The sequence below is a fragment of the Moschus berezovskii genome, chromosome 11 (assembly GCF_049115385.1).
Source record: "Moschus berezovskii isolate FMDL1 chromosome 11, NW_MosBer_1.0, whole genome shotgun sequence".
Classification (NCBI taxonomy): domain Eukaryota; kingdom Metazoa; phylum Chordata; class Mammalia; order Artiodactyla; family Moschidae; genus Moschus; species Moschus berezovskii.
This window is the reverse complement of record NC_142470.1, coordinates 7020283-7090899: the sequence shown is the minus strand read 5'-3', so window position 1 is coordinate 7090899 and position 70617 is coordinate 7020283. Positions and strand designations below refer to the sequence as shown.

The 70617-nt window shown below is 53.0% G+C and overlaps 1 long non-coding RNA gene across 2 annotated transcripts; it reads left to right on the top strand.

Moving 5' to 3' along the window:
- The first annotated feature begins 31380 nt into the window (after window positions 1-31380).
- LOC129539659 (uncharacterized) lies at window positions 31381-51231 on the top strand. Of its 2 annotated transcripts, none has more exons than XR_008682499.2 (2): window positions 31381-32082; window positions 46749-51231. It is a non-coding gene; the product is annotated as an uncharacterized LOC129539659 (long non-coding RNA). The 2 variants fall into 2 exon arrangements; XR_008682500.2 differs by lacking the exon at window positions 31381-32082 and adding an exon at window positions 42698-42863.
- The last annotated feature ends 19386 nt before the right edge of the window (window positions 51232-70617 follow it).

The following is a 70617-nucleotide window of genomic DNA, read 5'->3' as shown; positions in this document are numbered from 1 at the left end:
GATACGCTTACACTTATTTGAGCCAACCCCCTATTATTGAACATGGAGGTGGTTTCCAAGTTGTGACATCATAAACAAGGCCACAGTGAACAGCATCATGATAGCTAAACCCTGGGCACACTGTGGGTATTTTCCAGAAGCAGGTATTATGGAGCTTTCCTTAGTTCTGCTTCACTCCCCTTCTTCCCCAGAACATTCTGGGGTGGGGTAGGGTCCATCTTCATCCCCATTCTGAAGGTGAATAAACTGAGGCTGGGGGCAGACAGTACTCTCCAGGGTCCCATAAACAGTGGCCAAGCCAGAGCTTAACCCAGCCTGGCCAGGTTTCCTTTCTTCCACACCCATCCTGTTGGCCTTTGCTGTGAGATTTTGGTCAGCTCCTGTTTGTGTGAGGTGGGTCTCATGAATGTCCCAAGCTGGGCACACGGCTGCTTCCGGATGTCCCTGTCCCTGCCCAGTGGGACCACTTTGCCCCGGTGACAGATGAAGCTTGCCTGGGTGGATAGGGTGGCTTCAGTCCTCTGTGGGAACCTTGAAGTGATGGTGGGTGGGGCTTCAGGGAGGGGACTGGAAATGGTAAGAGAAGCAAGAGGGGCTTCCGGGTCAGTGGGGAGGGGGCTCAGGCCCAGAAGAGAGGAGGGAACGACAGTGGCAGGGGGCCTTCCGGTGCTGCGGCAGGAAGATCAGTCATGTGACTGTGAATCCTTCTGGGGGAAACCCTTGGTGAAGATCGAGCAGAATGCGCTGATGGCAGCAGACTCTATTAAAAGCAGCTCTCATTACTGCACCATTAATTATTAATGGATCAGGCAAATCAAGGATCGGAAGACCCAGCTGGGCCTGATTCAAATCTTGCCTCCGAAGCAAATGGCTTTTGGGTCCCGTCCAGGAGACCCAGCCATGAACGTGCCTGTTGGAAAGTGAGGACATCCCAAGGCAGCCATGGTGGAATGGGAATTACTTCTGTCTGCTTTAAAAAAGCTAAAGAAAAGGACCCCAGAGGAGGCAGATGCCGGCCTCTGTCTATTTGCACCCCCACCCCTGAGCTTTTAGGCCTAGATGACCTGGGTGTCCCTGTCCTGCAGACCTCACCCTTCTCTGAGCACTGCCCAGACCTGGGGCTGTTCAGCCTCTAAAGAGATCCAGAGAGGAACTTTCTCCATGAAGCAGCAGAAACCACAGAACAAAGCCAAGAGGGTTTGGGCTGAGGATACCCCAGAAATAGAGATTTCAGCTTTCTTGCTTGCTTAGAGGGATTGACCGCCTCATCTACACCAAACTCCTATTGACTCTTCAGAGCCCAGCTCAGATGGCCTCTCCTTTAGGCAGCCCTCCCCAGTCCTAGCTGTGCTAACAAACAAGGATACAGACCCTGTCCCTGCCCTCACAGAGCTACCAGTCTGACAGGAATCTAGCCAAGTGACTAATCAAATAATCATCACAAACCATGGAGACAAGCAGGCACCGTTCTCTAAAGCAGGGAGATGGAAAGCATGCACCATGAGGGCAGGGCTTCTAATGATTCTATCTTCCTTTCCTCTGGACCACCTGGAGCAGAAGCAGGTTCTCAGTAAATGTGTCTGATTTCACAGACTGCTAATTTGGGAGCATAAGAACAAGGCCTTCAAGATGGAGAGATTCCTGGAGAAGCCAGCTTTGCACAGCAGAGGGACGAAGGGGTGGGGGTCTGGGCCTTTTCCCTGTTCCTCCATTACTGCAGAACTCTCCTGGATTATTAACTGATTTATCCTGACATCCACTATGAAGCCAAGACATGAATGCACTGCGTTTTTGTTTTTGTTGTGTTTTTTTTTTTAATAAACGTGAATGAATGAATGAGTTTAGGCTTAAAAAAAACACTAAAAACCTGTGGAGTTCTATCTTAAAAAATGTAGCTAGAAACCCTGATAGTCATTTTTATTTTTTCGCTAAATACCCATGAAGGTAGAAAGATGAAACCTCCCTCATTGTGGGAAATAACTGCCAACCTCATGCCAGAATCTGGGAGGAGCCATACTGAGGGAGCAGTGTGGGAGAGAAAGCTCAGAACACAGAGGCTGGGGACAAAGGTAGGAAAGTGTTCAGAACCTTCTCCATCAGTTGTTCCCACTCAGAGACCTGAATCTGCACCAGTCTGAAAACTGGATAGTTGTCCTTCTCCCACATGCTACTGATGTCCTTGGTCATTCAGAAAAAGTGGGCAGGGCAGGGGGCTTTCATGGGGCAAGGTGTTCTGGGAAGCAAACATGATCATTGTAGGGAGCTGGGTGGAGGGAGAAAAAGAGAGAACTCCCGAGTAGCAGTGCATGCTGGGACTTCTGCTTATTTCATCTGTTCAGAAAATCCAAGAATCATTTAACTAAGCTGGAGAGAAGGCTGCCTTCTTTCAGCAGAGCTGCAGCTGGCAGAGCCTGCTAGAAACTGGGACATGGATTGAGCAAAGCCTACTTGATTCTGTTGCCTGGACCAAACACTAAGAATGGGATGGAACCATCAAACAAGTAATAAGAGGACGAGGCCAGAGGCAATCTACACATCCTGTCTACTTCTAACTGTGGAGTGTGGAAGAATGTTTCTGTGTTTGAGGGACAATGCAGAGGCAAAAGCATCAACCACAACGGACTGTGAGAACACACTTCTGAACATGGAAGGGAACTGGCATTCTGAAACACTGGAGATCGCGCGATTGACAGCAGTTTCCTAAAGGAACCAGAAGAAGACGTCAGGAAACCATGTGGCCACTGTAATGGAAAGACCTGCTCTGTAAATCAGGAGTCAGAAAACACAGGGCAGCCCTGAAAGATGTGAAAAGCCTGGGGACTTTCCTGGCAGCCCAGGGGTTAAGACCGTGTGCTTCTACTGCAAGGGTGCCCGTTAGATCCCTGGTTGGGGAAAGGAGAGACCCCTCATGCTGCACGGTACGGCCAAAAAATAATAAAAATTATTTAAAAACAGAAGACAGGAAAGAAACAGGAGGAGGCTGGGTGAAGGTGAAGGCAGAGATTGGAATGATGCAGCTACAAGCCAAGGAATGCCATAAGCCAGGGGAGGGGCAAAGAACAGATTCACTTTCAGAGCTTCCAGAGGAACCAACCCTGCCATCGCCTGGACTTCAGACTTCCAGCCTCTAGAGCTATGAGAGAACACATTTCCGTTGTATGTCACCCAGTTGTGGTAGTTTGGTATAGCGGCCCTAGGAAACTAAGACAGATAGAGTTAAGAAGGATTGCAAGAAAAGAAAAAACATGGTAGCAAAGTTGAAGTCCTTTGAATATTCTTCACGAGGCAGAGTCGACTCATGGGAAGAGACCCTAATGCTGGGAAAGATTGAAGGCAAGAAGAGAAGGGGGCGGCAGAGCATGAGATGGTTAGATAGCATCACCGACTCAATGGACATAAATTTGAGCAAACTCTGGGAGATAGTGGAGGACAGAGGATACTGGCATGCTGCAGTCCATGGGGTCGCAAAGAGTCAGACAGGACTCAGCGACTGAACAACAACAAAGCGTTGAAGTCCAGGCTGCTGCTGCTGCTGCTAAGTCACTCCAGTCGTGTCTGACTCTGTATAACCCCATAGACGGCAGCCCACCAGGCTCCCCCGTCCCTGGGACTCCCCAGGCAAGAACGCTGGAGTGGGTTGCCATTTCCTTCTCCAATGCATGAAAGTGAAGTTGCTCAGTCGTGTCCAACTCCTAGCGACCGCATGGACTGCAGCCCACCAGGCTCCTCCGTCCATGGGATTTTCCAGGCAAGAGTACTGCAGTGGGGTGCCATTGCCTTTTCTGGAAGTCCATGCTGGAGACCGTAAAAAGCAGACACTGTAATGTAGGAAAATGTAACCAGTGATGGGGAGAGGTCCACCTTGAGACATTTCCTAAAGTGTGACAGAAATTGAGAGATGACAGAACATGAGAAAGTGATAAGGAGGAGAAGACAGCAAACACATAGCTGAGATTCTTGAAGAAAAGACTAGAATAAGAGACGACTTAGAATATAATGAAGAAAACTCACCTGTGTTTTAAAAAGAAACAAAAAGATCTGAATATGCAGATTGGAAAGACTCATTGTGTTCTGGGGAAATAAATCGAGGCTTCTGCTGAGACATGTTCTGGAAAAACACTGCGATTCATACAAATAATGACAACTTGTATATGCCTCCAGGAAGGAAAGAGCATTACTTCTAAAAGAACAAACCCAGGCTGGTTTAGCTTGTGTCCCACTAAATGATGAGAGAGCCATGTTTATGAGGTTTGGGGGAGCTACTGAACACTCATTGCTGAGAGGCATATTCCCATCAGCTGGGAGTCTAAGAATGACAACCCCTAGGCCTTAAATAAGCCTGGGTGTTAGTACTAAAGCCAGTTAAAAAGCAGTGAGTCTAAAGATTTACTGTCAATATCATTTCCAGACTAAATACAAATGTCAAAAATTGTTCTTAAATGGCACATCAGAGAGTGGGAAAAGGAGATCAAAAGGGGGGGTACCTGAGGGACATCTTTAATAAGAGGGTTTCAGGAGGCACTGTTTCTCCTTGAATGATTAGGCAGCTGAAAAAGAAGACTTTTTCAATTAAGATAACTTTGAGTGCAATTAGAAATGAAACAGTGACATATGTGCATTGCTATATATAAAATAGATAATGCATAAGGACCTACTGTGGAGCATAGGGGACGCCACTCAATACTCTGAAATGGTCTGTATGGGAAAGCAATCTAAAACAGTTGATCCACTCTGCTGTACATCTGAAATTAACACAACATTGTAAATCAACTATGCTCTGATGAAAATTTTTTAAAAAGAAATGAAATAGCTACTAACCAAAGACTGCAGAAGATTAAAGCAAAAGTTCAAAGTCCATAAAACAAAATTCAAGAACAAAAGGAAGCAGCTGAGGAAATAAAGAGAAAAAGGCGGAAGCCAGCTTTCCCGTGGAGGTGAGACCCACAGGGCCGATGTCAACAATGAATGGGAACGCGCGATGCTTCCTAGTGAAATCCCGAAGACTCTTGGATTGGATAAAACAAAGACCAAGTGGAAATTTAACTACATAGTGCTAGTAAGAAATACACTAAAAACCAAAGGACGAGAAACAGCTGAAAATAAAAGGTCAAGCACAGTTAAATGAGACTAGTTGAAGTCAAAGGAAAGCAAAGGTAGTAATATTCATATTGGACCAAGAATCGCAGGCAAAAGCATGAGATGGGACAGATCCTTTGAACGGATAGAATACAAGTCACAATAAAGTTCCGATTGTCAGAATTTTTTACGTCCTGTATAGGATTAGACCTGACCAGGGGAAGAAAAACTTAGATACATAGAAAGATAACCAAAAAGAGTGCTGTGGACTTCCCTGATGGTCCAGTGGTTAAGACTCCACACTTCCACTGCAGGGGCCTTGTCTTTGATCCCTGGTCCACGAAATAAGACCCAACATGTCATGTGGCATGGCAAAAAGAAAAACAAAAGACACAAAACACCCAAACAAAATAAAACTCCCTGGAGGAGACTTAACAAACTTCTGTCTTTGACAAAGTTAAATGATGTTCTTCCCCTCCACGTTCATATAGGACTGGAATAATATAATTAATAAGGTTGATTTAATAATTGAACTTTGTGCCCAACAAATAAAAGATACTCATTTCTTTACCAGGGCCCATCAAACATTTATGAAAATTGATCATATATTAGGCCATAAAGAAAAATTCAATATAATCCCCAAAGCAGATATAGTGAAAGCCTCATTCTTTAACCACAGTGCAATTAAGCTAGAAATTATTAACAAAAAGTTTAAATGAAAAAGCCAACCATTTGAAAATTAAAAACCACTTTTGTAAATAACTCTAAGTAAAACCTATGTGACAACTATTTTAAAATAATAACACTACAAATACCAGATATCTATCTAAACATATAGGAAGGTGGTTAAAATGTAACAAGGAGGAAAATTCATAGCTCAATGTTGTGAATTGTTTTAAATAAGGAAGAGTGGAAGGTGAAAAAGGCAAAAAGCAGAATTTAATAAATTAGAGAAGAAAAATAGAAATAAAAGATAAATTGATGACTTGTTTTTTTGGAAAGTTTAATAAATAAGGAAAACTTCTAGCAGATCCAATGATAATAAGCAGAGAGAAATGAATGCACAATTAGAACAAAAATGTTTTAATTAAATTATACTAAGTAAAACCTTATGATAATAAATTTAAAAATGAGAAAAAAGCAGATCTTTTTAATAAGAAAATACATATAACCAAAATCAATTCAACAAGTAGGAGAAAACCAAAAAACCTAATAAAGTAAATTGAAAAGATAGGTAAAGAGCTACTTCCTCGAGAAGTGTTAGGTCCTTTACTTTTACTGGCAAATATTCAAACATTTCAAACATTCTGTTTCAGGATACAGGAAAGATGGAAAACTTCCCTAACTATCTTAAGAATGTTGGAGAAGGAAATCGCAACCCACTCCAGTATTCTTGCCTAGGAAATCCCATGGACAAAGTCTGAACCTGGTGGGCTACAGTCCATGGGTTGCAGAGAGTCGGACTCGACTTAGCAACTGAGCACATCTTAAGAATGTAGCACAACCTAAAAATGAAGAGTTGGCAGATAGCACAAAACTGTAGACCAGCCTTGCTCAGGAATATGATAAAAATCCTAATTAAAACACCAGCAAATTATCCTGGTTGAGACTCGGGGGTAGGGAGAAAAAGAAATCTGCTAAATGAGCTCGGAAAAGGGGACGATACCTTATAAAGATTCAGAGGCCTTATGGAATTAAAGAGGAAAGCATGTTAGCTCAGCTCCAATGGAGACAGAAATCATCAGGGCCTGTGAATGCATGAGTTCACCTTTAAAAAAAAATTTATTTGACTGCGTCACATCTCAGTTGCAGCACGCAGGATCTTCACTGCAACGTGTGGGATCCCTTGTTGCCAAGAACAGACTTCCTAGTTGTGGCTCGAGGTCCAGAGCTCGAGGGCTTCAGTAGCTGCAGCCTGTAGACTCAGTCGCTCTGCGGCGTGGGGATTCTTAGTCCTCCGACCTGGGATCAAACCCAAATCCCCTGCCTTGCAAGGTGGATTCTTAACCACTGGACCACCAGGGAAGTCCTGATTTCACCTTTTTTTTTCTTTAAATACTGACCTCCACTGCGACTCATCGCATAGCCAAGGCTGAATGACTTTTCAAGTTGACTCTTAAGGTCTTTCAGGGTCCCAAGTGTAAAATTAGCAATAAAAGCATGTTTCCTTAATATGCGTATGGTGACATCTGCAATGTTTGCCAGTCTCTGCAGTACTCCTTCCAGGCTGGGACTGCACTTTCCACTGGGCTTGGCAGTTTATGTGAGCTAATGTATGTCACTTCTGGGTAGAAGCACTTAATTTCTGGTACTTGTTGTTCAGTCGCTACGTTGCGTCCAACTTTTGCCACCCCTTGACCATAGCCCACCTGCTCTGGCCATGGGATTCTCCAAGCAAGAATACTGGAGTGGGTTGCCATTTCCTCCTCCAATTTGCTCAAATTCATAACCATTGAGTCGGTGATGCTCTCTAACTATCTCATCCTCCGCTTCCCTCTTCTCCTTTTGCCTTCAATCATTCCCAGCATCAGGGTCTAATCCACTGAGTCAGCTCTTCTCATCAGGTGACCAAAGTACTGGAGCTTCAGCTTCAGCATCAGTCCTTTCAAAGAATATTAGGGTTGATTTCCTTTAGGATTGACTGAGTTGATCTCCTTGCAGTCCAAGGGACCGTCAAGAATCTTCTCCAGCACCACAGTTCAAAACCATCAATTTCTTCGGCACTCATTGTTCTTTACAGTCCCACGCTCACCTCCGTACGTGACTACTGGAAAAACCATAGCTTTGACTATATGGACCTTTGTCGGCAAAGTGATGTCTTTGCTTTTTAATACTCTGTCTAGGTTTGTCATAGCTTTCCTTCCAAAGAGCAAGCATCTTTTAATTTCATGGATGCAGTCACCATCTGCAGTGATTTTCGAGCCCAAGAAAAATAAAATCTGGAGGAGGGAGGGGTAAACCACTCCAGCATTCTTGCAGGAAGAACTCCATGAACAGTATCAAGAACAGTATGAACTGCTGGTACAAGATTCTCCAATTCTATATTCCTTGCTTCAGTAAGTACAGGAGCATCTGGTGACGTGGAAGTGCAATGCTGAGCCAAGCACAGCTGTCCTGGAGAACTACCTGAAAACACAGCCAACTTAATAAGAACAAGAAATAAACTTCTCTCAAGCCATCATATTTTGGGATTATTCGTTGCTGTGGCATAATCTACTTATCTTGACTAATTCAATGACGTGACAAAGAATATCTATCTCAAGCCAAAAGCCAATACCTTATTTAATGGTAAAATACTGGAGGCATTCTGAGCCATGTCCAGAATAAGGCAAGGATGCTTAATAATGCTTCTATAATTTTATATGGCTCTGAAAGTTCTAGACAATGCAATAAGACAGGAAACATAAACTAAAGGATAACCACTAAAAAGAAGACAAAATTATCCTTATTTGTGGATAATCACGTTCTTGAAAACCCAAGGGAAACAAATGAAAACTATTAGATATATAGGAGAGTTCTACAAAAGTAGTCAGTTGTAGACAGTATAGAGTCTTAGAGTGATTTAACTCCAACCATGCCTTCCAATCCCCATGTATGATTGCCTAGTATTTTGGTTCCATCTTGTTTTGATCCTACATTTGTCATTATTATTATTGATTTTTACAGTCAACTCTTCTTTAGACTTTATCCACATTTTAATATCTTTGCTCATCACTCATCACATACCTGATACAAGGCTTGAGCTCTTTCCTCCTTATGTAATCCCTTACTAATTCTTTAAGCAAAACTCTGTGAGTGGTAAAGTTTCTTAGTCTTTGTCTGAAATTTCTTTTTTTAAAAAATTATTTATTTGGTTGAACTGGGTCTTAGTTGCAGCACGCAGCATTTTCAATCTTCACTGCAGCATGTGGAATCTTTAGTTGTGGCATATAGGAACTAGTTCCCTGATCAGGGATTGAACCCCAGCCCCCTACACTGGGAGGGAGGCGTCTTAGTCACTGGATCACAGGGAAATCCCTGAAATATCTATATTTTGCTTTCACTCTTGGGAGACAGTTTAGCTGAAAGACAGTTTCAGTTGACAAATATTTTCTTTCATCATCTGGAATATATTTATTATTGCATTGTCCTTTGGCCTTTATTGTTGTTGACAGTTTTTGTTATTTCTCTGTGGCGTGTGTGGGATTGTGGTCAAAGCATATGATCTGGAGTTCTGGGCTGACTAGGTCCACAGCCTGGCTCTGCCATTAATCATTGTGTAATTCTGTGCCCAGGTATTTACTGCTCGCAGTTTTGCTGTACGAGTTGGATTCAGCTGGTTAGTTCTTCTGCTAGTCCTGCCTAGAGTAGTTCATGCACCTGTTCTCATTTGGGGCTTGAATAGGGTAAAGGTTTAGCATGGCCTCACTTAAAAGCCTGGCAGTTGGTCTGGCTGCCAGGTGTGTGTGCTTAGTTGCTCAGTCATGGCCAACTCTTTGCGACACATGGCCTGTAGCCTGCCAGACTCCTTTGTCCATGGGGATTCTCCAGGCAAGAATACTGGAGTGGGTTGCCATGCCCTCTACCAGGGGACCTTCCCAGGGATCAAACCCAGGTCTCCTGCATTGCAGGCAGATTCTTTATCATCTGAGTCACCAGGAAAGCCCATGGATACCGGAGTGGGTAGCCTATCCCTTCTCCAAGGGATCTTCCCAACCAAGGGGTCAAACTGGGGTCTCCTGCATTATAGGCAGATTCTTTGCCAGCTGAGCTATCAGGGTTGCCAGGTAGGTCATCTCAATTCTCTTCTACCAGGAGTCCACATTGAGCTTCTTGACAAGATGGCAGAAGCAATCTAAGATAGCAAAAGCAGAAGCTACAAGGCTTCTTAACGTCTGGCTTTGAAAGCCACACAGCATCATCTCAACTGCGTTCCATTGGTCAAAGCAAGTCTCAAGACCAGACCACAATCAAGGTTGGGAAAATAGACTCAGATTCTCCCTTGTGGCAAGTATGTCCTCTTGAAGGGAGAGCAGCAAAGTCACCTCACAAAAGGTTACCATCAAGGGAAAGTATGATTCATCAGGGGCCATTACTGTAGCAAAAATTACTGAAGGAATGTGAAGTAATAAAGATTAGCTACTTTTCTGTGTCTTGATTTTCCATCCTTAAAATGTGGATCATGATAATGCTAAGAGTGCTGTTTTGAAGAGTTAAAGAGCTAAGTGTAGGGAACTTCCCTGGTGGTCCAGAGGTTAAGACTCCATGCTTCCAATGCAAGGGGTATGGGTTTGATTCCTGGTCGGGGAACAAAGATTCCACATGCTGCATGACACAGCCATAAAAAAAAAAAAAAAAGCTAATGTGTAAAGCGCTAAGAGCACTGTTTTTCCATCTGGTTGCTTTAAATTATTTTGTGTTTAGCATTGCGTATTTAGTGTCTATACCTAAGTGTAGATCAATGTTATACAGCCTTCTTGGCATTAATACACTTTTTAAATTGGAGGAGTAGTGTCTTTCATCGTTCCTGGAATATTCTGACATTATCATGTGGAATATGATCTCTCCCCCGTTTTCTTCACAATCTCTCTTCTTTTAGGGCATATGTCAGACCTCCTCACTCTATCCTATTTGCTTCTATTTTGGGTTTTTCTTTTTATCTCTACAAACTGCATTCAACGTTTCCTCAGTTCTGTCTTTAAGTTCATGAACATTTCTTTAACTGTGTCTAATCTGCTATTTAACTCACCCAATGAAATGTTAATTTCAGTGGTCATGTTCTTCATTTTTAGATCTTTGTTTTTCTTCGAATCTGCCTCTTTCAAAAGGTGTTTTTTATTTTCTTATGGTGTCTTTTTATTCCTTTTAACGATTTAAAGCACACTTGGCTTATAGTTTTTTTCAGATGTGCTATGATCTCAGTTTCAGACGATGCCTCCTCTCCCTCGCGGTAGATCATTTTGTCCTGCTTTTAGCTGTCTAAAACAGGTTTCTATTTTTAGCTGTCGAGTCCCTTATACTGCAAGGAGATCCAACCAGTCCATTTTAAAGGAGATCAATCCTGGGTGTTCATTGGAAGGACTGATGCTAAAGCTGAAACTCCAATACTTTGGCCACCTCATGCGACGAGTTGACTCACTGGAAAAGACTCTATGCTAGGAAAGGTTGGGGTCGGGAGGAGAAGGGGACGACAGAGAATGAGATGGCTGGATGGCATCACTGAGTCTGTGGACATGAGTTTGAGTGAACTCCGGGAGTTGGTGATGGACAGGGAGGCCTGGCGTGCTGTGATTCATGGGGTCGTAAAGAGTCAGACACAACTGAGCGACTGAACTGAACTGAACTGAAGACCTCTCCACTGAGGATCCTGCCCTTTTGCTCGGGGTCTTCAGTTACAAAATAGTTTCTGGCTCTGGTTTTCCCCTCCCAACTTCCAAGACCTGGGAATTTCCCATTCTTTCTTTCTAGATTAATTATTTCTGTTGTTGTTGCTAAATTTTGTTGGTGTTCCTCAGCAGGAAGAGTGAGGGGAGTGTCACCATTAACTCAGTCTGCTAGGCCACTGGAACCAGAAGCCAAATTGAATAAAAAAATATTATTTAAAATCAATAGGGAAAGTATGGGCTATTTATTAAATGGTATTAAGACAACTCCTTAATAATTAGCAGGGAAGGTAATTCATCTTCAGTTCAGTTCAGTTCAGTTCAGTCGCTCAGTCATGACCGACTCTTTGCAACCCCATGAATCACAGCACGCCAGGCCTCCCTGTCCATCACCAACTCCCGGAGTTCACTCAGACTCATGTCCATCGAGTCGGTGATGCCATCCAGCCACCTCATTCTCTGTCGTCCCTGTCTCCTCCCGGCCCCAATCCCTCCCAGCATCCGAGTCTTTTCCAGTGAGTCAACTCATCACATGAGGTGGCCAAAGTATTGGAGTTTCAGCTTTAGCATCAGTCCTTCCAATGAACACCCAGGATTGATCTCCTTTAGAATGGACTGGTTGGATCTCCTTGCAGTCCAAGGGACTCTCAAGAGTCTTCTCCAGCACCACAGTTCAAAAGCATCAATTCTTCGGCAATCAGCTTTCTTCACAGTCCAACTCTCACATCCATACATGACCACTGGAAAAACCATAGCCTTGACTAGACGGACCTTTGTTGGCAAAATAATGTCTCTGCTTTTTCATATGCTATCTAGGTTGGTCATAACTTTCCTTCCAAGGAACAACATGCACCTAAAGTAAAATAAATTGCAGAGATAACAAAAATATGAAAGTCAAACTGTAAAAGTGCTAGATGAAAATAATGTGAGTGGGAAAAATGTGTTTAATTATTCAGTTGGTGGTAAAATGCTCTTGAAACTTTGACTACAAAAAAGTTTAAAAGTTACGTATGTTTAAGAATTATGAAAAAACCCCAAAGCAAGTGACCAATTAGGGAGATATTTACAACATATAATGAATGTTCAAATGTCTTCACCTACAAAGAGCTCTCACACACCCAGAAAAAAACAATAGCAAATAGGGAATTGAGCAAAGGACATGAATCAGTAAAAATAAATAAATAAATAAATAAGAAAAACAAATGACCAACAAGCACATGAAATAAGAATTGCAAAATAAGAAAAACAGATGACCAGCAAGTTTATGAAAATAGGTTTCTTTTCACTAAAAAAAAAAAAAAAAAGGCACTTTAAATAAAACAAGATATCCTTTTTACCTTATCAAATTGGCCAAAGAGTTCAAAAAGGTTAGAATATCCTGTGTGGTGAGGAGGCAAAGGAATTTAACATGACTCTCTTTCCTTGGTGGGTTGAATGGTAGCCCCCAAAGATATGATGATGACCTAACCTCCAGAAGCCATAAATATTACCTTATTTGGAAAAAAAATAGTCTTTGCTGATATAATTAAATTAAGGATCCTGAGTTGAAGAGACCAACCTGGATTACAGGACAGGGTCCTTGTAAGAGGCACATGGGGCAAAAATAGAGGAGGCCATGTGACAGCGAGGCAGGGGCTGGGGCGACAGGGCAGGTGAATGTGGGCAACTAGCAGAAGCTGAGGCAGGCGGGGAGAGATGCTCCCCCGGAGCCTTCAGGGAGAAGGCGTCCTGCTGACAGCTCGAGTTTGGACTTCCGGCCTCCAGATACGTGAGGGAATACATTTCTGTTATTTGAAACCACCAGGTTTGTGATAATTTGCCATGGCGGTCCTGGGACACTGTCATGAGCACATTTTCAGGAGGGCCACGAGGCAGTATGCAGACAGACTGGTCCTAAAGAGTGCCTGCTTCTAACATGTCTAACTTTCCTCCTAGAAATTACTCAACATTAATAACTGAGGATTTGTTAAAGAATGCTGCTGCTGCTGCTGCTGCTGCTAAGTCACTTCAGTTGTGTCCGACTCTGTGTGACCCCATAGACGGAAGCCCAACAGGCTCCCCCGTCTCTGGGATTCTCCAGGCAAGAACACTGGAGTGGGTTGCCATTTCCTTCTCCAATGTGTGAAAGTGAAAAGTGAAAGTGAAGTCGCTCAGTCGTGTCCGACCCTTAGCGACCCCACGGACTGCAGCCCACCAGGCTGCTCCATCCATGGGATTTTCTAGGCAAGAGTACTGGAGTGGCTTGCCATTGCCTTCTCCTAGGCAAGGATATTCACAAAAGTCTCCTTTTGGAGGATATTTGAATAAACAACCTCAATGGTCAACGAGAGAGGGTTGGCTAAGTAAATGATACTTTAGCCCTATAACCAGAGAGACCAAAAATAATAATACCCACAATGGATGGAATACTTTGGATGTGCTCACAAGGAATGAGTACTTTCTGCCTCTGACCTCATGTAATTCTCACAGTAAGGCTGTAAGGCTGGCATCAGGGGCCCCGACCACACAGAGGAGGGTGGCGAGGTCAGAGGGTGGAGGCCACCTGTCCACTGTGACACAGCCAAGGGACCAAGAATCTGACCTCAAGGCCGGCGCTGTGCACACATCCACCAGCGACAGGATGGCTCCGGGAGCAGCATCAGATCACCAGGTAACAGAACAGGCGGATGCTGGGCGGCAGAGCGTTGGATGAAAAAACAGTGGTGGAGCACGTCCTGTTTTTGCAGAAATAAAAAGTGCCTTCCACGTGCAGAGGAAAAAAGGCTGGAAGGATTTACTATGCACGTTAACAGGGAGGTGACCTCTGGGGAGGGCTTTGGTGATTTTGATGTTCTACACGCACATCTTACAGCTTTGGTAATCAGAACAAAATGATAAAAACCAAAACTACGCCGCTGGGCTGGGCGGACCACACCCGCCTTGCAGTGTGTCCTAGGATATGGGGAACAGCCACGGGACCCCAGGAGCCTGACTTCCCCTGCCCTTGGTCTTCTGCCCGGCGCTGCTGTCTACACCTTCTTTGCACCCGTTCATCCGCGGGCATTGATTTTTCCATCCTTCAGAGAAGCGCCTGAGGAAAAGGAAAGAGCATCTCTGGATCAATGAGCAGAGCCCTGCAGCCAGGGTCGGGGGGTCTCGTGGGCCGTCTGTCACTGCCCTGCCCAGGACTGGAGGGGGAGACTGGGAGTGGGTGGGGAAGCCTGGCCAGGCTTCCCCCAATGGTCCCGTGAGTGTGTGTGTGTGTGTGTGTGTGCGCGTTCTGTGTGTGTATGTGTGTGTGCTCTGTGTGTGTGATGTGTGTGCGTGTGTATGTGTGTGCGTGTAGCAGGTGGTCTGTGGTGTGGGGGCTGATGCAAGATAGGTGTGGTGGGGGAGTATATGTGAGATGTGGGGTGGGGGAGCAGGGGCTGTATGTGGGTGAATTGTGTGTGTGGATGACATAGGGGCAGAATAGGAAAACAGGGTAGGGTGGGGGGTGACTTTGCCCACTGCCAGCTGCCAGGGCTGAGCTTTGCCTAGAGAATCAGGAAGACTCCCAAGTCCCCTCTGTGAAGTAGGCTCCTCTCAACTCACCCTCACAGCTCAGTGAGGACGGGGCTGGGACCCACCCACTACACAGATGGGAAAACTGAGGGCTCTGTGTGTGTGAGAGACAGAGAAAGAGAAAACGAGTTTCAGGGAGAGGAGGAGGAACAGTGAAAAGGGAAGGGGGAGGAGAGAGGCAGAAGAAGGAAGCGGGACAGTGTGGTGAGGGGACGAGGAGAGAGACCACCTTGTGGCCGCTCCCGGACTGCAGACCAGAACCCCATCTAAGACACAGGCGCTCACCTGGGCTGGGTGCTGGGGGTGGGGCACAGACAAGAGTCACCCACTTTGGCCCTGCCCTTGGAGGCTCCCAATGGGAAAGGGGGTCCATGTGTGGGAACTCTTGGGTCGGAGCTGGCCAGTCTGGGTCAGCAGACCCCCCCCCGCCGTGCTCTTGAGGCCTATCTGAACTTCACCCACCCATCACATGACCCGCTTCCGTCTGGTCAAACCCCCTCCCGACTTGTCTTTTGACCAAAGCGGGTCCCCTCACTCATGGAAACACACCTCCTCTGGGAGGTCCCCGTGGACCAGCTCTCCAGTCCCTCCAGCCCAGAGCTCCCTGTGCTTCTCCTCCAGGGCCCCCACGACAAGCATGCTTGAAGATTTCAGTCCACCGTTACCCGTCTGTCTTCTCACAGCCTAACTGTGAGCTCCGAGGAAGGCAGGCTGAAACTGTGGGTCCTCTTGGCTGGGTGTGCCGTGCCCACCCCCTGGCCAGGCACCGAAAATGGCTCAACATATGTTTGTTGCATGAATGAATGAACCATGATAATTGCTAAGAAAAGAAGTGTGCAGATGGTCTATTATGAAGTTCTGCGAGCAGGATTGGGTTTGTGTCCACGTGCCCGAGCGCTGAGGTGGGCTCACGTGTGGGTGCGGTGCCTTCATGGACACGTGCACATGTCTGTCGGGGGGGCGCATGGCGGTGTGTACAAGGCACCCAGTGCTTGTGTGTGTGTGTCACACGTGTGTGCATGTGTGTGGGCCCATGCATTTCTACATGCCAGCGTGTGCAGGTGTGTGTTTACACCTGTGTGAGTCCATGCTGCCTCCTGCAGCAGGCTGGAGGCGTGTCAACATCTTTCTCCCAGGTTTGCTCTCTCTCCATGACCTGCAGCCTACCTTTCTGCTTTCCGCAGCCTCCAATCCCAGCCCCCACCTCTCACAGCCCGAGCAAAGACTCTAGGTCCAAGTGGGCTTCAGCTCTGACGTTCCAGCTCATTCCAGCACTCAGGGCCTGGACGTTGCCTGGAACACCACAAGCGTGTCATCTTGGCTGGGTGCTTCCGCCCCGCTTCATCTTCCCGTCTGTAAAGTGGACACCAAGCTCACAGACACTCATGGCACGGGGCCTGGTATATAGGGAGCACTGCACAAATGCTGCCCACCGCGACGTCCCCAGTGGTGACAATGGTGATGATGTTCCTCTTGTTGTTGTCGTGCAGTCCCTCAGTCGTGTCCGACTCTTTGCCACTTCACGGACAGCAGCATGCCTGGCCTTCACCATCTCCCGGAGCTTGCTCCCACTCACGTCCACTGAGTCGATGATGCCATCCAACCATCTCGTCCTCTGTCACCCGCTTCTCCTCCTGACTTCCATCTTTCCCAGCATCAGGGTCTTTTGTTCCTCTGGCGGCTGCAAACCAGGGTGATCCAGAGGACGTGGGGAAGGTAAGCCAAAGCAGCACCCCGCTCTGGGTGGGTGACGACACCCCTCCCTCCTGGCCATGGGCTCCCAGAAAAGGGAAGGAGTCAGGGAATGAGGAGCAGATGTGCAGCCCCAGGGCTCATCCTGGAGCTGACTCCCCCGCCTGCTGTGGTCAGGGCGTGGGCTCTCCCACAGCAGCGCTTGGATGGCCCCACGCCCATCACACGTGTGTGATGTACTTGAAATCAAACCCCAGCTCTTCTCTGTGGCATCTATCTCCACCCTCCCTTTGCTCAGGCCGCGTGTCTATCTTTCTGCTCTTCTCACACTACAGGCAGGTTCCTGCCCCGGGGCCTTTGCATTTGCCATTCTCTCTGCCTGGTGCACCGGGTCCCCAGATGGTCTCACGGCCAGTGGCCCTTGCTCCTCGTTCAGTTCAGAGGCCCCCTCCTCAGCAGCCCATTCACTCACCATCACACCACTGATCAACAGCTAAAATTATCTTAACACTTTTACCACTTGACACTTTATCAGGCTATTGTTTGTCTTAATCATCTTGTGAAAACTAGTCAAAAGAGATTTGTAGGAAGGGAGAGGGAGGGGCCTGGCTCCGGTCCCCATGGTTCTATTTATTTGGCACTTGCTATGTGCCAGGGGTGGCGCTAGCGGTAAAGAACCTGCCTGTCAACACAGGAGACGTAAGGCACTTGGGTTCAATCCCTGGGTCGGGAAGATCCCCTGGAGAAGGAAATGGCAACCCATCCAGTATTCTCGCCTGGAGAATCCCCATGAACAGAGGAGCCTGGTGGGCTACAGCCCACGGGGTCGCACAGAGTCGGACACAAGTGAAATGACTTGGCAAGGCAGCATGTGCCAGGGTGCGGCCGGAAGTCTAGCCAGCTGGGTGAGCCTGGGCCACCTGCCCTAACCTCTCAGGCCCTCAGTTTCCCCATCTGTAGAGTGAAAGCCAGCCCCAGACCCCTTGAGAGAAACTCACCTCCATCCTGATGGGGTCTCCGGCTCTCTACAACGTGGCCAGTCTATAGAACTGGGGAACATGGGGTGCGGGGGTCTGCAGCCTCCTTAGCCTGCTCTGCTTTACCACCACCCTGCCTTGGCAGGGAGCACCCTGGCAGTCTGACTGCACCTCCTCTGGATTGCTTCCCTGGCTGGGGGTTTTTGGGAGCTCTCAGCCCACCATGTTTTGTTTGTTTACTTCTAGGCTCTGAGCTGCGAGAGGCCTGGGACAGATGTTTTCTTTCAGCATCCTGGCTCAGTGGGGGACACCCTGCAGGACCCCAGGACCTTACCCAGCTGAGACAAGGTCTGGGATGGGTCTTCCCCTCTCCCACCAATTTGCTTTCCACTGGTAAAGAAGCCACGCCCTTCTCTGTGTCTGGAGAAACCCTGGTGCCCCTGGACTACCTACCCACTCAGAGCTCCAGACTGGGCAGCCCTGGCAGGACTATTCACAGCTTCTACCTGGTGTGTGTCCAAAAGGCCAGACTTAATGAGCGCCCCAGTGCCTGTGCCTTTTCTGTTAAGACTGGGTCTGGTTTCTGTTTGTTTCAGCTGCGAGGGTCCCTGGGGCGCCTCTGGAAGAGGCGGTGAGGGAAAGGCAGAACACCACATCGGCAACCAGCTTCCCTGTCTTCCCTCTTGCCACCCAAGCCCCAGGGGTGGAAAACAATCCACACAGCCAGAGACCTGGCTCTGCAGCAGCGGGGCTGGAAAAGCTTGTTCTGGAAGGGAAGGAGGAGGGGAGGGGGCTCCTGAGGGCCCAGGGCCGCGGTCTGGGAGCTGTTCTCACCGGCCATGTGGCCCTCGCCTCCCAAGGCGGTCACTTGGAGGTTTTGTCTCTGGGATTCGGGCTTTGGCCAAGGCCACCTGATCCAGGACCAGCTGCAGGGTCTCATCGTTCCAGGGAACCTCGGGGAAGGGACTGTGGAAGGAGAGGGTAGCTAAGGGTCCTTTGGGCTCTGGGATAAGCTCGAGCCTAGCAGCAGGACTTGGCCACCGCCCAGGGGGTTTTTGAGCGCCGCAGGGTGCCCAGCCCTGGGCTCGCCGCCGGGCCAGAAGAGGCGGCTGTGGCCGGAACCAGGGGAAAGGGAAGGAGCCTGGTCGCCGTAAGGCCTGGGGACGCCATCGAGCCGAATGACTGCCTGGCTAGGGGTGGCGATTCCCCTGCAGGCCAGCAAGCACGCGCCCAGCTGTCGGGAATGCGCCGCGCGCGCGCGCCCAGCCCGTCGCCACCGGCATAAATTCCCGAGCTGTCTGTGCATGTCTTTTTCTTTCACTAGAGGTTGCTCACTTTCACTTCTTGCTTCCTTTCGGCTCCTCCGCCGGCTCCGTGAGCGCGTGTGCGCGTGGGGCGCGGGGGTGGGGGCGCCTGTGTCCGCGCGCTCCCGGCGGATGCGACCCCGGCCCACAGGGAGGGCGCGCGCTGGCATTGCAGGGTCGGCCGCCCAGCGTCTACTACGGCGCTGAGACCTGGCTCCGACGGGCCCCCAGCCCAGCCCTGCTCGTTTCTTCGGTCCCAGTTGCACCCTGCGCTGCCCCGGCAGATTGGGGTCCCAGGTGGAGCAGACCAGAGAAAAGAGCTGTCTTCATCCTGAGTCCGTGAACAGGCCAACCCCTCCGCCCTCACCGACTTCTTTCTCATTCTGGGTCTTTTTTAAAAAAGAAAAAAAAAAAAACACGATTCGACCAGAAGCTGCTGCTAGTTCTTCGTACTCCAGAGGCCTCTCTGTAGCTTTTCCCCCTCTAAACAGGAAACCGAGGCCAGGATGGATGGAGCCTTGCTCCACTAAGCAGAAAGCCACATCCGGTGGAAGCCAGAGCCCTTTGCTTGAGAATGTAGGGTTTGGATGAAGCTGAGAAGGGCCTCTGTGGCTTCCTTTAAGGCCCCAGCCTGCTGGCCTCCTTACAAGTCTTTTAGTGCATCCTGTGCCCAGGGCCCACCTCAGGGCCTTTGCACAGGCTCTGGGCTCCCAAGGGGCCAAAGACCTCCTTTCCCCACTAGCTGTGTGACTTTAGGCAAATTACCTAACCGTTCTGAACCTTCATCTCCTTCACTGTAAAATGAGGTCATAGTAGGATGTTTGGGGCTTCAAAGTGATGACCAATACAGAGCACAGGACTGGGCAGTTAGGGCAGAGGAGGGACACTGTGAGCCCAGGGCAGATGTGGGGATTGGGCAGAAACCAATCCCTTGCCAGGGACCCCCACTCCTCCCACCCTCACTCCTTCAAGGAGCCTCTTCACTGCTCACCTCCCCAGCCCCTGCCAAGGTCTTCTCAAGGCTTCTTTGGAGGAACCTCACCCAAAACAATTTCCTGCCCCGACTCCTGCTGTGAGGACCAGCAGGAGGCAAGAGAAAGGGGACCAGGTCAGGGGGCAGAACTGGCTTCCGTTTCCAGCGAACTCCGCCTCCCCGCGTGACTGTGAGCCGGTCGCTGGCCCGCTCCGTGCCTCAGTTCCTTCTGCGTGAAACTGAAGCAGAAGGCTGCCTGGCTCACGTCGCAAGTCCCTAGACAAAGCAGACTGTGGGTGGGATGTCATTCCAGGCAGTGAGAAGCCTCAGATGGAAGCACGCTGCTGCAGTAATTTACAACCATTCACGGAGCATCGGCTCAGCCTTGAGGAATCAACTTGTCAGCTGGATCTGAGGGGTCTTTGCCACCTGTGCTAATGGAAGGTGGCTGGAAGGCTACTTCCAAGAAATGTACAGCCTGATGGGTTCTGCCACTCACGGCCGGCCTTAGTCATCAGTTCCAACAACAGGGGTGCTTGAGGTACTGTAACAGCCCCCAAAGGGAGCATCTGGCAGGGAGGGAAGCTCATGTCCTTGGCTGATGAGTAAGATCTCGACTGTGGGTTGTGGTGTGTCCCCTTCCTCAGTCCTGCCACTCGGCCCCCACCTTAACTCTCTTTTGCCTCAATTTCTTTCTCCTAAGTGTGGGCTCCACAGAAGCCGCCCATGCCCCAGGTTAAATTGCCGTCTCCCCCCACCCCCGCCCAGCTCACTCCTCCTTTATTACTGGGAATCACCACTGACTCTTCAAGCCACAAGCCCGTGGCCAACTTGTTTGCTCCAGATAGAAACACCAGCATTGATTTGCTGCATATTCTCTGTAAAACTGCAAACAGTATAAAACACATACATTGGGGCTTCCCTGGTGGCTCAGAGGGTAAAGCATCCGCCTGCAATGCGGGAGACCCGGGTTCGATCCCTGGGTTGGGAAGATCCGCTGGAGAAGGAAATGGCAACCCTCTCCAGTACTCTTGCCTGGAAGCTACAGTCCATGAGATGGCAAAGAGTCGCACACGACTGGGCAGCTTCACGTCTCATGGATCAGGCTCCTTGCTGCTTCTGGCTGTGAAGTCATCTGACAGTACATTTCAGTTTCACCTAATCAGAGTAAATAAAATTAATAAATAAAATAAAACACACACATTGAAGAATGGAAGTTCCTTCACATTTGTCCCCCCAGAAATAGTTACTGCCCACATTTGGTGAACTCCTGTATCTGTTTAGACTCTCAGTTATAGCAGGCAGAAAATCCAATCAAAATAGAAACTATGGGCTCATGTAATAGAAAAACGCAGCATGGTTTTGATTCAGGTATGGCTTGATCCAGAGGTTCATGATGCTCTTGAGGCTCTGGCTTGACTTCTCTGCAGTCGTTTTCCCTCTGCCCTCCTCATGGTGTCAGCTGGGCCAGTTAGGAGGGCAGCAGGGGCTCATTCTTGCTTCCCAAGGATGAGTGCAGAGTCCTGTTTCTCGGAGTTGTTCTGATCCAGCCTGGAGGGGGTCAAAGAAGACTTCCTGGATGAGGTGGGGCCTGAACTAATCTTGAAGAACCCATGTTGGGAGAGCCGAGAGTCTTTTATGTATGAGAAAGCAAAGTGCCCTTTCATCTCAGTGGAAACCTGAGGCTCAGAAAAGTTAAGTCGTGGGATTGAAGAGGCTGAAGTGGTCTACAGGGACTGCATGAAGCAAGTCAACAGGTCAAGTTCCCATTTTGCAGACAGGTCTGGGCCAGAGTGTCAGGCTGTGTGGCCTCAGGCAAGCCAGCCTCATTTCCCTGAACCTCAGTTTACTCATGGTGAAGTGAAGGCAGCACCAGACCAGACCTTTGGGGTCGATGAGCCAAAAGGGTGAGCAGGGGACAGGCCCAGCCTGGTCTCTCCATCAGGGTCCTTTCTGCACCTGCTCACAACCCACACACATCAGTCTGAGGGGGTTTCCAGGCTAGGAGGGGTTGCCCCACTCCCTCCATCCATCAGAGCTTGGCTATGTGTCTGACCAACTGACCATCCTTCTTTCTCCCTGGCAGGTGAGCCACTAAGTGCCAGGCCGCAAAAGCACTGGCCTGCAGCCTCAACATTAAGTGTATTCACAGCCATTGGCAAGAGGACCCCGCTTGGCCAGTCAGGGCGAATGCACAGCCCACCCCTGGCCCCAGCTCCCTGGGAGATGCTTATTAAAGCTCCATCCTTGGAGGAGAGAGCAGCGGCTAAGAAGAGAAATGGGGCTTCTAGGACCCACATGGACATGTGTATAGGTTGTTCACTGCACAAAGGTACTGCTCAGTGGGCAAGTGGAACTACGATTCAGCCAGTACTCCACGTCCCAGATGACAGGCCCTGACACAGGCTGCATTCCACATAGGAGATGGTGCCCTTTTCTAATCCATTCAAAAGAGCCTTAGGGGAGAGCTGTGGCCTGTGTAGGCTGCAGAAAGAAGCCATCCGAGAACTCAAGGCCCTGCACCATCTTTTTTTAAAAATTGCGCTTTTACTGACATCTTTTTGGTGTACAGTTCTGTGACTTGTATCATGTGTATAACTTTGTGTAACCACCACAAGCGGGATGCAAAACGGTCTTCCATCAGCCCAATAGTCTCCGTTGTGCTGTTCTTCTATAGTCACATCCTCCCCTTGCTCCTAACCCCTGGCAACTACAGATCTATTATGCATCATTTGTCTCTTAGAAAATGGAATAATGCAGTATGTGATGTTTTGAGATTGGCCTTTTTCATTCAGCATCGTGGCCTTGAGAGTTATCCAAGGTAATGTGGGTATCAATAGTTTGTTCCTTTTTATTTCTGAATAACAGTCCATGGTCAGGATGTATCATTTTATCCATTCATCCACTGAAGGACATCTGGGTTGTTTCTGCTTCAGGGCTTTTACAAATAAAGCTATTATGAACATCCATGCCTCTGTGACTATAAACACACACATCTTTGCACGGACCTAAGTTTTCATTTCTCTGGGATAAATGTCCAGGAGTAGGAGAGCTGCATTACAGGGCAAGAGTATGATTAATTTTTTAAGAACCTGGTAGACTGTTTTCCAGGCTGACTGTCCTGTTGGGTATCCTGATCTGTAATGTACGAGAGTTCCAGTTGCTCTGTTCTTGTCAGCACTTGATATTGTCAGTTTTTATTTTAGCCATCCTGGTGGGTGTGAAGTGGTACTTTATACTTTTGATTCTCATGTCCCTGATGGTTAACAATATTGAATATTTTTTTCATGCATTTATTTATCATCTGGTAAATCTCTGATGAAGTGTCTATACAGTGTTTTTAAATCGGACTGTTGTGAAACTATTGAGTTTTGACAGTTCTTTATATAGTCTGGATACAAGTCCTTTGTCCAGATATGTGATTTGCAAACATTTTCTCACAATCTGAGGCTTGTCTTTGTATTCCCTTAACAGTTTCTTTTATAGAACAAAAGTGTTAAATTTTGATGAAGTAAAACATATCAAAAAAATTTTTTTTTGCTAATTGTACTTTATTGTTATGTCTAAGAACTGTGTCTAATCCCAAGTCTCAAAGATTTTTCTCCTGTGTTTTCTAAGTTTTATGTTAGAGATTTAAGTCTGTCAACCACTGTGGGTTGATTGTCTTTTTTAATATGGGGTAAGGTAAAGGTCAAGATTCCTTTCTTTTTATGTGTCCCTCAGTATTTATGAAATTAATGAATGAAAGGCACAAAGGATCAGGTAGCAAAGCTGGTAGCAAAGCAAAGCTGATCTTGGGGGAGATCTCGATGGTGTCAAACTAGTCAACGGGTAAAGGACTGTTTTCAGCAAATGGTGTTAGAACCATTGGACATCCATTAAAAAAAAATGAAAACTTATACAAAACAAAACAATGACTCTCAATGGATCATAGACGTAAATATAAAAAGTAAAGGCCACCAGCAACCCCATCTATGTCATAGGAGATTCCCAGCCCTGCTCTGCTGTCAGATGACATAGGAGTGGTGAGAATTACACAAGCACAAAGGGTAAGGGAGTCCCTGGTGCTCAGATGGTAAAGCGTCTGCCCACAATGCAGGAGACCTGAGTTTGATCCTGGGGTTGGGAAGATCCCCTGGAGAAGGAAATGGCAACCCACTCCAGTATTCTTGCCTGGAGAATCCAATGGACGGAGGAGCCTGGTGGGCTGCAGTCCATGGGGTTGCAAAGAGTTGGACACAACTGAGACTTCACTTTCACTTTCAAAGGGTAAGTCAAGTGTGAAGCTTCTGTGGCCACACCAACATTTATCACGAGGGAACCCTGCACCAAGTGTTCCCCTGAAGGCTCTCTTTGCATCCTCTCATTTAACCCTAAAGCAAATCAACACACTTTTAGAAGTTGGTGATTTAGAGTTTGGTGTTCTTGTCCTCACTCTATGCATAAGGAAATCGAGCTCAGAGAAGTTGAGAAACTCGCCTAAAGTCACATAGTACATGGGGGAGCAAGGTTTGAAACCAGAGTGTTCACCTCTGCTAGCGGCAGGCAGGGTACAGTCGGGCCAAGGTAATAGCTGGTTCTACACTGTTGATGGATCATGTGGTTATGGGGCCCTGGTCGGGTAGGTGTGGACGGGGCACGTGTGAGCTTTTCTCCCAGGATTCTGGGGAGATTGGAGGCCCCTTGTTCTCTGGAGAGGCTCAACTTAATCCCCTTCAGAATGATGATGCCTCCTCCTGGATGGCTCTTGTTTGGGGGAATTCACGGGAACCAATGCAGGCCTGATGGTGTGGATAGCCTCCGGAAAGCGCATATGCATGAGGATACATGCCAGGCCTGGGCTGCTAAGATCTTCATCCCTGCCTCTCTGACTGGTCCTTCCAGCCCCTCGGCCTCTCCTTTGTTCCTGGAGCATCCCCACCCCCACCCTCGCCCAGCCTGTAACCCCCCACCTAGGTCGCCCTCTCCGCTTCTCACTTGTTTAAACATGACTGCTGTTTCAGCATTCAGCTCGGGTGATCCCTTCCCCAGCAGCTCCTCTGGGCTCTCCGTCTTCCTGCTGCTGATAAATACAGTCTAATCCCATATGGTCTGAAAAGCTAGTGTTTTGCAGCATAACCTTCTAGGGACGCATGGATCTCTCCAGAGCCTTCTAGATGCACCTCAAATGTATCTGGGAGCAGTATCAACCCCAAATAGACTGTGAGGACAGGGGCTGAGTCTTTTTTTTTTTCTTAATTTTGTTTTTTGTTTTGGCCACACTACACAGCTTGTAGCATCTCAGTTGTCTCATCAGGGATTGAACTCAGTCTGCACGGCAATGAAAGCTTGGGATCCTAACTACTAGGCCACCAGGGAACTCCCTGGGGGCTGAGTCTTAATCCTCTCTGCTGGGCCCAGAGAAAACTGGCTCCCAGTCCATCAGCCCACTTCTGCCACCACCTCCCTTGCTGTGTGACTCAGTGTCTTGTTCAGTCGCTCAGTCCTGTCCGACTCTTTGTGACCCCATGGACTGCAGCACACCAAGCTTCCCTGTCCATCACCATCTCCCTGGGTTTGTTCAAACTCATGTCCACTGAGTCGGTGATGCCATCCAGTTATCTCATCCTCTGCCATCCCCTTCTCCTGCTCTCAATCTGTCCCAGCATCATGGTCTTTTCCAGTGAGTAGACTCTTTGCATCAGGTGGCCAAAGTATTGGAGCTTCAGCTTCAGCATCAGGCCCTCCAGTGAAAGTGTCTGGCCTGCCATGAATGCCCCATCGATGGGAAGAGGTGCTGCTGTTGTTTTGAGGGCTCTTATTTTTATTCCCAGGATGCTTTCTGGAGAGGTGTAGCCAGGTATGGATGCTGAGAGGGTCTGCTGCTCTCCGGAAGGAAGCCAAGTCTTACTGCAGCAGGAAACCTCCCTTCCTCCCCACCCCCACCAGCCTAGGACTGGAACAAGCCCATCACTCCCGCCTTGTCCATGCAGCCCGCTCCAGCCTCCACTGCAGGGCTGCAAGCTCCTAGGGGCAAGGTGGGGGCGGGGAGAAGGACCAGCTTTTAATCCTTTTCCCCTCTCATAGCCTGGAGTTGACCCTCAGTGTGACACTGAAGGGGCCCCAGGGAGGCTGGGGTCAGGCAGAGGAGAGCAGCCTCTTGCCTAATGAAGTCTGCCCAGAGCCCAGACCTCCTGCAGCCTAATTAGATTTTATGATCCCGAAGGAGCCACCCTGGATCCTTGCTCACCTCCAAACCTCATCAGCACCTGGCCTCATCAAGTCCAGGCCCTGCATCTCACACAGAGCTGGCAACCTGCCACTGGCCCTGGCCTCCGACCTCTCCCACCTGAACGCTGGTTCTGCCGCCTTGCCTGTCTCACCCACTCTTGATCAATGCTGGGGACATCTTTCTAGAACACAGATAAGAATGGCATTCCCCTCCACTCCCCAGACTCTGACTCCCTTCATAAGGAGCCTCTCCATCTTTTGATTCACGGTCATCACCTGGGGATCCTATTGAAATGGAGAGGCATTGGGACCCATCTTCCAAGAGCACGATTTCTGGGGTTTGGAGCAAGGCCCAGGAACCCGCATTTCACAAATAAGTCCCCCTTCAGGGCTGAAGACAGGGACCCACTCATACTGTCACATTCTGGCTCAAAACCCTAAGGTCACAAGGATATAAATGCGAACCTGGCCTTCCGGAGCACTGAGAAGTTGTGTTATCAAGGAAGGTGGCTACAACAGGTTTTTGGAGAGCAGTTTTCTCACCAGATTGCTAGCCTTAAATGTCTAGACATGGACTTTCACTTTGGCCTTGGGGTCCACAAATGCCAGGCATGGTCCTGCTTGGATCTCAGCTTTTTATTGCCTCATCTGCAGGATAAGCACCAGGGGGCTTAGCTTGGCTTAGATCTGACCCCCTCCCTTCTCCATTCTCCTCCAGCATCCAGCTCATGGTCTTTGAAGGCACTAAGCAGCTTATCACCTCTGTGCCTTTGTACATGTTCCCTCTGCCTGGAACACTTTCTCCCATTTGTCCCCTTGGAGAACTCCTATTCATCCCTCAAAACCCCATTTAGATTCCATGGTTCCTGAGGACCCCGTCATGCCCTCACCTCCTTTTCTGGTTGCACGTACACTGCTTTGTTATAATGATTTTGTCTTAGTGCTTCCCTGGAGGCAGCTTATCATCTTCACTGTAACTGTTTTAGAATCAGGAGACTTGGTTTTGCCTCTGGCCCTGATGCTCACCAGGGATCTGAACTTGGGTGGTGTCTACTCATGTCTCTGAGACATTTTCATTATTGATAAAATGGAAGTTAAAATATTCCCTCTGCATTGGGTTGCTTTGATGTTTGAATGAGATGACCCATCTGTGGGCCTTGGCACAGTGCATGGCACAGAGTCACTGTTCGTTGTTCTGATGTCTTTCCTGATGTCGAGCAAGTTCCTTGACATCCACGAGTGCGTCTCCTTGTCTTTAGACCCTTGGGACTTCCCCCAGAATGGACCGTGGGAAGACAGGTCGCAGGGCAGCACAGAGCTCTGCTGCTCTGTCCCATCCCTGGAAACTGTCCCCATCCTGAATGCTTAGGGAAAGGGTCTCGTGTTCCTCTGGGGGCATCCATTAGAAGTGAGAGAAGCCTGCAGTGCCCAGAGGGTGAAAGAAAAGCGGGGATCAGGGTGGATGCTGAGCCCCAGCTTAGAACAGCTGTGTAGTCTTGGTGCCTGCCCTCCTCCCATCCCCTAGGGTCCTGCCCAGTGTCGGGGGGAGGACAGGGTGCCCAGGAGGCATGAAGACTGGCCCCAGCTGCAGAGCTGGAGCGAGAATCTCTTGATCTCTTGGCTGCACCAAGAGGCGGAGGCAGCTGGGGCCCTGGAGATGGTCTCCATGACAACCGCTGCCACTCACTCCCCATCTTGGATGTAAATTAGTTACAATTTTATTAGTGTGCAGAATTTCAAGAGGCCGGATCCTGCCTTGGAAGGGAAAAGGATGGTGGTGGTGGTGGGGGGAACGGGGGAGAGTTTCCAAAGGCTTCATACTCCCAAGAGGCCCCCAAACTCCAAGGTAGGTTCACGGAGAGTGAATGGGGTCCCATGCCCTCATTTGTCTGGCCTGTCAGCCAGTCTGGGCTGGGTGAACCAGCCTGTCCGTGGAGACGAGGGCACCCAGAGGCCTGAAGCACCAGCAGTGTGCCCAGTGCTCTCCGGGCCTGGTCTGGCCTCCTCTTGGCAGCCTGTCTACCTCCCCACTGGTCAGGGAAGGTGGCTGAGGGCTGCAGAGGTCATTAGCTGGCCCAAGGGTGCCTAGCTCACCCTGGCCAGGCTCCTGTTCTCCCTTCTCCGCTCAGCTGCCTTCCAAGGTGGGTCAGAGGTCACTGAGATGCTACTGGGCACCGAGGCAGGCAGGTGAGGTTATTGCCAAGAGTTTGGGTGTCTGAGTAACTTGGGGCCATGGGTTCCAAGGATGAGCATGTAAGGCTGCAGCAGAGATGGCCAGGTGATGCCTAAGTCGAGGCTTTCTGATTTCTGATGCTCTGAATTACACGTGCAGATACAGGGGCATGTGCGCACACACATTCTTCCCCAAAGGAGGGGAAAAAAGGGACAAAAGTATCTTTTTCCTAGGGCCATTGTTAAAATTAGTTGTGTCCCCCAAGGGACAGCCCACTGTGCGTGCCCCTAAGGTGGCACTGTTCCCTCCACTACCGAGAACAAGCTCTGGAGGGCAGGACCCAATGAGATGGTGGACCAGCAATGACCCCTGGGCTCCCGACTGGGGCTGGCTTGGTGGTGGGCACTGAGGTGCCCTCCTGGGGGCAGAGTAGTTGACACTGCAGGGACGGGACCAGGTACACATTGGAGAGCAGGGAGCAGACGGGGAAAGCTGCAGGCAGGCGTGAGTGGCTGGGCCAGTGAAGGACAGAAAGCTGAAAAGCACTTGGAGGAGTGACAAGGCATAGTGAAAGCTTAGGACACTGGCCATTGGGAGGACGGATGGAAAACGGATAGCAGGCTGGACAGGGGACTAGATGGGGATGGGTGGGGGATGGATGGGAGGCCGATGGGAGGCTGGATAGGAGGCTGAGTGGGACAGGGATGGGAAGACGGATAAGGTGGATAAAGGATGGATGGAGGATGGATGGAGGGCGGGCGGGAGGCTGTTTCACACAATGGTTAGGCTCATGGGCTAAGCCCACAGGCTCTGGGATTCAAACCTCCAGCTAGTCATTTAGCAGCCGTGTCACCTCAGACAGGTTTCTGTAATCTCTCTGAGCCTCAGTGTTCTGGGCAGGAGGGTGGATGCACAGGACCAGTGGAAGGAGCAGTAAACTGGGGGCTCATCCATGTAAAGCACACAGTAAGTGCTTAATCAATGTTCGCACTATCATTTCATTAAACTCAGCCTTGGGGACTCGGTGGTGAGAAGAGATGCGGGGGCCGCCCCTGGGGGCTCAAGTCCACTGGGGGAGGTGATCAGTTCTGACACAGTGCCCCTTGGGGTGGAGAAGAAAGGAGGGCAAAGGGGAGGGGGAGGGGATGTGTGATCTGTGTCCCAGGGGGCTCAGGACAGGGTCAGGGAGGGGCAGCCGCTGAGCGTTCAGGTGAAAGTGAATGGAGAAGCCACTGCAGGGCAGGAGGGCGGCCGGGAGCAGGGGTGAGGAGGGTGACTGTGGTTCACACAGGGGAGAGGCGGGCTGGACAAGGTGGGCCAAGCGGGGTGCTTTTCACAGAGGGTCTGCGCCAGCAGAGTCTCCCTCACTCAGTCAGCAGCTAGGATCCAGCCCCACTCCCGCCTCCGGGCCTCAGTTTCCCCAGGTGTGTGTGGGCTGGAAGATTCCTAGAGGTGTTTCTAGATTTGGGGACAGTCTGAGCCTCATCCAGGTGTATGACAGCATGGAGCGCCTGCCATGGTGGCCCGCCCTTCCTAACAGAGCTGGAGAAGCAGCTGTGAGGCCACAGGCCTGCCCTCCCGCGGCCCAGGCCACGTGTGGGAGCGACACGGAAGTGTCAGGGAGGAGTCGATGGGAGGAGAGCATCCGCCACCTTCCACAGGGCTCTGTGTCTGTGGATCTGTCTATCTGTGTTAGAACACAGCCAAGAGGCTGGGTGGGCCCTGTGGCCTGTGGCCTGGGTGACCCTGTCCTGGAAACACATCCTTATAGACAAAGCACCGATTCTCCGGGGATAGCGAGGCCCCTCTTTGGCTCCCTAGTTCCCGTTCCGATGTCCCCGTGAGGGTGACGGGATCCTTGAACATCACTTGAGTTCAGTGTCTGGCACCAGGTGCGAGGTTGATTCCCTGTGGGGCAGGGCCACCTGTCCGTCTCCCATCACATGGAACAGAAGCCCGCGGAGCAGCATGGCAGCTCCGGCTGGCTCCCCGCACCCCCCGCCCCCACGTCTCCTCCATCCCCATCTTACAGCTCGCCATATTTTGTGGCCCGAGGGCTGAGAATTCTAACAGGCAAGAGCAGGGATGGGCCCGCCCACCCTGTTCCAGTCGTGTGTCTTACTAATTATGCCACACACCGGAAAACTTAATTAAATCGATGCTTGGTGTGTAATTTCAACTAGTTTGGAAAGTAGGGGGAAATCAAACAAACAGCCACACGGCCTGGTGCCACCTTAGCAAAATCTGGCCGTGCCCCGGGTGCTGGGGGCACTTGTCCTGCCAGGCTCAGCTCTGGGGCCAACACTTTCCCTCTGAAGCCTCAGAGGCTGCTCCCTGGACTCCGCAGTCCCAGACACACACACACACACACACCAAGAGCTGCAGCAGGGGGCCAGGTAGCCAAGGGGACAGGGATGTTGGGAAAAACCCAAAGAAGCTAAGCTAGGCACACACACACACACACACACACCAAGAGCTGCAGGAGGGGGCCAGGTAGCCAAGGGGACAGGGATGTTGGGAAAAACCCTAAGAAGCTAAGCTAGGCACACACACACACACCAAGAGCTGCAGGAGGGGGCCAGGTAGTGAAGGGGACAGGGGTGTTGGGAAAAACCCTAAGAAGCTGGGCTGCATTGAATGGTTAGCAAGACAGCAGGGTAAAAACATAAAGAAATAGAAGGAAAAGCCAGATCCGTATAACTCAAGTGCAACCTCTGACCCTCTGGGGTTCATCTCCTGGTCTCTCTGACCCTCCTCCTCCTCTTCTTCCTGTCCCTCTTTCGGTGATACCCCTTCTCTGGGTTCTGCGCATGAGGGCATCCAGCTGCAGGCCGCTAGGACCAGGGTGGTCCGAGGGGAAGGGACCACACCCAGGAAGGGCATCCTGAGGCCCAGGTAGCGCTGCAGGGGCAGAGGAGGGGGTGACAGTCGGGAAGAGTGGGCAGGGAGTAGATGGGCATCCTTCTATTTGATCCTGGTGTGGAGTTTTGAACCCTGTACCCTGTCAGCGAAGACAATTTGAAGAAAAAAATAAGACAGACATTCCCCAGCAGCGGGAGGAGCTCCAGAAGTCCGTATTTACTCAGCCCCAGATGACCACAGCGCTTGGCAGGAGGTGACTCACAGCAGGCGCCTGGTGTTCCGGGCATGGGTCAGACAGGCCCTGCTCCAGGGGACTCTCCATCCAGGGTGGGAGACGCAGAGGGAACGAGATAGCTGCAGAGAGCAAGGGGGCCACGGGCCAAGGCCTGCTGGAGAGTCCCTGGGTCAGGTAGGCTGCCAACAGCTGGCAGTTACCTCAGCCCCAAGAGGCAGCTGTCATTCCCGTAGAGCCTGGGGAAGCTGAGGCAAAGACAGTTAAGTCATGGCCCAGGGTCCCCACTGGTAACCATTGCAGCTGGACTGCAAGCTGCTGCCTCTGACTGGATTATAACTGTGGAGAAACAAGGCTGCAGGGAAGGGGCCTGGGGGTTGCAGGCGACTCCCCGGGAGAGGGGGCTTCTAGCTGGGGCGTGCTGACTGTTAGTTCTGGGCCTAGCACCAGGCAGCCCATCAAGACCTCACCGGAGCCCCATGTTAGAGATTAGAAGACAGGCACAGAGGTTAAGGGACAGACCTCAGGGCAGGGAGAGCGGACCTCAATATGCCCTACCCCACCCCCCCAGCCCACCTGGCCATCCCACCCCACAAGGCCATGGCCGCCGCATCCTGACTCAGAATGAACAAGATGGGCGAGAGAAAGAAGAAAAGAAAGGCCTTGCTTCGCAGAGAGGTGAGGTGGTTCTCCCAAAGTCCCCGGGCCCTGCACGGGCGGGTGGGGTCTGTCCCAGATGCTGGCACCCCGCCCACTGTCACACGGATGACATGCAGGCGGCAGGTCGCACAGCGCGTGGGGACTGCAGGTCCCTGGGATGGTAATAAACCAAGGAGCCGGGGTTCTTGGAGTTTTGCTGGCTTCTCACCACTCAGGTTTTAGGTTCGTGTCGTCCCCTGGGAGAGGCCCTCATGACCGTCCGTCCCTGGCCGTGATGACCTTGCTGATTTCTCTCTCCCTTCCTTGCATGATCGTGGGTCCAAGGACGTCTTTGTCCAAATGGGGCAGGCACTTTCCTGTCTCGTTATTCCCAGCACCCAGCACCCGGCACAGGCCGACCCAGAAAAGGTGCTCAGTGGATGGCAGTGGATGAATGAGTGACTCTGACCAACAGGGATAGCACGGGTCCCTCCCTCTTCAGGAGATTCTGAGTGTTCAACTAAGCAGGATGTCAAAGCTTAGCTGGGACCAGGCTCGGGCCCTGCTTCCATAACTAGCAGGTCACAAGGAGCCAGAGCCCAACCTTGGACCCATCCTTCCAGTGATCGGACCAAAGGCCGGGGTGCCACCAGACACAGGCCAGCTGCTCAGCCCAGACACCCCTCGCCAGACTGCCCGATATCCAGGGGTAGGGGGCAGGGCAGAGAGCTGGAGGTCTCTTCCTCAGAGCCCCAGGGATGGTCCTCCATCCCCCTGCCTCTAACCCTCCACTCCCTGTCCTCCCCTCCGTCCTCATCTTTCCCCTTCAACCCCATCCGTGCCCTTCAGAGCACCCCCACCTCCCAGGTTCCCCTCTTACTCAGGCTTCTCTCCCTCCCCGCCTCCCTCCTTTTCTGCCTCCGGTTTTCCCCCCACCTCGCCGCCAGGGGCCGGGGGATTTGCAGTTTCCCCGAGCAGCCATCTCCGCAGCTGCACATCTGGGTCATTAGGACGCTCCGGAAAACCGGGGCTGCCGGAGCCCCTGCTCCTCCCCGCCCTCCTCCTCCCCCGCTTCCCCAGCCTCCTCTCCATCCTCCTCCAGCCTCCCACCCTCCTTCCTCTTCCTCCATCCACCATCCTGCTTCCCACCCCCACCCGACTCCCCGCTCCAGCCTGTATTTTTAGCTCGCTGCTGTGCATTAGTGTGCAGGGGCGCTCCTGGTGAAGCCTGGATGAGGTTTTATCTGTTGTGACAGCCCCAAGGGCAGCTGGCAGACTTTTCTCCCTCTTAAGTTTGGAGCGCGCTCCCTCTCCCGCGGGTCAGAGCCTCAGCTGCACGGAGTGGGGGGCGCACAGGGTCTCGGCCGTCGGAGCCCCCTGGCGCGGCGTCGGGCGAGCGAGGGTCCCTCCTCCCCCTCCCCTCCTCCCCCTCCCCTCCCCAGCTCCCCCTCCTCCCCCCACCTCCTCCGCGGGCCTCCGGGCCTTTGTCTCGGAAGCCTCCGTGGCGGAGCCCGCCCGCCGCACGCGGGGCTCCCGCGGCCCCGCGGCTGTTCCCTCCCTTCTCTGCTCGTTTACTCCTTTCCTTGGGCTGCTCCTCTCAAGGTTCAGTCCCTCTCCGCGTGCGCCTCCCCTGCCTGCCTCCCTCTCTGGCCTCCTCTCCCCTCCCTTGCTCTTCCCAGCTTCCCTTCCCACCTCCCCTTCTCCCCATCCCCACCCTTCTCCCTCCTCCTTCTGGGGAAAGGAGCGGTCCCGGTGAGCGCGCCGACCCCAGCCTTCTGCCCGGTTCTCTGTTCCCTCTGCCCCTGGCGGGTTCCTCCTGGACCACAGGATGCCGGAGGTTGTGAAGGGACCCTGGAGCCTGAGGGTTCTTCGAGCTGCACCCCCCACCCCTTCTCCAGGGCTGACCGTCAGTGGGGTCCACCTGGATGCCTTTCCAGGACTCCCTCGGGTGGAGCCTGACCGCAGTGGGACCTGCTGCTGACAGGACAAACGCCCCAGAACAGCCCTGCTCCCTGGGGACTGCCTTTGCCTCTGGTCCACGGGGCAGAGTCCTCCTGAGCGGGTGTAGGGACGGGGAACTGGTCTCAACAACCTCAACCTTTGTGAATGATCGTGTAAGAGAAAGACCCCTCTGTGCATGGCACTTCACAGTTTACACTGTTCTCTGTTCCTTGTCGTGGTGGCTGTGACCCTATTCTATCCCTGCCCCCAGAGGGGAGTTATGGGGCTCAGGGAGGCCAAGCATCTTAGGTACAGACCCTCGGCCTATCTGGGTCTGACTCCTGCAGCCCAGGCCTGGCATCTGTCCCCCACCCTAAGCTCAGCACCTTTCAGGGGCTTGGAGGCCCAGAGAGGCAAGGTCCCTGCCCAAGGTCACACAGTCCGGGCTGATGCAGAGAGAAGAGGGGTTTGGGGGCTCAGGGCTGGGAGCCTGAGGCCCTGAGGGATCCCAGCAGCAGCTGGGACCGTCACATGCCTGTCCTCTCCCCAGGGCAGCTGGGGGACGGGGGTTGAGGGGCCAGGCTTTGGGCCCTGCCTTCCCCCTCCTGGGGCTGATGACCGCTGTCATGTGGAGAGAGCACTGGCCCGTCTGAGACCCGCGGCCTCAGCTCCCATCCCGCTCAGGGCCCCCAGCTGTCCTCTGGGTGCAACTCCTGCACCCCCTGCTGGTCCCTCCCCCCCCCCCGCCCCTTCCTTCTCCTGGTCTCTCTCCCCATCCAGCCCTTCAGGGCTCTGCTTTCAGGATGCTCTGATTCTGCTGCCAGGCTGGCCCCTCGCTGGTGTCCCTCTCTCCCTTCTGTCATCTCGTCCTCTCTCTCAGCTCCTTTCTGCAGCTTGCAGGCTTCCTCCTTCTCTCTGTGTGTTTTCACCCAGCCCTCTGCTCAGTCTGGATCTCTTTCTCTCTCTCCCTCCCTCTCCCATCCACTGTTTCTGCCCACCACACACACACACACACACACACACACACACACACACTCTCTCTCTCTCTCTCTCCTGCTCCGCATCCCCGCAGCAATGATGGGTGAGGACTGACCCCAGGAGGAGACCCCATGTCCCCATCCCTGGAGGTACCTCCTGGCTCAGCCTCAAGCTAAGGCTGCAGTGGGCTGGCATTCCAGCAGTTTGGCAGCTACATTTTTCTGAGGCTCCAGGGCAAGGCTTATCCCTGACGCGGCCAAAGTTTCTGGAAGGCGGGATCCCCAGTGTGCCCTCCCAGTGGTTCCCACATTGCAGGGACCCAGAAGTTGAGAGTGGCCCCAAGGGCAGAGGGGTCAGGTCTGGGCTGGGACCCCAGAGTTGGTAAGAGGGAAGGAGAGGGTAGCTGGGTGACCACCAAGCCTGCCTCGGAGGCGCCCGGTCCTCCAGGCTCCGCTCTGCCCAGCGTATGTGGACTCGGAAGGCCCGCACCAAGGGCCGTCCGAGTTCTCAGGTCTCCAATCCCCTCTTCTTCCCCCTTGTTCCTCTAGGTACCTGGGAACCTGGGCCCTGGAGACCAACAATCTTGGGTTCAAGCCTCGCCCCCTCTCACTAGCTGTGCAACTTTGGGGGTGACTGACTTCACCTGTAACGTGGGGCTAAGGCAGCTGCCACTCTTCCCCCGTTGCCCGATTTCCTGGCCTTTCTGCCAGCACCGACTGGGTGTCAGCCTTGAGTTGGAGCCCTGGTTCTACCACCTGAGAAAGTCATCGGATCCATGGAGACTCACTTTTCCTCCTCCATAAAATGGGGCTACTGATAGTCCAGCCCTCATGGGCTGCTCTGAACTCACCTGGGGATGCTTGGCTCAGGGAGTGGAGAGGGTAAGAAAGGGAGTAGCTGTCGAAAGCTGTTTTATGTTGTTGCGTGTTGTTCTGAATAGTCAGCCTTGCCTCCCGCCCTCCAGCTTGCAGGAATTGTTCAGTCTTGGGCCTGGGGCTCAGGGGCTGTGTATCCCACAACCCTTTGTGTGCTGAGGAGGGAGAGCTGAGTCTGCTTTGGACTAGACTTTGAGGCCAGCTTTCCCCAGCTCAGATCCAGGCCTCTGGGCATTGGGAGGTTGCTGTGCTTGTATGACTGGCTTTGTCCCCAGATTGGCAGCTGACCAAGGAAAGGAGGGACCCAGGTTCGAGGGAGGGCCGAGAGTGGAGGAGAGGGAAGGGGAACAATGGTTCCAGGAGCCCAGGAGCCCTGCTTGCTCTTCCGTGCATCACCGGGAGCAGGGGGTGGGCCAGGGGAGCCCTGGGCTCAGGGAGCATCCCTCAAGCCGTGGGTCCCACAGTTGGAGTTACCGTTCCGGTTCCCACAGTGAAACCCCAAGTCCTCCACGTCATACCGTGCCTCTCCCTGACCTTCTGTTTGTTCCTAAACCTTCAGCTCCTCGATGGGAAGGTCTTGGCCTTACTCCCTGCTTGTCCCTAGTACCGGGGATGGAGCAGTGACCCCGGTGTTGAGCAAGTGAGTGAACGAATGTCTCAGGTGGCCAGGGCGCAGCCTGGCTCTTCCTAGATGCCCAAACTCAATGGTGCCGGGGCGCAGCCTGGCTCTTCCTAGATGCCCAGACTCAATGGTGCCAGGGCGCAGCCTGGCTCTTCCTAGATGCCCAGACTCAATGGTGCCGGGGAGGATCCTGCTGGGCCCTGGGTCCCCATGAAGGCCATGGTTAACTCCGAGAGGGCTGGAACAGCCTGGTGATTTAGGGCACAGCTGTGGAGTCAGCCCTGGGTTCAGGTTCGAAGGCGGAAGACCTGGGGGTGGGGGGCGGTACTCTTCACCCTTTGTGGGCCTGGGCCAGCCCTGTCCTGGTGTCCACCAGGGTCACAGCCCCCAGGCATGTTTCAGGTTTGTCCGTCATTGCTAGCTCGATGTTGATATCCTTCTTGGCCCCTCCAGGGCCACTTGCCGATGAGGCTTTGGTTTGTTTCCCCGTCTCACTTGCCCCTGGCCCAGCTTGCCTCCTCTTTGCATTTGTTTCTGTGGGCACTCAGCCCCCTGGACATGCTGCCGGTCTAGCCCCCTCCCCTGCCTGCTGTCCCACCACAAGAGCCTTTGCATCTACTGTTCCCTCTGCTGGGAATGCCATTCCTCTTGCTCTTGACCTGACTGCTTCTGAGGTGTCTCCCATCCTTCAAGGCAGCCCCAGCCGCCCTGCAGCGTGTGGCCCGATTACTCTCTTGAATAAGCACACTGCTGCTCTGCTACGCTGCACTTAGCACAAATCTGTGAGCCTCTTGTCACGGTGCTTCTCTTTGCTTGTCACCTGCCTGTCTCCTTAGAAAGTCAGCTCCGTGCTGGCTGGGCCAGGGTCTGGCTTGCTTCTCCAGTGCTTGCGTGGTGCATGGCATGAAAGGATCCCTGCATTGCCAGACCTCAGAGCAAGGCTTAGCGTGTGGTGCAGACAACAGGGAATGAATGGACACATGAGCCAGAGATAAGACGAATAAGAAGATGGCCTTTGAAATCAGACTGCCTGGGTTTGTAGCCTGACCATCTGCCATCCTTGGGCAGACTTGCTTCTCTAGATTTCAGTTTCCTTATCTGTCAAATGGGGATAACAGGTTTGATTACCTCGTGGGGTGGCTGTGTGGATTTATTAGTTCCGTTCCGTTCCGTTGCTCAGTCGTGTCCGACTCTATGCGACCCCATGGACTGTAGCCTACCAGGCTTCTCCGTCCATGGGATTCTCCAGGCAAGAATACTGGGGTGGGTTACCGTTTCCTTCTCCAGGGGATCTTCTCGACCCAGGGATCGAACCCAGGTCTCCCGCATTGGAGGCAGATGCTTTAACCTCTGAGCCACCAGGGAAGCCCGGATTTATTAGTAGTAGTATGTATTGGAGTCCAGTTGATTTACACTGTCTTGTTAGTTTTAGGTGTATAGCACAATGATTAATTTCCCTTACAGGTCATTGCAAAATATTGAGTATAGTTCCTTGTGCTATACAGTAGGTCCTGATTGATTATCTATTTATTTTTGATTGGCGCATAGGCTCAGTGGTAAAGAATCCGCCTGCCAATGCAGGAGACGTGGGTTTGATCCTGGGTTGGGAAGATCCTTTGCAGGAGGATATGGCAACCCACTTCAGTATTCTTGCCTGGGAAATCCTATTGACAGAGGAGCCTGGCCGGCTACAGTCCACGGGGTCACAAAGGCCTGACTCAGCGACTGAGCACATTCGCACAGAGTTGCTTTACAATGTTGTGTTAGTTTCCGCTGTACGACAACGCGAATGAGCTCTAAGTATACACAGACCCTGATTTCCATTTTATGGACAGTAATGCGTACGTTAACCCCAGCCTCCTAATTTATCCCTCCCAACCTTTCCCCTTTGGTAACCACAGGTTTGTTTTGTGTGCCTCAGTTTCTCTCTGTGGTGTGGGTTAAATGACAGCTCTGAGAGCTCTAAGCACACAATGTGAGCATCAGATAGGCTTTGCAGACATCCCGTGTGCAAATGCCAACCCCTGATACCCCCTGCCCCTCCCTACTCCTCCTATAGTCTTCATCTCGGGAAATGGTGCCTCCCACTGTTCCGCGTGGCAGTCATCCCTGACTCTTCTCTTTCTTCCACACCCACATCCGGTCCTTTGGCACATCCTGACGACTCTACTCGAGAGACTCCCGGAATTCAGCCACGTCCGTCTGTCCCACTGTCACTGTCCCCAGCCAGGCCAGCGCCGTCTCTCGCCTGGACTCCACCAGCTTCTGACTTCTCCCACCTTTCCGCCGGCTTCTTCAGGCTGTGATCCACTCAGAAACCAGAGAGATTCTTTAAAAGTACAAATCAGCCCCTGGCTTGCTCTCCCACACCCCATTGGCTTCAGGTGTTCATAGAGAAAATCTGAGCCCTGCCCCCATAAGACTTGCACTAGCCCTCAGGGTACCCGGAGACACCACCTCAGGGCCATTGCACTTGCTGTTCCCCTGCCCAGGACTTCTCATTCCCTTTCTCTGCGGGGCTCACCCCCTCCCTTCACCCAGGTCTCAGTCCATTGTCACCATCCTCATCGCCCTGACCTTTCTCTCCAAACTCCAGTCCTTTTGTTCTCTAGCCTAACCCCTCACCCTGTTTTCTCTCTAACTTGTCTTGCTCCCTGGCTCTTGGTATTGGCCTGTTTCTTTATCTCTTTCTCCCCTAGAATATGCACCTCCCAAACTCGGGAAATGTGTCTTGCTGTCCAGAGAGCCTCCCAGTTTCTAGGACAGTCCCTGGCGAGAGCATGTGCTTATTGATTGCCCTGATGGGCCAAGTGAATGAATGAGTGTTATTAGGATCATTGTTGCTCTGCAAAAAGCCAGAGAGAGAGTTGAGGAGGGAGTTAATACGATTGTGCCTAATAGAAAATCCAGTGGCTTGACCCTGCCCGTCTTCTGCCAGAGACCAGTGGGCTTTCTGTGGCTGGGGCTCAGTCTGCCTGCTGCTATGGTTACCGGGAGCCACAGCCTCCGGAAGAAAGGCAAGGCCAGGCTGACTCTGCTATTCTACTCAGCTTGTCACACATCTTCCTTGAGTGGCCCAGGGTCTGGTGGAGAAAGATCACATTCAAAGAGAGGTGGCCACCCCCATCTTGTCTTGGCTCCATTGTGCCGGATGGAGAGAGGACGGAGGAGCTGGCTGTTCTGGAAAACGGTCCCTGCTCAACCCGCATGTGTTGAGGACCAGGCCAGGCTCTGGAGGGGACTCACAGGTCAGCAGTACGTGGTCCCTGCCTGCAGGGAGGTTTCTGGCAGCTGGGAGAGGCCAGGAGACCAGGGCAGGCTTAGCTGTGCATAAAAATAGCCCATGCTTTCTCTGCCTGAGAGGGAGGAGGCAGGCACCTAGGGAGCCAGCGAGAGAGCGCCACAGTCCCCTCCTTCCTGCTGGCCCCCCATCCTGAGGCAGCCCCATGGCCTGGGGCGGAAGGGCCCCACCTCTGCAGTGCTGGGGTTCGATTCTTGGCAGCCAGGAATGAAGCCTCATCTTCTCTAACATCAGGCCCCACGGAGGCCAACAGATTAAAGCGTTTGCTCATGGCCTTGCAGCTGGTATGGCAGAGCTTCCAGAAGGGTGTCTGGCTCTTCCTGTGGCCCTCACTGGGCACCGATGTCCTGGGATCATCCTTATCATTTTTCTGCTCTTTCAGTTGGACACTCCATCCCCGACCCTCACTGCAGAGAACAGACTCCTGAGCTCCGGAAAGCCTTGGGGACTGACCACAGCTCCCCAAGGAGCTCCTGCAGAGCCTGGAGGCCCAGGGCTGAGGCCTGTTACTGTCACCGTCACTGTCTCTGCCTCAGCCCGCACGTGGCTTTCTCCTCTTCTGTGTCCCTGCCTGTCTCCTCTGAGGACACTTTTGATGACACAGAGACCCCACCTGGGTAATCTAGGATGATTGGATCTCAGTATCTTTGATATCTACAGAGGACCTTTTCTCCAGATAAGGCCACATCCACAGGTTCCAGGGATGAGGATGTGGACTTACCTTTTGGGAGCCACCATTCAACCCACTGCAACCACCATTATCACTGCTATCAGGATCCTTACCAACCTCAGTTAAGTACTAATATGTACCAGGCTTAGTCCAGGTGCTTTTCCTGTACCATCTCCTTTACTCCTTAAGACAAACTTAGGGCAGGTACTGTTATTATCCCCGTTTAATAAGGAAATTGAGGCTCAGGGAGAAGTCACTGCTTGTCCAGGGTCTCCCTTAAAACCCAGGCAGTCTGACTTCAGTGGCTCCTGCTTTGCCATAGTTATCTTGCTTCATCACCATCCTGCTTCTGATCATACAGATAATTCCATGGAAGAATCAGTGTGGGGCAATGAGCACCCAAATGGGCGGCAAGGTGCCTGGGTTCTGATCTAGGTTCTGCCACTAGACAGCAGCAGATGCCAGCCAGGTCTCTTCCCCACTCTGGGCCTCAGTGTGCCCATTGGTGAAATCGGAAAGTGGTTGGTTTGGATAATCTCCAAGATCCTCCCAGCTTTGAAGTTCTGTGATGCTGGGTGTCATCTGTCAACTTGCTTCTATTCAAACACTGCCCACAGCTCAGCTCTCTAAATCTGCTACCTACTGCCAGGGATGGGTTTGCTGGGAAGGCTGGTGGAAGGGGTAGCAAGTGCTGGTGACAGGGACACAAAGGGTGGTGCTGGCTTCCCTACTTTCCCTCTCTCTTCCCATACCACCAGGCTGGCAGCACCCTGCTGTGGAAGGACTAGTGGGTGGGGGTACTCTCTTTTCTTGGAGCCCAAGACTTTTAGTCCATACATTCAGGGAGGGATTCCAAAGCTGAGAGCTTGTCATGGTTGTTGGGAGCAAAGCCCCAGACCCACAGGCTTTAGCCAGAAGCTGGCCCTCAACAGTAGACTCCAGAAACCATCTGGGGGCTGGAAAAGTTCTTGTTGATCATCTAAGGCCAAGAGACTGGGAGAGGCCACAGTGACCCAATTCCAAGCCTCCTGCCCTTGGAAGGGGGAGAAAAAAAAAACACAAAACAGGCTGAGGGGAGTCTCTGAACGTCTCTTCCAAAACCTGGCCTGCTCATTAGGAGTCGTTTGTTTATAAGTATAAACATATTTTAAAAGTCCTTTTTAGATTGTGAACGCAGGCCCTTTTCCTCTGGCTTTTTCCTCTCCTTCTCTGTACAGAGCACGACTGTTTGCATTTCAGCTGAGTGGGGAGTTAAGTTAGGGACAGAATTGCAAACTTTCATTAGCAGGTGAGAATGACATCTCAACAGGGACCTGGGTGGGGTGGGGCATCCTTCCGGTCCATCCGATCCCCCACGGACACAGCCCCAGTTGAGGGCTCCTGGTGGGGGTAAGCCCGGAGTTGTGGAGGAACCAGGGTTTATACCTGCCGAGTTAATCTCCCCTCGCCCGGCCTCAAGCTGAGCCTCACCCCTTTTCCGAGGCCCCGGGTCCAAACACTGGCTCTGCTCCCCGGTCTCTGCTGGGTTTGTCACTGCAGGTGTTTGGGCAGAGTGAAACCTGGCTGTGTGACCTTGGGCCACCTGCTCACTCTCTCAGGGTACAGGAGTTTTAAGTGAGGAGGTTTGTTGGAAGCCAAGCCCCAAGCGCGAGTGGAAGAATTCGACCCTCCTCGCGGTTCACGCGCCACCAGCTTCCCCTGGCTGGGTTTCAGGCAAGACCGAGAATTTTCTGGTCTTTATCCGGTTTAGTTTCATGTGCTTTCAGCGGCAGCGGGGCTGTTCCACCACAGTCCCCAGGAAATTGTCCACGTAGGACAGAGCCTTCCCGAGGAGAATGAAGTCATCTGTTCCTTTAAAATTTTTTGTTGCCTTCTCCTTCGACACGAGTCACCGGGCCTCTGCACTCTCTCCCCCGCGCAAACAACAGGCCCGGCGAGGTGGGGTCGGCCGGGCCGGCGTGGGGACGGGGCGAGGAGCGAACCGCACGGGCCGCGGGGGCTGCCCGGGGGTGGGGAGCGCGCCCCCTTCTCCGCCCCGGTCCTCGCCCGGCCCCCCGCTTCCACCCTCGACTAATCCCGGGAACGCCCGAAAGGTGAGCTCAGGGGAGGGCCGCCCGCGCTCCCGCGCGGCCCGCTCGGCAAACAATAACAGTAAATAACGCTTCCTTGTCAACGTAATAAAAACGGAAACGGTTACAATGTTTTTTAATAAGCGTCCCCCATCAATCTCTCCCTCCCTCGCTCGCTCGCTCGCTCGCTCCCGGGCGGCCGCGGGCACCGGCGGGGCGGGGAGGAGGGGGCACCGGGGCGTGCGGTGCCGGAGGAGGACGACGCCGGGATTCGGGGGCAGAGAGCCCGAGCTCAGCAAGCGAGAGACGAGGGGGCGCGGGCGGCCGGGGTCACGCGCGCCGGCAGAGCCGGGAAGCGGCCTCGGTGAGTAACACCGTTGCCATGGCGACGTGGCCGGGAGGAACAGGAAGCGGCAGAAATAGCTGCCGCCGCGGCCCGCGCGCCCGGCCCCTCCCCCTCGCGAGCCCGTTACCACGGAGACCGGCTCGCGCGAGGCTGCGCGGGCGGCCGCGGCCTCCGGCGCCCCGACCCGCGCATGCGCCCCGGGGCCAGCCCCGCGCGCCGGACGCGGGGAGGCGGGGCGCCGAGGAGGGGGTCGAATGCTGCAGCTCTGGCCCCGCCCGGGCCCATAAGCCTGCCTAGCTGCCCGCTTGGATGGGAAGGAAAAAAAAACAAACGAAAAAGCAAAACTGTTTGTTGTTTGCGTTTGTGAAAGCAGCCCCGCCTTTGTTTCTGGCGGATTCGCTGGTTTCCAGGCGTCGAAGGCGGGGTGCCTGGTGGGGTGGGGGGCAGGGACACGTCAGCCTGCGCGGTCCCAAATGTTTTCTGAGCGCCAGGCGCTGGGTCGCGTCTGGGACGCCGAGGGGACGCGGAACACCGGCTCTGCCCTCCCGGAGGCCCGGCCTGGGACGGTCTAACGAGGCCCTGGGGCTGACCTGGCTGCCTGAAGCCCTCTCTCAGCCTGCCCTTCCCATGGGGGGCGGGGGGTGACTTCTTTCAGGAGGTGCCTTGGGGTTCTCCTGTCCCCACACACACCTCCTGAGTTGCCTGGTCCCTATCCCCTCATATCACCTTCCCCAGATTCTAACCGGCAGAGAACCAGGGAGAAGTGAAATCTAGGCAAACCCCAGGCTCCCTCTCCACTCCCTGTTCACCAGAAAACTGTGAAACAGTCCACCCCCCACCCCCCGCAAAAAAAAAAAAAAAAAAAGTTGAGGGAACCTAAATGTTTCATAAACAAAAGCCACTCTGCAACAACTTGTTTATGTGGAAGCCTGGCTGCAGCCTTGCACGTCTGAGGCTCTGTGTGTGTGTGTGTGTGTGTGTGTTTTGGAGGGAGGGAGGGGACACATCTCAGGCTGTTTGTGCAGAATTTTTTTTTTTTCTCTTCGGATTTAGTTTGTTTTTAATAAGGGTCAGAGGTCTGGGCTTCTGTGGGGAAGGAGAAAGGGTCACCTCGGATGGACCGGCCAGGAGCTCTCAGAAGGACAGGTCAGGGGGCCCACGTGCTGGGACGGAAGCCAGGAGCCTGGAGCCTCCTCATCTGGCACTGCTCCTGGCAGACAGGGTGGTGTCGGTGGGCTCCAGGCTCTCTGGGCCGCTCCCCAGGGTATGGCCCCAGTGGGGACCCAGGCCAAGGGCTGGGACCTCTCTTCACTGGCCAGGACAACTGTCATTTCACCTAGCCCCTGCCCTGGCCACACTGGCCAAGAGAGAAGGCAAGCAGAGCAGCCCAGGTCTCTAGGGTTTTCTGTAATGGAAAGGAGACGCTTTTGTTTTTCGTATGGGGCAGACTTAGATTTTCAGCATCCAGGCTGACCAGATGGGAATGTAGGGAGTGTGCGTGCACAGAAGGGGGATTGCTGCTTCAAATCCCTTCCCCCTCCATCCAGCCTGGTTCCCCAGTGTGACCTTGTGTAGGCTGCAGGGTTTCTGGCCAGTCAGCCTGGGGAGAGCAAAGGCGAGTGGGAGGGGCTTGGATGAGTTTTCTTCTGTCATTCTCTCTTCCTCTTTTGAGGAGTGAGAGAGGGACCCCAGCCCTGAAGGATTGATCAGAAGACTTCTGGTCCACCGTGGCAGACTTAGCATCATATTTATCCCTCCTCTTCTTGAAGGAGGAAAGAAAGACACAGAAGGGAGCTGGGAGCAGTTGTCAAAATAAAGATAAAATTAAAGACAACTTCTGTCCAGAGGGCAGTAGCCTGTGCTGAGAACCAGGACTTCAGAATCAGTCCTGGTGGTGAACCCCCTCGGCTTCCTCAGAGCTTGTGTGTCTGGACAGTAAGAACAATGCAGTGCCTATCTCAAAAGTTGTGATGGTTCTGTTCCGTTCTGTTCCGTCACTCAGTCGTGTCCGACTCTTTGCGACCCCGTGGACTGTAGCCTACCAGGCTTCTCCGTCCATGGGATTCTCCAGGCAAGAATACTGGAGTGGGTTACCGTTTCCTTCTCCAGGGGATCTTCCCAACCCAGGGATCGAACCCAGGTCTCCCGCATTGGAGGCAGACGCTTTAACCTCTGCGCATAAAAGCTCTTAGCACAGTGCCAGGCACAGAGTAGGTGCCCAGAACATGGCAACTCTTACTGGAGCTGGAGGAGGTTTACCACTCTCCGTGGTGTCACTCAGGATTGCCACCTTGGGCCCTGAGGTCCATCTTTGGCACAGGCTCTGCCACCAACCCACTGTACAATCTGAGGCAAGTCGCTTACCTTCTTGAGGCCTCAGTCTTCCCATCTGGCAAATGGGGATGATACTTACAACCACTGATGGGCAACTTAACTCTTTGCCAGTCACTACCGCACAGTCCGTGCATTTCCTTATCTAATTTAGCCTTCAGATAACCCTGAGAGGTAAGTACCAGGATGATCCCAGTGTCACAGGTGAGAGGACAGCCTCAGATGAAGTCACTGGCTGGGGACTACACAGCTAGAAAGTGGCCGGTATTACAGAGTTGGTCACACGGTCGATGGTCATGAACACTGAGAGCAGGCATCGGGTTGTTTCTATGACTGCTGTTCTCCCCACCTTCCTGCTCATCCTCTGACCTTTTCTGTGGCTCAGGCCACAGCCCTCCCTTTGAGTCAACACTCTGGGCTTCAGCCATTCTGGGCCCTCCTGAGACGGGCAGTGACTCAGCACTCTCGGTGGGAGACACCCGCAGGGGTACATCTGCTTGAGGAGAGCCAGGTGGGCCCCGCCAGGCCCTGCGGTCAACCTGGCAGCTCACCCCAGTTCTCCTACCGTGTCTGCTCCTCCCTGCTATTTATCGCCGAGGGTGGGGGTCCCCATACTTCCAGGTGTCACGTGTGGCATCCAGATGCTGCAGTTAATCGAGTTGGAAGCCATAAATCTCCGTTATTGTCCCAGCGCCCCCTCCCCTCTGCTGTGCTGTCATTTTAAGGCACTGTTGGGAGAGGCAGCCCCCTAGCCCCGCCCACATGCCCTAGGCTTTGTTCCCTCTCCCAGGCAGGAAATGGCCCCAGTTGTGGCGTCCACTGCCTACATTTGAATCCTGACCCTGTCCCTTCCTGACAGTGAAGCTTTGGCCAAGCACTTAACCTTCCTGGTATCCTCAATTTTTCTTCCATGAAGTCGGGATGCACAGAGCCACTGGCTGTCTCACCAGGTGGTCAATGTGTTATGAGCACTTCTCCCTGCCCGGCTCCCAGAGGGTCTTCAGGATGTTACTGGGTACAGCAAGTGCTTTGCTGCATGCTGGGTGGTGTCGAGCATTAGCTCAAAGAATTTTCAGACAAGTACATTATTACCCCATTTTATAGATGAGGAAGCTGCGACTCCAGGGAAGTGAGGGGCCCCGAGGCCAGAGAGCTGATTAGTAGAGGACCTGGGGTGAAACCAGGCAGGCCTGTGTGACTGCAGCCCTCGCTGTAACCCCAGGTTCCCTCCCCTCCCCACTGGAACTCTTCTGGGGCTTTCCACTGAGGTCTGCAATGACAGCATCATTAGCACTGCCCAGAGTTGCTTCTATAACCCAGGCCTGAGAGACACTGGGTTAATAGGTCCTTAATAAAGCCAGCAGAGGCGGCTGCATCTTCCTGGGGCAGGGGCCAAGGAGCCAGGTGCAGCAGAAGAGCCCTAATGGAAATACTGGGGAGGGGGCGGGGCCGTGGGCCAACCGCCTGCTCCTGTGTCAAAGGCAGCCCTTTTGCCTGAGTCACTGAATGCCTCCCCGTGTAGGGGACAGTCACCCGTCACTCACTCCACTCACCCTTTCTTCCTTTCATCAGGGGCAGAGTGCTGGAGCAAGAAGCAGGAGACCAGGTCATATGTGACCCCAGGGAAATGACCTCCCAAGTGGTTCCTCACCCCCGTGGAAGTGCCTTGGAAGACTCAGGAGACCTCACATTTTGGTGTCATTACTATTAGTTTTGTGGTCATGTTCTTACAGTGAAGGGAGCTGCTCTAGAGCAACTGGCTTTGGGAGGTATTAAGCACGGATGTGAGAGTTGGACCATAAAGAAGGCTGAGCGCTGAAGAATGGATGCTTTCAAACTGTGGTGCTGAAGAAGACTCTTGAGAGTCCCTGGGACAGCAAGGAGATCAAACCAGTCAATCCTAAAAGAAATCAACCCTGAATATTCATTGGAAGGACTGATGCTGAAGCTAAATCTCCAGTATTTTGGCCACCTGATTTGAAGAGCAGACTCACTGGAAAAGACCCTGATGCTGGGAAAGATTGAAGGTGGGAGGAGAAGGGGACGACAGAGGATGAGATGGTTGGATGGCATCACTGACTCAGTGGACATGAATTTGAACAAACTCAGGGAGATAGTGAAGGACAGGGAAGCCTGGCGTGCTGCAGTCCATGGGATCACAAAGAGTCAGACAAGGCTTAGCACCTGAACAACAGCAACACAGTCATTCAGCAGTCATCATTTGCTCACTCACTCACTCAACAGATGTTTATCACTGTGACCTGTGCCATGTGCTGGGCACCAGGCCGGGTGCTGGGGCAGATACAAGGTCAGACTAGACCTGCAAATCGTGGAAGAGTGGTGGACAGGTGTCACCCTCGGTTGCCAACTCCACACTTGGTAAAGGCTTTGTTGAGAAGCCTACGTTGAGGATTCTGAAGCTGCATCCTGGCTTTGAGAAGAAGACTGCCGTGATCAATTAGTTATGTCTGCCACGAGCACAGAAAGGGAATCAAGGCCAGTGCCTTCGCAGGCCTTAACGCTAAAAAACAGGAGGAGCCTCAGACAGGAGACGCTTTTGACTGTGCTTGCTCTGCTACATGACTTTGGGCAAGACATGGACCTGCTCCCTGCCTCCTTTCACTCCTTTGGAGGCACAGGCGCTGACAGGATAGTCTGCATTTTTAGCGATCGAAGGAGCTAGAACAGGACAGCCCAGTCTTCCTCAAAGAACTCATCTTGCTCTGGGCAGAAGTAAGAATCAGATGTGAGACTCCCCTACGTGGAAACACAGGGCTGTCAGTATGTGTGTAGCGGGTTGGGAGCCTAGGAAAGCTGGTCCCCAGCCGCTCTGCTGACTGTCCTAGTCCGGACCTCAGCTTCTCTACGTGCACAGTGAAGAGGACGGGGAGGGGAAGTGCTGAAGTGCTCCCCAAATCTGCTATGTGTGATGCCTGTCATGCTGAGGCCCTTGGGGGACAAGGAAGGCAGGATGAAAGAGGAGCCTCTGGAGACAAGGTGGTGGGAGGGAGCTCTCCAGTACTCTTGGCAAAGCCTGAGACCCCCTCCAAGGGTGGCAAGAGGCTGGGAAGGACTTGGGGAAGGGGCGTGGGGCTGCTGCAGCACCCAAGGAGAGGCTACATCTTCTGGGTTCGTTCTGAGGGTTGTTTGGCTCCACTGGGAGTCTCTTCCCAGATGCACTCCATAGATTCCATCCCTGAGCAAGGAAGGGAAAAGGAAAGAGAGTCGGCAAGGTGGGGAACGGTTGGAGGAGCTGAGACTCCTGAATGGTGGGAGTCTGGGTCCCAGTCGGTGATGCCCCCAGCCCCAGGGAGAGTGGAAACAGCAGAAACAAGATAAGGGCAGATCCCTGGAAGTCATGGAGCTACCAGTGGTCCTTAAAAACAGACCCACCAGATCTCCACAGGCCTGACTGTGGGGGTTGGGGCATTGAGGCTGTATGATCCACCTGCCTTTAAAATCCCTCGTGGTTCCTTGTTGCCCTAAGGTGAAGTCTGAACTCCTTAGAGGTAGAGTGTGCTGCTGGGTGAGATCTGGGGGCTTGGATCCAAGTCTCAGTCCAGCCACTATCAACTGTGTGACAACCAGCAACTTACATAACCTCTCTGGATCTCAGTTATCACATCCGACAATGAGGATGATCATAGTACTCACGTAAGAGGATTGAAGCATCAGTTGAAGAACTGACACTTTCGAACTGTGGTGCTGGAGAAGACTCTTGAGAGTCCTTTGGACAGCAAGGAGTTCAAATCTGTCCATCCTAAAAGAAATCAACCCTGAATATTCACTGGAGGGACTGATGCTGAAGCTGAAGCTCCAATACTCTGGCCACCTGATACAAAGAGCCAACTCATTGGAAAAAACCCTGATGCTGGGAAGGATTGAGAGCAAGAGAAGAAGGGGCGACAGAGGATGAGATGGTTGGATGATATCACGGACTCAATGCATATGAGTTTGGGCGTCCTCTGGGAGATAGTGGAGGACAGAGAAACCTGGCTTGCTGTAGTCCATGGGGTCGAAGAGCGTCGGACAGGACTGAGTGACTGAACAACAGAGGAGTGGGGGTGCCTCAGTGCTTGCCTTGGGCTTAGCGTGGTGCCGGATGCATTAGAACCGTTCAATAGCAGATGGCATTGTTATCGCTGTTGTTGTGGAGTCGATAAATCGTGTCTGTCTCCTCTGTGACCCCGTGGACTGTAGTTTGCAGAGTCTGCTCCATGGGATTTCTCAGGCAAGAATCCGGGAGCGGGATACCATTGCCTTCCCGACCCAGGGATGGAACCCACCTCTCTAGCATTGGCAGGTGGGTTCTTGACCACTGGGCCCCCAGGGAAGCACTGTTATTATTACTGAGTCTAAAACATGGCAGAGCTCGATGATGATGCCGAAGGCCCTGACCGCGTGAACCCCAGTCTTCCTCGCCCGTCTCGTTAGCGCCAACCTCTCGACTCCACTCACTCCACAGGGCTGCTCGGTCCTCCCGGCGCGCCGTGTTCTTTCGGGTCAGGCCTCTGGGCCTTTGATCGCACGGTGCGCCCTGCCAGGAGCGCCCTTTCTTCTCCCTGCTGCTTTTGGACCCCTGTCTGCCATCAGCTGCTCTGGGAACCACCCTCCTGGTGAGCTGCTCCACATCCTCTCTGCATCCAGAGTTCTGTGCTCACGCGGCCCATGGCCATCGCCTACGTGACCTCCGTGTTTACCTCCCCTCTGATTGTCCTGCTTCGGCCCGTCCCCAAGCTGTAAGCACTCACCGCGGACGGACGCAGACCACTCCCCACTCCTGCGCTGCTTCTTCCTTATCAGGCTGAAGCAGAACGCCTGAGCGCCCCTCTGATGAGCCCATGGGAGCAGTTTCTGTGACATGCTGGGGCCTCCAAGTTAACGCTCAGCACGAGGGGGAGCTTCAGAGGCCCCCTCACCCTCCCTCCCACCCTCTGCACGCTTTCTAGCCCCTCCCCTGCTTACCTTCACTGCCTTCTGCTCCTGGCCTGGGAAGAGCCACTAATCTACGGGACCGAGTGGGAAATGGGGCCTTGAGTCGGTGCGTGGGGTAATGGGCACCAGACACCCAGGTCCTTCGGGAGCTGCTGCGGGCAGAGGGGACGTCCCCTCCCTGCCCTGTGAGCTGTCTGTGGTGAGGCGGCAGCCAGGGCTGTGGCTCTGTGGCCAGCACCAGCAGAGCTCTTGTCCCCACCCTTTTCATCCTGTCCCTGTTTGGCCACTGGGCTTCTTCCTGCCCCTCACTGCAGGGCAGCCAGGTCTCCCTGTCCTGGCAGAGGGATGCTGTTTCTCCTGTCTGGGTAGATGCTCTATACCCAGCCACTGGCCCCAGACCGAGGGCCTCTGCAGGATGCTCAAGTTGAATGAAGTCCATTTGGCAGATGAGAGAGCTGAGGCCCAGGGTGGGAAAGGACTGTGTCTGACGTCACAGTCAACAGTGAACCCTGTGTTGTTTTCTGTAGCTCGTTGCCTTGCCAGGAGAGCAGAAGACCTACAGACTTCGGCTTTGACCTTGAGGAAATGGAGAAACGTGGACCTCGTAGGCAGATTTCCATGGCTAAGACATGGGCAGGCTGTGTGACCTTGGGCACTTTACCTAACCTCTCTGAGCCTCAGGTGCGAGTGAGGATGCCTGAGATGACAACTGCGCAGGACCTAGCTTGGACCAAACAGGTGCTTTCTTACCTGGGAGCAGTGAGGCCTCACCGTGAACAACTGCACCCAGTGAAATTTGTTTTTATGCAGATGTGGCCATTCCCCTGCCCTTTTTTATGTTATGGAAAAATCCTCAATGCTGTAGAAGGAACCATTGCAGGTTTATCTGTGTATAAGTTGGAGGGTACCTGGCATACCTCCTGCTCTGCCCCTAGAAGCTGAGACCTCAGGAGAGGGACTTGGTGGCTTTGGACCTCAACTTGCTCATCTGCAAAATGGGGATAGTGGCACCTCTCTCCAAGGACTGCTGTGGGGATCAGTGAGATAACTTAAGGGTACAGGGAGGGCCTGTGATTACAGCCTTAGAGATCCTGTCTTCTTTAAAAAAAAAAAAAAAGAATGGACCACTTATTTTCTGTTTTGGCCATGAGTCAAGTGGGCTCTTGGTTCCCTGACCAGGGATCGAAGCTGCACCGCCTGCATTGGAAGCACGGAGTCTCAACCACTGGGTCACCAGGGAAGTCCCCAGATCCCATCTTTTTCAGAAATTAAAGATACTCGTTATGGAGAACGGGCTTGCCTTTGGGTGTGGGCTTGGCCAGGGAGACCTGGTCTCAGGGATTGCGTTTCCTGGGGAGGGGTGGGGTCCGGGGCTGCTGGGCCAGGCGAGCAGGGTCCTTCCAGGAAAGGGAAGCCGCACCTGGCAGCGTCCGCTGCTGCCTGGCCCCCAGCTGGCCATCCCTTCCTCCCCACCCTCTCTGGAAGCCCGTGTTGCCAGCTCCCCCCCCTCACCACTGCTGCCAGTGTGGCTGCCCTTTTCTGAGGAGGTGGGGGATGGGGTGGGGTGTACATTTTCCAGGCGACGTTTCCCTGGCAGCTCTGCAAACTAATTGGCCTTTAATGTGGCATAGTATTTATTTTAATTAGCAGGAAATTGACCAATTTCTTAATAAGGGGCTTTGTGGAGGCTCCATATCTGGGCTTGGTGGTATGTGTGTGGATGAGGGGGGATTGGCGATCAAGCAAGAATGACACACAGTCCAAGAGGGGACTCTTGGGGTAGCGCGGGACTTGCTCTTCCTGGCTGCGATTCCTCTCTTCAGAGAGCAAGAGGGCCTGTCTTGAGGGCCAGGGAGGTGGCAAGGACAGAAAGAATGGGCCTGCCCGTTTGGGAGCAAACTCTGGGGGCAGAGGGAGAGGAGGGCTCTGGGCCCAGGGACACACAAAGGGCCAGGGGGCGGCCCCGGGCCTCCTGGGGTCTCACAGCCTCAGACTCTGCCTCTGACCTTGGTCTGGTGAGGTCTTGGGTCTAGGTTACCGATCCTCCCGGCCTTAGCAATGCCCTCTCCCCATTTGAGGGATTAACAGAGTAAATCAGCAGTTGTTCTGTTGCTAAGTCGTGTCTCTTTGCAACCCCGTGGACTGTAGCCTGCCAGGCTCCTCTGTCTATGGGGTTTTCCAGGCAAGAAATCCTGGAGTGGGTTGCCGTTTCCTTCTCCCGGAGATCTTCCCAACCCAGGGGTAGAACCCACGTCTCCGGCACTGGCAGGCAGATCCTTTACCACTGAGCCGCCAGGAGAGCCTGTGTGAATCGGCAGGGATTTCTTAAAGGATAAATTCTTTTTCTTTGATCTGATAGAATCACCGAGGTTCCCCTAGTGTGTATAATGCCCAGCTATGATAGTATATCCCCTTTGCGAAACGTGGAGGTTCAGAGAAACGCGGTGTTTTTCCGAAGCCTCACAGATGGCTAATATCTGTAGGATATACCCATATCCTGCAGGATTGGCTTAACCATGGCCGCCCCCAAGGGAAGGCTGCCCCGACATCCGGGTGAGCTCGGGGGTCCCGTCCATCTCCCCACTCTCCTTCAGTGTGCTGTGACAGTGGTAATGGGCCCATTCAGCGAGTCACCCGGACTGTGTGTCCCCTGAGAGCAGGCACTGTGTCTGTGGGCTCAGGTTATACCCCAGCATCAGGCATATAGAGGTGCACACTGTATGTTGAATGAGTAAATGGGTGAGTGAATTATGGAGCAGAACTGAAAAACAGCCACCTTGTGACCCCTTAGTCCAGGACTGTTGTCCCCGCCCCCGCCTTGGGTGTCTTTATGATTTTATATTTTAATTGTGATGGTGCTGAGGGGGAATACACCCCTCTCCCTGACCATCTAACCCCGGGGACGGTTCACCTCCTCTCACTGCCTTGGGAGGTGATCCAGGAGCCTGGGTGCGCATGCGCCTCTTTGGGCGAAAGAATGCTTATCCTCTCTCCCTGCGGCTCAGCTTCTAAGGACAAGGGGAGAAGGCTGCCCTCGGGTGTCGTGGTCTCACTCAGCCCTTCCAGGGGTCTCCGAGGATCCGCCTCGACCACTGGCTGGGACAAGTGAAACCACGACCTCTCCTGTCAGCCCCTAGGCCATCATCCTGCCTCTGCTGCCCCAGGGCCCTCAGACCCTCCCGTCCAGAGATGTCCCAGGGGCTCTGCTGCACCTCTGCCTGGACTCCACGTCCAGACCAACCACGTCCCCTGTTTATTTAGCTGAAACCATTTATGCAATGCTTCCTCTGCACCAGGCACCGTTCTGGGCACTTTGGAGATATTTATCCCTCAGTGTGAAGCGGCTGCTGCTATGTTCCCATTTTGCAGTCATGGAAACTGAGGCACAGAGAAGAAAAGTGGCTGGCCCACCCCCCTCCCCGGCTTTCACTGCAGACCTCCGGGGTAGGGAGTCGGTCCTCACAGTCTTCTTAGGTCATTTCTGTTTCCATGATTCCATCCGGTCGCCAGGCCTTTGCTCACTTGGGTTACCTATGCTGAGACCCTGGCACGGTGCCTGGAACCAGCCACACCCGGGTTTGAATCTGAATCTGCTGCATGGAGCTGTGTGATCCTGGGCGAGCAGCTTCAGGTCTCTCTGGCCACCTGTCATCTGAAGACTGGGGGCAACAAGGAATCAGCAAGGGAAGTCATCTAAGGAACTGGTGTCTGGCTTGCAATTTTTCATTAATAAAAGTGAATTATTCTCTTTTTCTGCCCCAACCTGTCCTCCTGTCCTTCAAAGCCCAGTTATTCCAGAAGCCCTTACCCCCTCTTTCCAGAGTAGAATCCCTAGTTCCAGGGTCCCCAGGGCACGTCCTATCTGTGTCACCTGGCCTGGTCATGTCCCCTCCCACCCTGGGACCCTCAGAACCTCAGGCAGCGGGGAGATCAGGCCAGAGGAAGGCAGGGCTGTGCTGGGGATAGAGTCAGCATCCTGGCCTCATTCACCAACATTTATCGAGCACCTACTGTGTTCTGGGCACTGTGCATGAGACAGCCTCCAGGAAGCCCACCATGCAGTGGGAGAGGCAGACGAGTGAACTGGCCACCCTGCATCGGTGGTGGTCGGGCTCAGATCAGCCCAGGGGAGGGGACCAGGGAATGTAGCCGGTAAGTCAGCAGCCTTTGGGAGGTGGGAGTGGGAGCTGGTGGCCGAGGGAGGTGCAGGAGGCTGGGGGCACTCCTGGCAGAAGGGTGGAGGCTAAGGCAAGTGTGGTCTTGGGGAAACAGCTGGTCACTGTGGCCCCGTCGGGTGAGCATCATGGAGACTTCTCTACAGCCGCCCAGCATCCCTGCCAGGTAACAGGCACTTAGCAAGGCGAACAAAAGAGAGCTGGTTTCTGTCCCCAAGAATCACATTCCAGTGGGAGGTGCAGGGGAGCAAATATCAACCAAGTAAATAACTAGATAAACAAGATCACGACAGAGGGTGAAGAGTGAATGAGGCCAACAGAGCAGAGAGGTGGGGAGACCTGGCCAGAGGCTGCAGCCGGGAGCTGGCCTCTCTCCCGAAGGTGCTGGGACCCAGGAGGACTGAAGCGGGGGCGGGGTTCAGGGTCAGAGGGCATTCAAGCTGACCCCTGGATGGCTGAGGGCAGAATGGAGTTAGAGGAAAGAACAGAAGCCAGAGACCAGGGCGGTCTCCAGGCAAGGTGGTTCCCTGGGGACTGAGAGGGGAAGGCAGATTCGAAAGCTCTCCAGGAGGTAAAGGAACGGGGTTTGATGTTCCAGCTGTGGAGGGGGAGGGGTGTGAGGAGATGAGGCTGAACCCAGATTTCTGGACCCAGCCTTGGAGTGACTATGATGCCCATCCGCCGACAACGGTGATGAGCTCAGCTTAGAGCTTGTGGAGGGAAGGTCCTGCAGGGGTTGGTGTGGGGGCGTGGAGGCAGGGGTAGACCACCGCGTCCAAGACCCAGGGCAGAGGTCAGGGCCTGCAGCCGTGGGTCAGAGCTGCCCAACAGTCCCACCATTTCCTGCCTTGACCAAAGGAAAATTCAGGCCACCCTCTTACCCGACCAGTGTTCCTGACTCATCCCAAGAGTCTGCAGTACAACACGGTCTAGAATCTTGAAGGCTTTTCCTCCGGTTTCCAGAGTCCTTCAAAGTCCCCTTCCTGGGACCCAGTGATCAAAGGTGGGGAAGCGGGGAGGCTATTTCTGGGGAAGGAAGGGGTCCTCAGGAGGCTCAGGCTCACCCCTCCCCACTCGGCTCTAAAAAGCACCCATCAAGGCCGTGGGGTTCTGTGTCCCGAGCTCTGGCGGGTACCCCACTCCCAACCCGGTGGGAAGTGATGGCTGGGGGTGGGGTGGAGACTATGGGGTCTTGAGCCGTGGTCCCTGTGGGTGCGGGCTGGGCCCCTGGCTCCCCGGGTGTTCTCTTTGAAGGGGTTCCTCGCCTCCTCGCGGTGGGTGCTCTGTGTCCGTTTTCTCCCCACCACTGGGGGCTGGGCTGGGACCCAGCTGGGCTCTGTCACCAGGCCTTACAGACTGATGGAGGAAGGGATGTGTGTGTGAGAGAGAGAGAGAGACAGCCCGCCTGAAACCTAATTGTCCGCTGTCTAATCCGTCAGCCGGAGGACAGCTTGCCAGCCCCTCCCTGGCAGGCTGATAAATGCCGACTGCGGCCCCCCTGCGCCAGGCCGGCCTTAATTGGTATCAGGACGTGCCTGGACTCGATCCTCCCGGCCCCTGCCTTCCTTGCCTCCTGCTTTCCTCTCCTCCAGCCTTCAGGCCTCCACCCCTAGCAGGGCTCACCTGCTGCCACAGCCCCAGGAGGAGGCTGTGAGACCAAGAAAAACAGCTCCACTTATGCGACACCTTCTGTATGCCTTCTGCACACACTCCCCCATGCTCACGCAGCCCTGCGAGAGGGGAACCAGCCTGCTTTCCCATGCACACACACAGGACATGTTTCCTGAGCCATTCACCTGTCCACCCCCAAGCAGGCTGGGTGCTGGGGTCCACGGCGAATGGGGCAGACTCGCAGACTAGACTTCCTGTCCCCTCCCCAGGAACTCCCCATAACTGGCAGGAAGGGGCTTGTTCCCAGACAGTTGGCTGGTAGGGCTCAAGAGTAGGAGTTAACCCTTTGCCCATTTTAGGAAGTTCAGAGAGGTCTGGCAACCTGCCCAAGATCACACAGCCAGCCAAGGAGGGAGAGAGAGCAAGGGTGCCCTCCAGAAGACCACACTGGTTCGCAGTGTCACGTGGGTCTGAACCGCTCACAAGTTAGAAACTCAAGTGCCTCCCCCCAAGATTCTAAATGAGGGTCTGGGCGCCCTCTCTCTCTGGTGAGTGGGCCACTCAGGACTTGATGAGCATGAGTTCTCTGTTCTCCGTACTGATGGAAAATCAGGGCGGGGCAAAGCAGGCAGGACAGGGACAGCATCTCATTCATTCATTCAGCTAGTACTTACTGAGCGACTGCCTTGACTCAGAAAGGGCTGGCATGTGATTTGTGGGGTTTTGTGTAAAAGGAGAATAGGGGCCCCTTGTCCAAAAGGAACCAAGAGTTGGGAGATAGCGACCCCTGAGCATTAAACCAAGTAGGGTTCCCGAGGGACTGTGCAGGCAGCTGGCCCTGCTGCTGGGGAGGGGTCGCTGCAGGGAGACAGCCAAACCAGAGCGCCCCAGGCCGAATCTGACCTGGCCCCCACCCCTTATCTGGAATTCTGAAATTAACCAAAGGTCTGAAAACCCAAAGTTCTTTTGTAGGATGATGGCAAATTCATTTGGAGGCAAAAATCTGACCTCAACCAACAGGAAACTATTTATAGCTTTATTTATTCCCCTTGATGTGAACATTTGTACATTTCATTGCAGAGATATTCATGTACTTGACTGTGGGGGCTGCCCAGGCCCTGTTGGCGTGTCAGCTAAGTTACACTGTATACGCCGTATTGCTCTTCTAAAGAGACAACTCAGTCCCTGCACCCCTCTGGTCCAGTGGTTTAGGAGAAAGGATTTGGAATCACACAAGATGTTATCTATCCCCTGTATGGAATGATTGCCGTGTCTTCCTTTTTTTTTTTTTAATATAATTGACACATGGCATGTTAGTTTCAGGTGTGCAACCTAATGATTTTATATTTGTATATTCCATGTTTTTCCCTGCATCATCCACAGAAGATGAGGGTCTGACAATAACTCCAGTTCTGGCCTGCCTGTTCCTTGCTTGGTGGTTAGCTGCTTTGCGCTAGGAAGGGGGCTCACTGATCTGATGCCCAAAAGGACTGGGTGGGTATCACTCTCCAGGTCCAGTGGAATCTTTCATTTCATTGTAAAGGGATTGGGGAGAAGAAGTGAAGTCAAGCATCAGAGCAGTTTTCTTACAAAGAGAAGAGAAAATAGCTTTATTCATTTTACAGGTAACACATGCTCATCACCATAAAAAAATTAACACAAAAGAAGAAAGTACCAATAATCTGAGACCCAGCCTCCGCACAGTAACTACTGTGGACGTTTCTGTGACTGCCCTTCCTTCCAGATTATTCTAGATCTCTCTTTTTTCCCCACAGGCGCTCTTCACCACCTGGTGTTTCGCAGCCTACGTTTCCCCATCACTGAACGGTGTGTTGTAGCATCTTCTCACCCTCAGTCCTTGTTCTACAGGGAGACGAGGAAGTCTGAAAACATGTAACCAGCTCAGACAACCCCCTTGTTGGCCATTATTTGATTCCAGCTTTTCACGAACGTGTCCATCCCCAAGACGGCCTCCTTGTGCACACACCCACCTGTGACCTTAGGTCACGTCCACAGAGGCGGACGGCTTCCTAGGTGGCGCTAGTGCTAAAGAACCTGCCCGCCAATGAAGGAGGCACGGGTTCTATCCCTAGGTCGAAAAATCCCCTGGAGGAGGGCGTGGCAACCCACTTCAGTATTCTTGCCATGGAGATGAATCCATTCTCCATGGAGAATCCCATGGAGATGCAGAGCTCTCAGGTCTACACTGGGTGGGCACATCCATCACATGGGAGAGGCTGCCAGATTCCCAAAAGCCATGTGCCCTGCCCTGGGCCCGTCACTCCCACAGGGCTGTTCTCTGGTCATTGACGAGCAGCCCATCCAGTCTGGGCAAAGGGCCCTGCCTGGCAGCCCCTTGCTCTGCAGCTGCAGGGGAGGCAGGTAGCCGGCAGGGTCACCACATCATCTCCACCATCCGGGTTGTTCAGCTGCCTCTGCGTGGCTGTCTCTCCCTCTCCCTCCACTGGCTGACAGTCTTCTCTCCCTGGTCCCCTGAGGCCCCTTGGCCGCTGCCCCCAGCTGGGCCTCTGGTTCTCTCATCTCAGATGGGGATAAAGGCTGGACCCCAGGCCCCATCACCCCCTTAATCACTTGAGCTTTCTCTTGATTTGCATGTCCTTAAGGCGCCTTGATTAATACCCCTTCCTAGGATCTTCTGCGCTCCAACCACGAGGGCTCTGATTGCAAAGTGGCCTCAACTTCATTAAAAATAAGATAAATCCTCCTTCACGCAAGTGGAGCCCATGCTTCTCTGAATGGTAAGAGCTCTGGAGGCATCTCCCAGGAGCCCTGTGAGCTCAACAACATTGGGAATTTCTGGAAGGAATCAGACCATTTTTCTAACTAGTGGTCTACAGCCTGTTATCAACACAGACATGAACTCTCACGGTAGTTGCTGGAAGTGGACATCATCTTCCCCTTCACAGAAAGGAAACTGAGGCTCAGAGAGGGTAAGCTATGTGCTCAAGGTCACCCAGTCAGGCAGTTTTCAGCTCAGTCAGGATTTGAACTCAACAATGTCTGATGCCGTGCATGCATGCGTACTCTGTCAGTCATGTCCGACTCTTTGCGACCCCATGGACTGTAGCTTGCCAGGCTCCTCTGTCCATGGGGATTCTCCAGGCAAGAATACAGGAGTGGGTTGCCAAGCCCTCCTCCAGGGGATCTTGCCGATCTAGGGATTGAACTCGCGTCTGTACGTTTCCTGCATTGGCAGGTACGTTCTTTACCACTGAGCCACCTATGCCCAGTCAGACGCTTATCGGACACTCTTCACTGCCTTGTTAAACACAGGCTGGGCCTGGAGCTCGGGGTGCGAGGAGTATGAGGCTGGGTGTCCTTGTAGTTGATGAAGGCTGGCCACATCCCTAGGAAGAGGACCACGCACCCCTCTGCTGTCCCCCAGTTGTGTGTTTTCACTTCTGGAGGTTGGAATAGGGTGTGCCAGATCTCTGTGGCTGTCACAGCCCAGACCTCCTGGGACCGTGGGCACAGGCACCATTGCACCTGTGCCATTTCCCGTGCGTGGTCTGATTCTCACATGCCCTCCCATCTGCACCATTAGAGTGAGCCCCAAACGCAGCCCAGGGCTTCTGCTTGCTCCCTGTTGCTTGGAAACGCTCTTTGGGGGCCTCTGTGGGGCAGGATTGTCCCCAGGGGGCGGGGAGTGGAGATCTATCCGGCGAAGTGCTCTGCCCTGCCATCGTCTTGAAGCATCTGCCTTCCCTGCCAGCTGCAGTTCTTCCTGGTTCTCTTTAGGGCCGAGGTGCGGGAGATGCGAGGTTTCAAATGCTCTGAGGGTAGCACAGCCTTTTATCTCCATGGCTGAGCAGTTTCCCGGCCCACTGCTTCTGCTATGGCTCTTTCCTGGGTCCTTGAGACAGAGAGAGAGAGAGAGAACTGGGCTGCCAGGGTCTCCCAGACCATTTGCAGGGTCTCTGGGGAGGTGGGCAGGCTGGACTCTCTCATGAGTTCCTGTTATCTTTGGCCATCTCAAGGTTTGCTGAGCTGGACGTCCGGCTGAGTGTGGCTGTCCCCGACAGGGACCTGCCAAGCCACTGGGCCTCGGAGCAGGTGTGCACACACGGTCCACTGCCCTGATCCCTGAACATGCCCTCCCTGGCCTCTGGAACACGGTGTGCCGGGTGTCCCGCTTCCTGGGGAGCTGTAACAGAGTGTTCCCACTCCTCAGGGGATGCCTCTGGGTTGGGGGGTGGTGAGAGGACTGCGGGAGGCACAGAGCAGACTGGAAACATTCCCCCAGTGCCAGGCCTTGGGGTCCAAAGTGCAGGCATCTAGAACGGTGGCTCCTGGGCGTCTGCCCCGCCCCCACTGTGCTGCGGGCCCCTCTCAGGGGAAGCCGCCCACTCCTCCTGCATTCTCTCTCCCAGTTGGTCCTGGGTGTATGAGTGAGCTGAGAGATGCTCAAGCACATTCTCAAAGCCTTTGGGTTTCAGAGGCCAATACAATTTCCAAAGAAATCTTGAGGGACTGATGGGGTAATGACAGCTTTAAATTCTTCTAGGGAAGAGTGTTAATGGGAACAAACAAAACAAAGAAGCACACGCATTAAAAAATGCATCATCAACTCTCACTTCAGTTCTTGAAATAAATTGCATTTTAAAACCCAAAAGGTCCCTGTGACAGCTAGAGGGGTGGGGTGGGGTGAGAGGTGGGAGGGAGGCTCAAGAGGGAAGGGACATATGTATATCTATGGCTGATACGTGTTGATGTATGGCAGAAATCAACAGAGTATTTTAATTATCCTCCAATTAAAAAAAAAAACCCAAAAGGTATGAGGGACATAATCTTAAAATGAAGGGATACTCTTCCCCAAAAAGAACGTTTGGAAACCTCACACTGTCTCTGACACAGCAAGACCTGGAGCACCGAGTCCACAGCAGAGCACCGGGCACTGGTACCTAACAGGGCACTCATGAGTGCCTCTTGGTCATAAGATGGCTGCTGCACCTCTGGTCATCACGTCCACATTCCAAGCAGGAAGAAGGGGGCAGGGTGAATTCCTTGAAATCTTTGCTGTGCAACTCAGGAAAGGAAATCTTCCCCAGCATCTTTTGCCTTCACCTCATTGGCCAGAACTGGGTCACATGTCCATGCCTAGCTGCAAGGGAAGCTGAGAAATGGAGCATTTTCATTTTCTGGATTTTGTACAGAGGAAGGCCAGAAGGAAGGGGACTGGAATGGGTGTTTGAGAGGCTGCACAGATAGTTTTCTGCGAAGTCTCAGCTTTCATTTCATGTCATCTCACCCTAGGTCTCTGTGTGGAACGTCAGCTCCCGTGACTGACTGGTCACCAGCATCCAGTTCCTTGAAGGCAGTCGGGAGAGCCCAGTGCAGCCTGCAACCCCAGACACCATCAATCAGACCGGTCCCTGTGGCCAGGACACCAGTGCTGCTTCTGTCTGTTTTGCAGTTTCTGGCTCGAAGAGCACCCAAATTCAAAGTTTGTTTTCAGAGGAAGGCCCTCAGAGAGAGTTGCCAGATAAAATACAGTTAAATGTGAATTTCGGATAAATAGCAAATAATTTTTAACTATAAACATCTGCATGGGACATACTTAAAACTTTATTGTTTATTCAAAATCAGATTTAACTGAGTGCCTTGCAATTTTATTTGTGAAATCTGGCATCCCAGCACCCAGAGTCTCAGGTTCTATAGCTCGGAGGGAGAAACTCCAGGGCAGCTCTGAAACCACCCTGCTGTGTGACTCTGGGGATGTCATCTCCCCTCTCTGTTTCAGAGTCCCTGTCTCTGGAGGGAGCTCGCCTGAAGTTTCCCCCCTAGGGCTGGAGAAGCCTGTGTGGCTTCTAATGCCGAAGGAGGGACAGCTCCATCCCATTCGTACTTGGCACTCCTTTGCTTTGAGGCTGAATTGACCAGGAAATAAGATCATGGCGGGCTACAGTCCATGGGGTCTCAAGAGTCAGACACGACTTAGCAACTAAACACCACCAAACTGATGTGTAGCTCTGGAGCTCTGCTGTGCAAAACGGAGGTCAGAATATCGGACATTGGCACACATGACCCAGTTCTGGTCAATGAGGTGAAGGCAGAATTAGGCTGTTTGTTCAGCCTGAGGATTCGCACATAGTGACAAATGGGAGGAATTCCCTGGTGGTCCAGTGGTTAAGACTCTGTGCTCCCACTCCTGGGGGTGCAGATTCAATCCTTGGTCAGGATCCCCATGTGCAGTGCGTTGCTGCCCCCACCTCCCACCAAAAAAAAGGATTCTGATTCATCTCTGCCTGAATCCTGACGTTTGTCTCTTTTTAGTGAGGAGACCTCGGGCAAGTCACTTCCCCTTCCAGAGCCTCAGCTTGTGTCCATCTGTAAAATGGGTATGTGTGCAGTGAGGATTCCATGAGTTGTGTATGCCAAGTGCAGGAACAACGTTTCCCTGTCCCACCCTCAATTTCCTGGTTGGATCTTCTCCTGGGAGACATCAGCTTTAGGGTGTGGAAGGAGGGGTGTGGGGTGGGGGTACTCTACCTCCACATCGCAGTGCTGGGGTCTCTGTTGGTGCCCCTGCAGGGCTGTGCCCACCTTCCCCTTCACTGGAAGCTCAGAGCATAGCCTGGTGGCAGAGGGTATGAGGGCTTTCTGGAAGATCTTGCTTCCCAGCCAGCAGTTAGGACCCCATGAATGACCCCCTGGGGAGTGGAGACCCCCCCCCCGATGTCACTGGCACCTGGGGGCTCCTGCCTTCGCCGGTCCATCCACAGTGTCCTGGCTGCAGGGTGAACCCAGAAGTCACGGGTGGGAGAGGCTCTCCCCCTCTCTCTGAGAAGAATCAGGGAAGGGTCTCTGTTTTTCTCTCTTCCCCTGCTTCCTGCCCCTCCCCAGACCTGCCAGATTGTCGACCCAGACCTTCCCTCTTTCCAGCTTGGTGACTCCCTGGCTCTGAGCCCTAGCTTTCAGACCTGCAGAAGGGGAGGGGTTAGAAGGGCCAATCTGCCCCGGGCTCCACAAGGCCTGTCTTGTGCAAGCTCCCCCCTTTTCAGAATCCAAACCTGACATGGTACAGCTCAGAACTGCCCACCACCCTCCCTGACCCCCTGTGGGAGCAGGACCTCGCGGGGGTCTGGCATCAGCATGGAGGAACCTGAGCGGCAAGCAGGGAGACAGGCAGCTGAGAGTCACAGCACGGGGCGGGGGGTGGGGTAGATAAGCAGTTAGGGAGAGGGGACACTCGGCTTGTCACTGTGTCAAGGCTGCCCCCCCCCACCACAAAGCCGCCTGAGGGCAGCGACTGCAACCTGTGAGCCCAGAGGACAGCTCTCTTCTCCTGGTCCCCTGTCTCACGCCCCACCCCCCACCCCACCCCTCCCCCTCCCTCCCAGCCCCCCCACGCTGGACTCCTCCTTCCCCTCTTCCTCTCAACACCCCAGCTTTGCAGCTTTCCTCTGACTTGGTTAGAGAACAAGTAGAGGCCCACCAGGCTAGCTGTGTGCATGCATTCACTGTGCTGTGTGCACGTGTGGGTGCCTTTGTGCATGTGTGTGGGTGGATTGTGTATGTGTGCACACATGCATGTGTATACGCCTTTGTGCATGTGTGTGCACAGGTCTTGTGTGTGTGTGTGCTGTGCATGTGTGCCCACGTGCACGGGTGTGTATTGTGCTTTGCGCATGCATGTGTTCATGGGTGCTGGTGTGTGTGTGTGTGTGTGTGCCTGTGTGAGCGGCGTGCAGGCTCGAGGAGGGGGCCCGCCGGCTCGGGAGGGGATTTAAAGCCGCTTTCCCGACTGCCGGCGTGAGCGCTCCTGATAAACAGCCCGGAGCCGAGCGCTGCCGGCGGCTGGCAGGCTGCGTATCAGAGCTCCTGGCAGGCTCGCAAAAAGCTGTCCCCGGCCCCGCGAGCCGCTCTATCAGCCCACGGAGGCGGGCGGGGGAGGCGGGAGGGAGGGAGGGAAAAAGTATTTGCTTCAGCCCTTAATCACGGAATTTGAAATCCCAGCGAGTCGGTGCCATTTATTTTCAGAGGCTGTCAAGGCTGGTTTCAGCATTTAAAAGAAAGGAGGATAAAAACATTTGCATCTCGCTCCCTCTCTGCCGACCCGCTCGCTCTGCTCTCTCCCTGGCTCCCCCGCGTTCTCTGCTCAACTCACCGCCGGTGGGGCTGCGTGCTGGGGAAGGGATGCCAGAGAGGGATGCTTCAGGGCGCTCCGGGCGTCCTCTAGGGTGGGGGATGGCCCCAGTCAGAGGCGAAGGTGTGACGGAGGGGCACGGAGACCAGTAGGGCAAGGGGTGCGGATGGGGAGCCAGGGTCAGCCAGGGCTGTTGTTTGGGGCTGGCTGCCATCTGTGGGGCTCTCGTGGGTCACTCCAGAAAGGAGCCTGGGCCCCTAAATTTGTCCCAGCCCGGCGAACTCCACCAGCTCCTCCTGGTGCCTGCAGGGGAAGTCTAGAATGCTGGGGCTGCAAGGGGAGCTAGGACACCCCGAGAGAACACCCTCCCTGCCCAGATAGAGAACCGAGGACTGCAAACCGAGAACAGAACAGCCAAGGCCACGCCTGGGCAAGACCAGGACAAGGATGGAGGCTAACGGAGTATCAAGTGCATGCTGGATGCCAAGCGCCGTGCAGCCCCAGAGACGGGGATGCTGGACGCTGGACGCTGGCACAGTGCTGGACGCCAGGAAGGGGGCTGGGCAAGGAGATCTTAGCCATCAGGAGGACCAGTGCTCCCATGCAGGCCATGCGGCTTCCCAGTACAGGGACCATGGCCAAGGTCTTCTCTCCGACCTTCAGCTGGAGCCCATGGTACCTCCCAAGAGGACCAGAGAAATGCCTGCACCGCACTGCGGGGTAGCTCAATCAGCAGGCCCCTTGTGTGCCCACGGCACCCTCTTCTTACCTGGTGTCTCTATTGCCTCTTGGGGGTGACCCGATGGCTTGATGACTCTGTCCTTGAAGAGGCTGGAGCACAGACCCACTGGGCCTTCCCCCGGGGGCCCGTCCCTGAGACAGTTTCCTCATCAGTGAGATGAGAACACCCACAGTGCTGTGGTCAGTGAGCTGTTGTGTATGAAGATCTGGGCAGAGCACCGAGCATGGGGAGGTGCCCCCACCCCGCCCCACCCTATCCCACCACCGCCCCTCGCCCGTGGGATGGTGGCTTTTATCTCTATGAGGATGTACCCACCTGCCTTACTCCAAAGATTTCAGGCTTCTCCAGACCAAGACTCTGCTGTTTTTCTCAGAACGCCTCTTGGTCCCAACTTAAGGATAGTGATGCTGAAAACCACCCAGTAGTCCACCCTCCCCCCTCCCCCTGCCCGACCACCACTGAGGCATCCGGAGAGGAGAAAAGAACCCCAGCCCTGTAGATGGAGCCTCCACTTTTGTCTGAACCGAGGCTGGGAAGGAAGTTCTTGTATCTTTGGAAGACACTCAGGATGCCCCACTCCACGCCTACGACTATTTGCTTATTTTTTTAGTTAGCAAAAGGAGCCGTTCATTGTCACAATGCAGAAGTTGTAAAGAAAATAGTAAAGTCGTCTCCCTCCCTCACCCATCACAGTTCAGCTCCCCAGATACCCAGCGTCCAGAATTGACCACAAAGACATCCAGGTTTTTCTGTCAATGGAAGCACATATCAATACTTTTGATAAAAGCCAAGCAGTGCTATGCATCCTATTTAGTGCTTTATTTTCCTTTACACATGACGATCTCCTTTCCAGGTCTATGGGCTTCCTTGGTGGTTCAGATGGTAAAGAATCCACCTTCCAAGCAGGAGACTCGAGTTCGACCCCTGGGTTGGGAAGATGCCCTGGCGAAGAGAAATGGCAGCTGACTCTAGTATTCTTGCCTGGAGAATCCCATGGACAGAGGAGCCTGGCGGGCTACAGTCCACGGGGTCACAAATGATCGGACACGCCAGGGCGACTGTCACTTCCAGGTTTACATGTATGGTGACCCCGCTGTGTCTCGTGGCTGCAGAGTGTTCTCTTGTGCGGATGCTCCTGCAGGCGGAGGTCCACTCCCCGAAGGATGGGCACAGAGGTTGCTTCCAGTCTTGCCCTCTCAGGGCTTCAGAGAACAGGCTGGCCTTCCCTAGCAGGCAGTATTGCTGGCATTGGAGGGGTGCTGTCCTGAGGGTGCACAGGGAGGAGCAGGTAGGCTGGGGAGGCAGTATCCCCCTCCCCTTCCACAGGGACTGGCTGGTGGGGCCGGGCTAGGACCAGAGCTGGGTGGGGAAAATGGCCTCGGGGAAAACAGGGTCCAGGGCCCCAGTCTTCATGGAGGCAGGGGAAGGAAGCCCCTCACCCCGCTGCCTGGGGGCCCTGGGATGTGGAAGCCATGGTGACAGGACACAGTCTGGGTGGTCTGGGTCAGGTTCCTCCCTGCGTCCTCCGGTGAGGAGGTAGAGTGGTCCGTGTCCCTCAGGTGGAGGGGGCTCTCTCCTCCTCCTGCTGGCCTCCCGTCCCGGCCTCCCTCTCCTCTCCAAAATGCCTCCATGTCCCAGAGGGGGACCTCGTGGCCCCAGGTGGCGCCTAAGTCAGCCGGGAGGGGCTCTGTCTTCAGGGAGGTGGTGTCTTGGTTCTTGATCTTGTTGTTTGTGCATCAGAGGGAATGTTCAGTGTGGCTTCTGGAGAGAGGCTGACCTGTGTTCCATGAATGACACTTCCATCTGTTCCAAGCTCCAAATCCTTGAGCCTCAGTATCATTAAAATGGGGGTATTGACAGCACCTACTTCACAGGGTGATTGTGGGGACTGGGTGAGGGGGTCCATGCAAAGGGTGTTAGGTGTTATGTATGGGGTGTGTGTGGTGTGTATGTTTTAGGTATGGTGTGTGTGTGTGGTGTGTGTGTGTTAGGTATGGTGTGTGTGTTGTGTGTGGTGTGTGTGTGTTAGGTATGCTGTGTTGTGTGTGTGGTATGTGTGTGTTAAGTATGCTGTGTTTTGTGTGGTGTGTGTGTGTTGTGTGTGGTGTGTGTGTGTTAGGTATGGTGTGTGTGTGTTGTGTGTGTGTGTTAGGTATGCTGTGTTTTGTGTGGTGTGTGTGTGTTAGGTATGCTGTGTTGTGTATGGTGTGTGTGTGTTAGGTATGCTGTGTGTGTGTTAGGTATGGTGTGTTGTGTGTGGTGTGTGTGTGTTAGGTATGCTGTGTTGTGTGTGGTGTGTGTGTGTGTTAGGTATGGTGTGTTGTGTGTGGTGTGTGTGTGTTAGGTGTGGTGTGTTGTGTGTGGTGTGTGTGTGTTAGGTATGGTGTGTTGTGTGTGGTGTGTGTGTGTTAGGTGTGGTGTGTTGTGTGTGGTGTGTGTGTTAGGTATGGTGTGTTGTGTGTGGTGTGTGTGTGTTAGGTATGCTGTGTTTTGTGTGGTGTGTATGTGTTAGGTATGGTGTGTTGTGTGTGGTGTGTGTGTTAGGTATGCTGTGTTGTGTGTGGTGTGTGTGTGTTAGGTATGCTGTGTTGTGTGTGGTGTGTGTGTGTTAGGTGTGGTGTGTGTGTGTTAGGTATGGTGTGTGTGTGTGGTATGAGTGTGTTAGGTATGGTGTGTTGTGTGTGGTGTGTGTGTGTTAGGTATGCTGTGTTGTGTGTGTGGTATGAGTGTGTTAGGTATGGTGTGTTGTGTGTGGTGTGTGTATGTTAGGTATGGTGTGTTGTGTGTGGTGTGTGTGTGTTAGGTATGCTGTGTTGTGTGTGTGGTATGAGTGTGTTAGGTATGGTGTGTTGTGTGTGGTGTGTGTGTGTTAGGTATGCTGTGTTGTGTGTGGTGTGTGTGTGTTAGGTATGCTGTGTTGTGTGTGGTTGGTGTGTTCAGTATGGCGTGTGTGGGTTGTGTGTTGTCTACAGTGTGCGTATGAAGGGGTGCGAATGCGGCACGTGTGACGTGTGCTGCATGGATGAGCACGGTGTTTGGTGTGTGCACACGTGTGTCTCATGTATGTCAGGCCCTCTAGCATCTTGGGTGCCCTCTGCCCCGCCCCGGGCACGCTCTCCATTATCTCAGGAGCCTGGGCTCAGTCCCTCTTCCCCAGAATCACTGCTGCACCTACATCTTCCCTGTGGCTGATGGACAAGCCTCTTGACTGGGCGGCTGGGGAAGGCCCGAGGACAACCCCGGGAAGCAGAAGACACCCCATTCCCTAACCACTGCCCTCCCAGTGCCCCCCTCAACAACCTCCTGGAACGCAGATCCTCGTGGGCCTCACGTTCAGTGGGGTTTGGGTTAGCAAGGCTGTGGGAAGTTGCTTTCACCTCTCTGGGCCTCAGTTACCCCATCTGGAAAAAGAAGGATAATAACAATGAAGTCCTAAGATTGTTTAAGCCCCTCCTTTGCTCACACCAAATAAGCAAGTGAGCAAACAAGCAAACAAACAGAGCGGCTGTATCAGAAAGCACTCAACCCCCCAGAGGCACTGAGAGCCGGAGCCTGTGCCCAAGCGGGCCACCAACACAGACCCACGTACCACACAGGCTCCTGGCAGGAAGTGAGATTCTTCACTTCCCTCTTCACAAGCAGGGGCCCCCTCTCTCCTGCATTGTGTTTATTGACATAAACCATTTGCCCCTATCCCCCCAACCCTGCATGGCTCTGGTGGAATTCCTAGATTCGCCGAGCAGGTTGAGCCAGGTGGAGAGGAGCTGAAAGGTGAGGTGTAGGCTCCCCAAGCAAAGGTCTCTTCTGACACCCTTGCAGGGGGCACAGCGGGCTCACAGCACCCCATGCCAACAGAACACTGCCACGGCTAACACTCGTGTTCATGCCTCATCCTGAGCCAGCCCCCTCTCACCAAGCAATTTCTCACCGTGGCTGCCAAGAAGGGATGTGATGGGAGTAAGACCCCATATACGTGTAGGCCCTTGGGGATTCTTCAAGGTATGTTCACAAATCGTGTTTATCATGCTAGATAGTGATTGGGTCTCTTCCCCTCTCAAGTCCTCAGTTTTGTTATCTATAAAATAGGGCTATGACGCTGAGGCTGAAGCTCCAATACTTTGGCCACCTGATGTGAAGAGCTGACTTGTTGGAAAAGACCCTGATGCTGGGAAAGATTGAGGGCAGGAGGAGAAAGGGACAACAGAGGCTGAGATGGCGGGATGGCATCACCGACTCGATGGACATGAGTTACAGCAAGCTCCGGGAGATGGTGAAGAACGGGGAAGCCTGGCTGCTGCCGTCCATGGGGCCACAAAGAGTCGGACAGGACTCAGTGACTGCATAACAAGTGACGCTGAATCAGCGAGCGAAGGGTGTGAGGTGCTGGCACAGGCCCCACGCCCGGCAAATCTTGTCTGTGGCAGGAGGTGTCATTGTTCCCAGTGATCCAGGGCCCTGAAAAGGTGACACCTCCCCGCTCAGGTCGGTGACCTGCAGTGCCTTCCTACGGGCAGGGCAACTTTCACACACTTGCACACTCACTGACAGCAGACTTGGTCATGCAAATTGCTCTGAAGCACACAGCACACATCATATGCAAACATGCAGCACACACCACACATACAACATATAACACACAACCCACACCTGTGGCTTCTGTGGGACTCCCCTGGTAGCCCAGTGGCTAAGACTCTGCGTTCCCAATGCAGGGGGCCTGGGTTTGATCCCTGGTCAGGGAAATAGATCCCACATACCGCAACTAAAGCTCCTCCGTGCCACAACTAAATAAATGGCTCCAGGGCAGCCAAATAAAATAAATAAATATGTTTTTAAAAGATGGCATGTGAAGCAGAGGGGCCAGCAAACTGTGGCCAACATTAAACCTGAATGAAAATAAACTTTTCCCATGGTAATCTGCTGACGTTTAAGAGGTATTTGTTATGTAGCATAACCTAGCAACATCTGACCAATACAGAAATTGAAGTACTGGTGACAACAAAAAGTTGTAGCCCTCACCCTGGAAGTAGGTAACAGGTGACAAGGAGTCAGGAAACATGGCTACCCGTGTTATACACTGGGGCTTCCCACGTGGCGCTAGTGGTAAAGAACTCACCTGCCAAAGCAGGAGACCTAAAAGACATGGATTTGACCCCTGTGTTGGGAAAATCCCCTGGAGGAGAGCACGGTAAACCACTCTAGTATCCTTGCGTGGAGAATCCCATGGACAGAGGAGCCTGGCGGACTATGGTCCATAGGGTCACAAAGAGTCGGACACCGCTGAAGTGACTTAGCACTTGTTATTCAGTGGGAAACATTTAGGAGGCTTCTTGCCTGCAATAGCTTTACAAAGCTGATACTATACAGCACTTGTGGTTTTAGTTGAAGACCTTGGGAAAAAAAAATGTCTAAAATATCCTGGTTGCTTTTCACTAAATGTCATGGGTTGAATCAAGACCCCCAATTCACATGTTGAAGCCCTAATGCCCAGGACCTCAAAATATGACTGTATTTGCACGTGTGTTAGTCACCCAGTCGTGTCTGACTCTTGAGGCCCCACGGACTGTAGCCCACCAGGCTCCTCTGCCCATGGGATTCTCCAGGCAAGAATACTGGAGTGGGTAGCCATGCCCTTCTCCAGGGTCCTTAAAGAGGTGTAAGAGAAAGTGAAGTCATCAGGGTGGGTCCTAATCTAACATGACTGATGTCCTTCTAAAACGAAGGAACTTGCACACAAACACGTACAGAGGAAAGACGACATGAAGACAGAGAGAATAGGGCCCTCTCCACGCCAAGGAGAGAGGCCTGGCACAGACCCTTCCTTTCTGGCCTTCAGAAGGAACCAGCCCACTGACACCTTGACTGTGAGAGCCA